We start from the raw sequence: 71,562 nt of genomic DNA, 5'->3' as shown, positions 1-71,562 counted from the left end.
CCCTCCATAATTACCACTTATTAATCTTAAATGAGAGCCCCTAACACGTTGCATGGTTTTAATACGGCCTGTTAATGTGAGAGTTAATTTATCGGCTGTGATTTTGGATAGAGGGATGATGGAATGAGCGTCGTCCATCACGCAAATCATTAAGAGACCCGGAGAAGAAAGAGACTCCAGGTGAGCCGGTAAAACTTTCTGTAGGAGTGGAAATAAGAAAACCTGAAGCAAATATATTCCTCCTTCTCCTCTCCCTCGCTCTTCCTCGCTCTTCCTCTCGCCCCCAGTTTTCCTTTCTTCTCCTCTCCAGTCCCGTCTTTGTGTTGTGCGCCCCATTTCAGAGGCTTTTTCAGGGGCTGAAGTGGCGCTCGGCTACGCTGAAGTGTCTGCACTGCTGTGCTTGAGCCTGCAATTCAACGACTGTATGTGTGTTTATGCATGTGTGTGTGTTTGTGTTTGTGTGTGTGTGTGTGTGTGTGTGTGTGTGTGTGTGTGCCCGAGCCTGCAATTCACCAATTTCACCGCTAATTAGCCCACAAAGGCTACCGGCAGGGAGGAGCTGAGGGGGAGGAGGGTGGAGAGGGGGTGGCATATGCGGGAGGTCCGGGCCTGAGGGGGCGGCCATGCTGGCACAGCTGAGACACACATCACGGGACCAGACAGACGCCTGTGTGTGTGTGTGTGTGTGTGTGTGTGTGTGTGTGTGTGTGTGTGTGTGTGTGTGTGTGTGATGGTGGAGACTAGCGTATGTGTTTCTGTGTATCTGTAGCAGAGTGTTGGGACCATGTGTCCCATGGCCTCTCTCTCTCTCTCTCTCTATCTCCCTCTCTCTTACCCAATCTCTCTCTTTCTCTCACCTCCTCTCTCTCTCTATCCCTCGCTCCCCTATCTCTCTTTTTCCCTTTCTATCCCTCTCTAGCGCTTTCTTTATTCCCCTTTCTCTCTATCCCTCTCTTTTGCTTCCCTCTCTCTCTCCATCTCTTTATTTCCTTATCCCTCTCTCCCTCTCTCTCTCTCCATCCCTCCTTCTCTCCATCTCTCCATCCCTGGCGATGGCTGGATTGGTTGCAGCTGTAGTTCAGCGAGTCTTAACTCCTGAGGCTGGTCCCAGCATGCCCAGTAGTCCCACTACGCCTACTGGCAGAGACTGCTGGTCCTCTGCCATCACTCTGTGTGTGTGCGTGTGTGTGTGTGTGTGTGCGTGTGTGTGTGTGTGTGTGTGGGAAGAGGGAGACTGAGACTCACATCCCTCTTGCCAATTGTTTTAGCAGCCTGGCAGTCGGCCACCGGGGCTGTGGAGTTCATCCAATGTTTCGTTTTTTTTGTTTTTGTTTCAGTGTGGTGTGTTTGTTCTGGTTATTCACACACATAAACACACATTTATGCGTATTTGCATGTACACATAACACATATAACCCTTCCCATTTTAGGGCTGAATCAATTCCCTCGAGGAATCGTTTTCGCGATGAAGACCTGTTTACCTTCCTAACATTAACTCTAAGCAACTCTACATAATACATAACAAAAATTACCAATGTTAAGATTGTTTTAACCAATAAATATGCAATCTTTTATATACTTATCATTTTTTAATTGTTTTTAAACCTGGAACTAAATACAAATACAAGGATATAGTTGAAGATGATACAAATATTTTGATGTAGGCAAAGATATAATTTTCAAATGGCAATATAATAAATCGCAATGTTTGAAATCACAATACTGAGCATATATATATCTAAAAATCTCAATAATATCGTACCATTACTTAAATATCGTGATAATATCATATCATGGGACCTCTGGTGATTTCCACCCCGCACATAAATATCAAATATACAAAAAAAACATACAATGGAGGATATTTAAATCCAGCTCAGCTGCTGCTGACTCACCAAAACTGAAAAAAAGGGATGATCACCGCTTACTCTGTGGTATTTTATTCATCATGTGATCCAGATCGGAGTCAGGTGCGTCCTGCCAAGTGCGTCACCAACGTGCCAAGCGCACTTTTGGTAATTTCGTGGCCGGGCTCCCCTTGTTGCACCTGTGGCACACTTGGGTTCATGGTGGGATCCAGCAGAAGGCATTACCATATATTATAGGTGGTGCATTAGCGGCTGTGACGATAAAACCAATCATCCCCCCGCTTTAATCACGGGGCTCTCCCCGGTATGACGGCGCGGACAGTTTGGGAATCCTGGAGAGATTTTCCCTCGGAGGACAACGTATTGTTCACCGGGATTTAATCTTCATGTTATCACATAATCGTCATCCTGTCGTCCTGCTAATGACACGCAAATAAATTGGGAGTCTAAAAAATAGCAGCTTTTTGTTTTTGTGAGCGTTGTGATAAAACTGATCTCTGTCACATATTATAATAAAACATGTGGAGCTCCAGGCAACTAAACAAATTGTAAAAAAAAAAAAAAAATTAAAAGGAGTTATACACGGAGGGAGAAGTTTTTAGTTTCGTGAACTGTTTTCAACGTGCCGATCTCCAAAAAGCCTGTTGATGTGAAGAAGAAACTAGAATAATTAATCAAAACAACACATAATGATGTGCACATCAGGGGGCTTTGTTGTTGTTGTTGTTTCAACAGTGTGATGAATGTAACTAGTGGATCTGCTGTGCGTAATTGTGGCCGCACAATTAAATAAGAAACTTACCGAAATTGCAATACGTCCTCCTGTAATTTTCAAATCGCAGGAGGTGCAAGATTTGCGGCATGCAAAATGTGTTTCAACACAATAATAATTTTAAATTAAATATTGTCGTGCATCAGAGACAATTAACTAAATTACACGTATTACCAAACTAATTAATGTGTGTAAATTCAGCCCAGTATCATGGCGGGTCGTGAAATAGTCAAGAAATACAATCTATTGTTTTTTTGTACTGGGACACGAATTGTCTGTCTGTGGTTGTGTTGCCTCAACCCAACTGTTCATGGTTTTGTTGCCTCAACCCAACTGTTCATGGTTTTGTTGCCTCAACCCAACTGTTCATGGTTTTGTTGCCTCAACCCAACTGTTCATGGTTTTGTTGCCTCAACCCAACTGTTCATGGTTTTGTTGCCTCAACCTAACTCATAGTGGTTTTGTTGCCTCAACCCAACTGTTTATGGTTTAGTTGCCTCAACCCAACTGTTCATGGTTTAGTTGCCTCAACCCAACCGTTCCTGGTTGTGTTGCCTCACCCAACTGTTCATGGTTTAGTTGCCTCAACCCAACCGTTCCTGGTTGTGTTGCCTCAACCCAACTGTTCATGGTTTTGTTGCTTCAACCCAACTGTTCATGGTTTAGTTGCCTCAACCCAACCGTTCCTGGTTGTGTTGCCTCAACCCAACTGTTCATGGTTTAGTTGCCTCAACCCAACCGTTCCTGGTTGTGTTGCCTCAACCCAACTGTTCATGGTTTTGTTGCCTCAACCCAACTGTTCATGGTTTAGTTGCCTCAACCCAACCGTTCCTGGTTGTGTTGCCTCAACCCAACTGTTCTTGGTTGAGTTGCCTCAACCAAACTGTTAATGGTTTAGTTGCCTCAACCCAACCGTTCGTAGTTGTGTTGCCTCAACCCAACTGTTCATGGTTTAGTTGCCTCAACCCACCAGTTCATGGTTTAGTTGCTTCAACCCAACTGTTCGTGGTTTTGTTGCCTCAACCAAACTGTTCGTGGTTTTGTTGCATCAACCAACTCTTTGTGGTTTTGTTGCCTCAACCCAACTGTTCTGGGTTTTGTTGCCTCAACCCAACTGTTCTGGGTTTTGTTGCCTCAACCCAACTGTTCTGGGTTTTGTTGCCTCAACCCAACTGTTCTGGGTTTTGTTGCCTCAACCAAACTGTTCGTGGTTTTGTTGCATCAACCCAACTTTTCGTGGTTTTGTTGCCTCAACCCAACTGTTCTGGGTTTTGTTGCCTGAACCAAACTGTTCGTGGCTTTGTTGCCTCAACCTAACTTTCCTTTCTAACATAATGTCGTCCCGAAAAAGAAAAAAATTCCGACACAAAACTGAGAATTTGTTTCCTTGTCCATGAAACCAATGGATTGCATTTCATGACAATTTCACGAACTGCCGTGTGATTGTGTTGGTACATTCTTGCTTTCCAGATTCAACAGCATCTCAGCAATCCATTTCAAGTCAAATTTCGCAAATGACAAATGGAAACCATGGGAAAGCATCGCAGCCCACTAAACAGAATCCAAGTGACATACAGACACATTCGAGAAAAAGAAGAAAAAAAGGAAAACTTCACTGATTGACAATTTTCTCCAGATGGCCATTCAGCAGGCTGGAGTAGAAAAGGGGCTCGGGTTTGTGTGTGTGTGTGTGTGTGTGTGTGTGTGTGTGTGTGTGTGTGTGTGTGTGTGTGTGTGTGTGTGTGAGTGATGGCTTCCTTGCCCTGTCTCTTCTCCCAGCTCACCACTGATGGATTAAAGCTCTGGACAGGTTTCAGCCCTATTGATCTCACCTGCCACGGCTGCTCACATCAGTCGGCGTGAGGGAGGGGGGCATAAGATGGGATAGAGAGTGTGGGGTGGGGTGTGGGGGGGGCAGTTTAAGGAGGTTTTCACACTTGGCCGGTTTAAACTTTTGTTTTAAGAGGGACTCGTGGTGATTAATCAGCCGGTTTTGTCAGCGTTAAACTGTACGACTCGGAACCCTGAAATCTAAAAAAACAATGAAAATCTGAAAATTAGAAGAAAAAAGGAGAACTTGATGGTAATTAACGAGGTTTGAAGAGGGAGTGGGAGTACGCTATTTGCTAATTAAATGAGCCAACCTATTTCTACACGAAATGAAACGCATCGTGTTTGCTCATGTTTTAACCCTCATCCTGCCAACACATTTAACATACAAGGACGGAACAAACCCTCAAAGCAAAATGTATTTCTTCTCAAAACATTAGTATGTGTAATAATGTATAATGTCAACAAAAAAAATAAACATATTATTATTCCAGGAAAGTTAATTTGCATATTGTGTTAAAGGACATGAGGAAATCTGTCTGTCTCCTTTAAAAGGACCTCTGATAGTGTGCGATTCTTTAAATTAGGGCCCATGGCAAACATGAAGACCATGAACATTTTCTATCTATTAAAACTGCATACAGATAGAATTGGATGCTTTTGATTGGGTTCCCCCAGCACCCATAACAATACATTGGTATTATTTAACTACAAAACAAACAAAAACAGAAGAACAAATTGCTTGACGAAGTCCTAAAAAAAATATATGCAACAATAGAATGAAACACCTGTGAGATATGACAAACACTAGAGAGGATATCGTCCACTTGACCTTTGAAACTTTCACAAAATATGTAAACAATGAGATTTTTGATAAACAATCATCAGTAATTACATCATTTCACCTTTAAATCCAAACACTGATGCCATAATACGATATGAAACGTTGACCTCAGCTTGTAACGGTAAACACTGTTATTATTGTTATCAGTTAATGAGGACAGAATTATAACAATACACAGTATTATTTACTACAAATACAAAACAAACATGTAACTCTGACATGTTATATAACTCAAAGTTTATATGTTAGCAGCACGTTAAATGAACCATCGTCTGAAAAATAACATCAGCTTTTAAAATAAAATCCTATGATTATTAACAATGAACATAAACTGCTTCTGTCTGCACCTTCTTTCCTCGAATACACTCATTGTTTACCTTCAGCTTGTTCACTGCCTCAGTGCAGCATAGCAGCATGCTAGCATTAGCTAGTTAGTAAATAAACACAGCGGCTGATGGGAACTTCATGGGTTTTGCGGGTATTTGGTCATAAACTACTATATTTGGACAAATTCTGATGACATTGAAAAATACTTTTAATATCTGAACCACGTTTAAAGACGATCCATCCAGTAGTTGTTAAGATATTCCGGTCCAACCCGGGTGCACCGCTGCTAGAAATATTAAAAGACAAACAGAAAAATATTTTCAGTCCTCCTCAAAGACAACTCTTTTTCTTCTTCTTCTTTTTTCTCTCCTCGGAGCTCTCCAAGATAACCGGGTTTAAGTGAGCGCGTGTGAAAACACCCCGAGGGCCGCGTTTGTCACCGCCGATTCACTATCGAGACTCATTGTCGCGCAGGGGTGTGGGGGGGGGGGGGGGGAGGGGGGGGGGAGACTATCGCCGTCCTCCATGCCGTCTTATCTAACTAACTGATAAATAACACCGTCTGTCACAGTGATAACAAGGTCAATTCAATCGGCTGACCAACAGCAATGTTTCCCCCTAAAGCGCTAAGCAGCCACATCTGATGCCGCCGCTGACCTCCATGCTAATGAACAGCACACAGAGGCAGAGAGAAAGAGAGAGCAAATGAATATGAATGAAAGGCAAATCTATCAGAAACACGCCTCCTTTAAATACCCCCCCTCTCCCCCACCCCATTCCTCCTCTACTCCTTTCCTTCGCGCCGCCACCCCCTCCACCCTGTTATATTTTATTCTCCAACGCGTGGTGAATTTAATAAATATATGCAAATGTGTGCTGTGGAACATGACGAGTGTAAATCAGGCGAGGATGTTCTTTGAGCGCTGCCGAGATTGAGGCTGAGAGCTGACCCCGGGTTAATCATTTTTCACTTCCCTATCGCATTCAATTCTGCTGCCTGTGTGTGTGTGTGTGTGTGTGTGTGTGTGTGTGTGTGTGTGTGTGTGTGTGTGTGTGTGTGTGTGTGTGCACATGTGTACTACAATTTGCCATGCATGTGTGTGCATCCCAGCAGCAGTGCTGGTGGAGGCAATACACAATTTATTACAAACTTTGTACACACGATTTAGGAAAATATTTGCTTGAAAATTTTATGCGAAATGTGACTTCAGGACTTCGGAAAAATGAACATTTTTAATCTGGATTTTGGCATTTCACACATTTGCTTTCAATTTATTTGCACTTGTTTGTTTTGTTTACCGGCACTTTGATTGTGTGTGTTTTTTTTTTTTCAGTGCGCCAATCACAAAGTGAGCAGATCTGTGTGTCATTTCCTCTGAACTGAAATGAGCTTCTCTTTAACCAGGTAGTCAGATTCAGTACGACTTAAATTGTCATGTTAATTTCAAGCTTTTTTTGCTCTTTCCCTCTTTTGTTCCCCTGTTGTCAGATTGGTGATTGCTAATTTTTCGCCCGAGTTGAGGCTTCCAACTGTATATATATTAATACTTTTAGCTAGCTGGTCATTTGTCTTTCTAAATGTAACACAGGATCTAAGCAGAGCTGCAGAAAAGACCGCTTTGGGGCGGGGCTACAAAGTGATTGACAGGCTATCCGAGAGGCGTATACGGTGTCTCTACGTCACTTCCTGTTCAGTGGTTGCAAAAATCAACATGGCGACGGCCATAATGTTGTACTCGAGGCTTCAAAACATCAGTCCACAAACCAACGGGTGACGTCATGGCGCCGGCGTCCACTCCTTATACACAGTCTGTGGCTTTGGGCCAGAAAACCAAAACAACGTGCTGAAAGACGCATAAGAGATACTGCCGAGTCAGGCTCTGAGTATTGATGCTGTCGTTGAACATTTTTCTTTTTTCTTCAGAAAGGCGCACTCACGGTGTGGCAGCAGAAGGTTAAAACTCAGGTGGTGTTTAAAAGCCAATAAATTCAGTTTCCGCCGAGTGTAGAAGTCACCGCCACTCGGGGTTTCGCTGCTATAATAAATTCCTTTTCTAACTTTTCAGCGGGGATGAATACATCGGAGAAGATCCAACAGAGAGACGCCTCACTGTGAGTCTGATCTCTGCCATCTGTTTTTATTGGAGTGCACGTCCATTCAAAGACAGGTTTCAGGTTTTTTTGGGGTTGCAACTGATGCGCCTCCGTTACCTCAACCGAGTCGAAACCCAAAGTCGACGCCAAGACCGACTTCTACTTTGCAACGAGTTATCTTTTTTGTCAGTAATCGTCACAAAACCGAGTGATGCCGGAGCAACGTTTGCAGTTTGCAAATCATCCGTCTGCTGCTGTGCGGCTTCTTATTAAATCTAAATATTTTACAAAGTAGTGTACAGTCCAGACGAATGTTCAACTGTAAATCCATATTCTGCATTGACGGCAAGGCGACAGGACGGTAAAGAACACAAAGCTGTTTTCTGTTCATCTTTTATGAAAGATTGGAGAACTAAATCGACTGGGTGGCTCATTCCCGTTGACTTGTGTTGCATAAAGCTGAGAAACGATGACAACGGCGCCATTGTGGCGCCTCGCAAGTTGTCCAGATTAGAAAAATGTCCGACGCCCGTGCCACATATCGTGTGTGTGTGTGTGTATGTGTGAGTGCGGCATTGTGTGGCTGTTTAAAATGAACATATTTAACGCCATGCGATGCCATTACTGGTTAGCCGGCGTGCAGAAATGAGTGTGACGCCCCTCGTTTGTGGGTTTTTGCAACGAGAACGTTCCTCGATGTTTCATCACGCCAGAGTGCCACAACTGGAACTACTGACGCACCAGAGAGGAGCCTGTTAATAAAAAAGATGATAAACACCAGCTGTGAACTGATCCAGAGCTGAAAGATCTTCTTCCTCTGTAACACGTTTCTTCACAGTTTATTTTACATACGCCGTCCGGCCGCCACAGAATATATGGATTCATCCGCCGCTGAAAATAGTCCCCAAAAAGAAAGCACCAGTTACTCCTGTTTAATTATCTTAAAATACATTTGAGATATTTTCTTAACTTGCTTATCGCCATTTGCAAAGAGTATATAAATATTCAATCAATGGTTTATAGCACTTTATAAATGTCAACAACTGTAACTCCTCCTGTGGATCCACCTCCAAGTGGACGCTGTATGACAGTAAAACAGAATCATTATTATTTTGTATTATCATAGGAGACGTTATAATCATGTATCATAATAATGCTTCTATGTTCTGCGTTGTTGCATTGCGTGTCTGAACTTTTTGTTGTATGTCTATCGTGTATAAATTAAAAAGTGTAAATACAAAAAACAAACCGTTTTATCCACGTAGACACACAAAGTCCTGTGAGCTCTGAGTGAAGTAATGTGATGCTGCTGCTGACACCGAGGCTCAGGCGGTTTAGTTAGCTTCTTCAGGTAAACATCAGCAGTGGAAACAACAACGGAGGAGAAAAAGATAAACCTGGAGAGGCACCGGGTTCGTTTCGGAGGCTCTTCCTGTCGAGCGTTCCCGCCTCCACAGGCTCCTAATCAAACGTAATTTAACTCACTATCTCGGCCCTCGTTGCGGCCCCGCTCCCTCGCCCTCACCCATCCTCACCCATCCTCACCCCTTTTCCTCCAGTAGCCCCCTAGGCCCGGGATCCTGTTGCCAAGGCAACCGGTATCTCATTTCTAAAGTGTCAGTTTGCATTATTGTCTTCACGCTTTCCAGCAATAACCTCTCTCGCTCTTTCTCTTGCTCTATCTTTATTTCTCTCTCTCTCTCTCTCTGTCTGTTTGTCTGTCCCTCTCTCACAAATACTTATACATACACCCCCCCTCCCTTTTATTGTACACCATGTCTCCCTTTTCTTCTTGCACTTTAACCTTATATCCACTTTATCATATATATATATATATATATATATATATATATATATATATATATATATATACACATATATATATATATGTGTATATATATATATATATATATATATATATATATATATATATATATATATATACACAACAGTCAACTGCTTGTAGTTAAGGGTTATTTTTTTAATTAGCAGAACCATCATTAAGGAGATTTTATTTTTATTTTTTATACATATATATATATATATATATATATATATATGATAAAGTGGATATATATATATATATATATATATATATATATATATATATATATATATATATATATATATATACTATATATATACACTGTATATGTATGTGCAATCCACTGGAATGTCCCCTGCACATACATAATGCAAAGCAAAAACAAACAATATCATGCACTGAAATGCGCTCACAGGATGCTTTCAGAAAAACTGCTTCTTTGTGCCTTGATACATATTTAACCGGTATAATAAAAAAGCAACGGAAATAGATTCAATTGACTGACGATATCAGTAAAAAAAAAAAAACACAATTGAACGAAAACATGTTGAAAGGAATACAGAAGGCCATTTTACTTAAAAAATGAGACAGAACATCACAAGATGATGTTCATGTTTCAAAAATTCTCCAATATCTATGGTATATGCTAAATTGTTCCATAGCAATTGTTCCAAGTGGCCACATTTCTATTGAATTTGACCACTTTGGAGGGAGAAGACGCCTTGAAAATCTTTAAATCAACCCTTGAAATAGCCGAGATGTAAAACTTCAATACTGTATCTTGAAATTCCACAACAAATGGCCTTTGAATTCATTTTTATACCAATTCTGAAATGAAACGCACACAAAAGGTTATATTATAAGTAGACTGTCTTCTCTTGATTAGCTATTAAATTGTTATTATATTCATATTTTAAGATGAAAAAGATCTAAAGGTAACTTACATATCTAGCAAATCATATGTGGGGGGTTGGGCAACTAAATAAATTACAATTTATGTGAAAGGACACAACATCATGCGACTGAACACAAATGTCCAAACCAACAATAAATGTAATATCTATCGACGCACTTTGCAGCCTGCAGGCGACACACAACTGATTACTAATTAGAAATATACAACGGCAACTATACAAACATGACCGATAATACGAGAAGAAACGCTTCATTGAATCCACTTCACCATTGCAACAACACCAGAGATGTAAGTAATAAAAGCTATACGCAGGGCTGCAGCCACAGACATATTACAGAAAAAAAGAGCCTACACACCAACAATAAATGAACTCACCTGTCTGAACGTCTCGTTGGAAAGATCTCCATATCCTGCTGAAGCTTTAACGTCTCACTGTCCCAGTCCAACCAGTCCACAAACAGCAGACCGGCCTCACCGCTGTGGGAAAGCCCCATTAGTTCGTTAGCTAGCGGACCGACGACGCACCCATTTGTGATCGAAACGGCAACTTCCAGGTATGAGAAACAACGCCAACACGCCGAAAAATAGAATCCAGCAGCGAGTCAATCTTCATAGACCCCTGTGATAAAACATGTCCAACTTTACAGCAGGAATAAATATGTTTACAGCCTGGTAAAAACTAAAACAATAAAGGTGTTGCGGCCAAGATGGCGGCGGCCGAAGCAGCAACTTTGAGCTTTACTTCTTCTTTATTTAAGAAAACATTAACAGTACATATAAAACAAAGTACATAATTCAAAGTGGAAAATTATTTTGATTGCCTTCTCATTCTTTATGTTTTTTTCTTTTGTTTTATTTTATTGCGGTAACATATTAAAAAAAACAAGATGTCCGCCCACGTCTTCTGAATGTGGAATTCCCCACTTTGATCCTTCCATGTGTGGGACGCCACGGAGACTACGTCTGTGTTTTATACACTATGACACATGTTCTGTACGTGCTGTGCTAATGTTTACCTGAATTATTTGCATATCACATTTTGTCAATAAGCAAAAGGACGGTCTGTGTTTGTGACGCGGCGTCGTGGGTGTGTTTGATTTGTGTCACTTTGCATGTCGGCCTGTGGTGCATGAAAGTAGATGCATTCAAGTGTCATTATCATATTTCTATTTATTTATTTAAATTGACTACATGTCTGCAATGTTAATGCATTTTAATGCTTACATTTGTTTTTGGAAAAATGAAGGAAAATGTACTATGAATCCACAACCACAACCAACAATTTATGTATTTATGTATTTCAATTGTGTACATGAGTACATATCTGCAATGTTATTACATTTTTTATGTTTAAAAAAAACGTAGAAGAATAAACGTTAAAAAAATAAATAGATGCAACCATTTATTTTACTATGTTAAGGTACTATAACTTATATATAGTTATATGATCTCATCACTCATATCCACAAAGAGACACAACTATGAATAGACTTAAATGTTATACAGATTTTGTACAAATTTGGAATTGGTCACAGACAATAAATGCCATTTTTCTCTCTCATAGAGTTGTGTATATTTTCTCATAAAGACCAGTTAATTCCTCTTCATAGATCTTGCGTAAGTAAATTGTGATTTTTATCTCCCTAAATGATGGAGATCTTAATCCTGCATAATTCATGGGGGTAATTATTTGCTGTCGGCTTATTACAGTAAGATTGTTTTTTCGGCTGCATTTCCCCCCCAGAACGGAATTAAAAGGAAAACTACACAAAATATCACACACAAGCATTTGATTTATCTAAAGTGGAAACGTATTCCGTTTAATTTACAGAAGCTTAACGGCTGCAGGTCACTCCTTGCTGGCCTTCTCGAAAACAACTTTTTCCAATTTAAAGTTTAATTTGTTTGTACCCTGGTCAGATTATAAAGCCACTTTAGGCGAGTTTATAATCTATGACACGATATAAAGACTCTACTAACTAACTAACATCAGTTGATCCTCAACTCAACCTGCAGGCCTCCACTTATACATACAAGAGGACATCTGTTTAGAAATATAAATTAATACATATTGATTAAATGATACATTAACCACAAAGAAAGTGGAGTTCCTAAACTCCCTGAGCGCGTTCATATATTATATATATATATTACAATAAAGAATCAAACGGCTCGTAAAGATGGTATTTCCTTGTGTAAAACTTGATGCTAACCAATAACACTAATAATGTTACCGCCTAAAAAATACCTCCGTTAACTAAATCCATGCTCGATTTTATAATTATGGTTGTTACATCAAATCAATTAACAAAACTTTCCTCCGCTAAGTGTATTTGGGGATTTTGGCGCCCAAGACTTTCTCTATTGGGCCTCAAACCCCAAAAGGTTTCCAAAGTAAAACTATTAACTATTATAGTAAAACTATTAATTCCACACAGTAAAAGAGACGCATTATCAGCACAATGTACCTACATTTGTGGATCATTTATTGTCATTATGCAACACAGGGATGCACAACTAAATTCCTGTCCACAGTAGTACGTTTATGGAATGCTTGTTTTTTTTTAATTAGCATTATAAGAAATGTAAACAGCAGCAACAAAAACAAATCAATTATTATTATATATATTTTGTGAATCACGACAAAATCTGCAGCGTAAACCGGAAACCACTTCTCTGTCAGGTAAACGCAGTACTACAAAGTTTTCCTCCAGAGTCGAAGTACACAGTGAGTGGTATACAGCTATTTCAAAGAGCTTTGGGGGTGTTTTGTAAGTTATTTCGGGGCCCAATGAGTTAGAACATAATGCAATACTTTTCACAACTAAACATCGTGATAAACCTGCAGCGGTTTCGGCCCGAACGAGCATTCGGCCCGTTCTGAACAGGCATATTTTCATGTTTTCGAGAGTAAAAAAGAAAAACGTCTTCTTTTATTTATGCTCCATCTTGTCTTCATTCCTCTCTGGAGTTGAAAACATTGACAATTTCTAAACAGGTGAATGCAACTCAAAGGCTCAAGGTAAAAAAAACAAAGAGGAGAAGAAGAAAAAAAAGCCCAAAATGTCATCTAATGCTGAGTGTAGTATCACGAGGCGTAATGAGCAGGCACTTCCCCGGGTGGCTGTTTGAACGCGGCGAGGTGCTTCCACAAAGTGAGCACCGGTTCATAAAACAGTTACGTAAAGTGGAGTGTTTTTTGAAGGTCTTAAGTGAACATTACCTGTGATCTCATTCTTGTTAGAAACAGAGAGCACTGTGAAGTGTTGATTGTTGGCGCAGTCTGAAGATGAGTGTGAATATGTGAGAATGTCGGTAGGGGAAGAAGAAGAAGAAGAAGAAGAAGAAGAGGTAGAAGCCAACCGCTTGATGTCGGCTCCAAACATCAGCTGAAGAGAGGCAGAGGAGCGCTGATTCACGCTGGATGTGTGAACCGAGAAGCCAAGAGTGAGAACACAGAGGAGGCGTGCCACTTGTTTTGAAAGGCCCGGGAAATGAGGCACGTTCACACCTGCGAGTGATCTTTGACTTGTTTGAGTCTTCAGTTAAGTGTCTGAATATATTAGTTGAAGTCATGTATTGTAGCTGTAGAAAAAAGTTGCATCACTTTTCGAGGAAAGTGTACATTTACTTTCGATTTGTACTTCTACCCCATTACATTACACAGGGAACCAGTCAATTTATATATTTATCTGATGCAGTTGGTGCTGAATATTTACACATAAAAGTCAGTTTACTGTACAATTGTACATAAAGTAAATGGAACAAGGAAAACCTAAGTTCATATTAATACAGAATATCAGAATAATCAGAATAATAATCCAATAAAGTAGTAATAACAAAAATATAACATAATACACGTATAATAATAATAATTTAATGCTTTATACTGTAGGGAAATTCAAGAAAACTAACTATATACACATAGAAAAAAGTAATAACAAAAGATTAGAATAAAATGGAATGGAAAATAAAATAAAAACATTGGGGGGGATAAATGCACTGTATACAAATATGATTCTAAATATAATTGAATTGTGCTTTTAATTTAGATTCTTCAAGTATAATATGCTGCTCATACTTATGGATTTAAAGGAACATTTTGAATGCAGGACTTGTACTTTGTTGGAGCACTTTTAAGGATTTGTGTCCAGGATGTTCCACTGCATTCAGTCTCATTTTGCAGTTTTTAAGCTTCTTGGGCTATTCTTACCCACAATCCTTTGCGCAGCAGACATATAAAGAGGATCAAAGTTCTATGAGGAAGTAGTTTTTCCCAATTTAATGCATGCTACATGCAACAGTTTGCAATTTGTCAGGACAGCTGCAGTAAAAGAAAGTCTCCTTATATGGTCGATGCCTCGCTGTACTTCCTGTTGGAGCTCAGCTGCGAGCGCCATGCAGCCCTCAGAGCAGGACAGAGACGTCCGAGGCCTCCCAGGACCTGCAAGGTTAATATTTGAAGGAAGGATGGCCCATAAATATGAGCAAAGGGACTTTTAATTAAATAAGCACTTCTTAAATATTCTCCTGGGCCCGCTGCTTTTGTTTAAAGATGATTGATTGACTACCATCTCTCCAGGCAGGACCATTAGTTTCGCTATACTCCATCCCTCCCCATCTTCCCTCTATTTTTCCAGCTCTGCCAACATCTCTCCTCCCTTTCTCTCTCAATTACCCCTCCTTCTCTTAACTCTTTTCCCTCCCTCCCTCCTTTTTTTTCTTCCTTCTTTCTCATTCATCCCACCTCCTGCCTCCCTTTTATTTTTGTGTGTGTGTTGGCGTGCGTCGGCTGTCACCTCCCCTTCCTTTTCTCTTTCCATCAGTCCACGTCCCTGAGCTTCTCTCAGGAGGCCCATATTTCTCCAAACTCATGACAAGGTAATGAGGCCATGCTAAATCCTTACCACGCCCTGGAGCAACATCAGAAGGTGGAGGGGCAGGTCGGCCCCTGCGTGGCCCCGGCTGCCTCCACGTCTGCTTCAGCCGCTCCGAGAGGCATCTGTCATCCGCCTGGACTCCAAATAAAACTTTTTGATCTGCTGAACTTTGCAAACCAAAGACAAAAAGTAGGAGAAGAAAAAAAAAAAGTCCTGCTCTTCTCTTTCTATTCGTCTTTATCTCCTTCTGCTCTTTTCCCTCCTTCCTCTGGAGCTTCCTCTGCAGCAGCAGCAGTCTGCCATGCTCTGCTGATTTCTAGCTGGAAGATGGGGATCGGCGGGGGAGCTCACTCTGGCTGTGGGCAGCTGAGCCATGGACATCACACACACACACACACACACACACACACACACACACACAAAGACCCAGGTAGAAGTGAGGCCCGTGGTGGGTGAGCACATTTGCACTTCGTCACGCTGCAATCATTACAACTTACAGTGGAGGTGTTTGCTGCGTGAACAAAAACCTTGATCGAGGCCTGTAACGAATGTGGGAGGAAATACAATGCGTGCCATTGAATGTTGAATAACTCTTTGCAATCTTCTGTGTAACTTTATGCATCTCTCTCTCAACAAAGAGTCCGTCAGAATGTCACGCGTTCCATATGTTCGTCACCTTGGTTGGGCATTCAGCAGAATTTATACGTCTGTATTTATATGTATTTATGAAAAGGAAAATACAAACTTCAATTATGTCCAAACAGAAAGATCCCATTGTATCGATATTATTCCATTAAGATGGAATACAGAGCTTTCTGACAAAGATAGCACACAGAACAGTGGAGAAACGACATTGTTTTGAGATGTTTCGCATGAATAATGAACTACAACCCACTAAATAAGATGTGCAGGCAACTCAACGCAAAGAGAAAATGAAAATATAATAATCACGAGTTGAAAGCAAACCAGCGTGCATTCATTAGCGCGCTATTGATCATGTGAACCCGACAACATGTTTACCGAAGACTTTTAATGATACCGCTGGAAACTGGAATGCAAACAGAGAGATTGACATGGATTGGGTCCATGTGTGGGATGGAGTGACACTCCACAGAGAGGAGGAGAGCGGGGAGAGGAGGCAGGAGAGGTGATGGCGTGATAATGGAGGCGGTGGAGAGAAAACACTCGGAAGGCGCGCGCTCGGTAGGACATAGAGACGATGCTCGCTCTCCAAGTATCGGACGGAGAGAGGCAGGTAAAGGAGGCTGCAGGTGAATGGAGGAGGGGGGTTTGTGTGTGTGTGTGTGTGAGAGAGAGAGAGAGAGAGAGAGAGAGAGAGAGAGAGAGAAGGGGGGTTGCAGGCATATTAAAAATGCAGCAGTGGGGAGCAGGCCGGGGATTCACAGTAATTAGATGACAAAACGGCGGCGGGCTGGAGATGAGAGAGAGGGGTCACACACAATGCCACTGCCGCCGGGTAATTTGTAAGTGTCAATCACTAGCCTGCCAGGGGAAAAGCGAGAGGGGAGGGAGGGAGTGGGAGGGTGAGGGGGGAGTGTGTAGAGGGAGGAGGAGGAGGAAGAGGAGGAGGAGGAGGAGGAGGAAGGCAGAGATAGAGGGAGTGAGACAGAATATGAGGGTGCTAGAGGGCGGCGAGAGACGGTTTAAAAAAAAATAAGACAGTCAGAGGAGACAGGAAGAGAAAGTGAAAATTTAAAGATAGAGAGAACCGTGTGAGAGCCGAGAGAATATCATTATATATATATATATATATATATATATATATATATATATATATATTTGAGATACTGCATGTCTTGAAAGTCTGTTATTTCTGTCAAAATCTAAGACACACTTTTGTATCAACCTGAGCTGCACATTATCCCGCCTCAGCAAATTAATTCATAAACACGATCAACCCACGTACATAAAGTTTAAAGGGTCTGTTCACCCAGATAGAAAAATGAAATAATAATTTTCACCTACAGCTGCAGTGGTGGCCATGCAGGTTGTATTTCTTGCCTTCAGTCGTGTGTGTGTGTGTGTGTGTGTGTCACATACTGGATCCATCCGCCTCATATTTTCCGTGCTCATCCATGACTGTGCTCAAGGACTTCTTCTGGTTGCAGATTCCCAACTTCTTCTTCGTCCCTGACAGCCGACTCCTCGCTCCTCTTAAACCGGACGGTATTCGCTGCATGTGATCAACAACCGCTAGCAACAAAAAAGAAGCATTTTCGTTAGTCGTCTGGCTAAAAACCAGCCTGAAATTTACTGACGTGGCTCGCGGAGCATCTGCAGATCATTTCTACCTGATTTGTTTTGATCCAGAGTTGATAAATTCCTGTTTTTGTTCGCATCCCCCCTTTTATCTGGGAGGAGCACAGGGAGACACACCTGGAGGAGATCTGATCTCTCCTGAGTGCACTTTTCTCCTTCAGTTTTTAAGGTTTATGCATCCGACCCAAAACAATGGCCGAGAACTGAGTTATATTTGAGGTGCTGTGAGTATTGAACATCTATATTTTCAATAAAGGAACATAGAATTTTAAATGTCTGGAAAATGAGACATCAACCATTTTCATTTCGGGACTAATTTCTGGGTTAAAAGTAGGAATGAGTTCTGTGGACGGCTCTTTTCTGTTGATTTCAGAGTTTTTAAATAGCTAAAAAAAACAAGAAATTCCTTTCACCCCCCACTGGATTGGAGTAGAAGCAGAAATCTCAAAAGAGAGATATCTCAAAACACAGACAATTTAAATTGTCTGCTTAACGTTTTAATGAAGAGCCGCTGGAAGGAAGAGCCAGGAGAGACCGCAGGATGATTGCATCAAGGTTAGCCAGAGCCCCCGACACAAAACCACAACACTGCAGCCTCATTGTCCGTCCGGCGGCCCACCGAGACGCCGGGAAGCCCCTTCCTTCATTAATAAACTGTCAGGTCCCAAATTAATTGCAAACTTCTAAATTCAGGTGCGACGGCGCGGCCGCGTTCAAACCACTGAGGCACAAAAAGGAGCTGAATGAAAACGGCATTAACCTCAACAGGATCAGCAGTGTATGCAAATATTCATCATGTTATAGGGTAATTGTATGGCTTTTGCCATGTGGTTTGACAGACAGGTGAATGTGTGTGTGTGTGTGTGTGTGTGTGTCTGGGAGAGAGCTCTTTCAGTCTTTTCAGAGCGAGTACAATGGGGGTAGTTTGTTGGCATTATTCCAGCGAAACCAGTGTGCGGAGGGGCCGACACAATGGGCGAGCAGCACAGCAGTCTGTCGGGATGCAAGGCCGACACATGCACAGGACGCCGTGCGGCATGAAACCCTGGTCCTCGTGCACGCGCACACACACAATAAGCTTGTGTATGTGTAGATAAACCAGGGTCAAAACATGTGGCAACAGAAAAAATGTACATAATCTGCCTTTACACATGCAAAATACTCTGCTGGTATGTTGTCAGCGAGTCAAAGCAGTGACATCATGACATAACACCGGTGACATATGATGGATTCCTCGGGGGGGCGGGTGTCCGGCACACACCTGGAGAGGTACACACACACCAGTGGAAGCTCACACACATGCAAAGTTGAAATACAGCAGCAGAAAAACTTCAATATCTCTCACTCAAGAGACAATTAAAATGAACACAAAATAAAACTGACACAAAGAAAGAGAAAAACACTCGTATGTAGCCTTTAATTGTCTCCAGTCGCTTTGCATTTCACGGGTAACATTTTTTTTTCACCCTTTAAATGTGCCACCAAAAACAAAAACAAACAAAAGCTCCCAGGGAAAAGCGATTCCAACTCAACAGGTTTAAAAGTTTCCAAACTGTAAACTGAAAGTGTATTAATTAAATACGCATAATTAAGAGAAAATTTAAATCTTCACAGTTTAAACACAAAGAATAGAAAATCCATGAAATCAAACTGAGACAAAGATCGACTAGTAACCTCCGTCTCTGCCTTAATTAAAAGGAATTTGAAGCACTGTAACACACACATGCACAAAAAACACCTTTGGAAGTGTCTTAATTGGGAAATGATTAAACTCCCCTTTTCTTCCCTGTTTATTCGTTAGTCGACAATTAGCAGCTCATAATCCACGGCACAGTTATGGTGCACCTCTGCTTCTTTTAACAGCTCTCACACTTATTCTTCCCCGGAGTAACAAAGCGCTTCAAATGGACTTTCGCCAAGTAAGCGACAGATCTTAGGCGCCGCTTCGGGAACGCCGAGAACGCCGAGACCTCTCCTCGGCACCCTCACAACATTTTGACAAGAAAAATCGTCCAAAAATTGTTGTCGCCTCCAAGTAATGTGACACTTGCTAACTTAATTGATTAATTATTCAGTTTAGAAAAGAATGGAACAATAAGATCAGAGAGCCGAGGTGGCGTCCAGTGATGGAGGAAGTATTCCTCACTGAAGGAAAAGTAGAAAAACTGTGTAAAAGTACTGCAGCATGTGTGTATTTTGAGCTAAATGTACATGAAGTATCAAAGTCAAAGTCAATGCAGAAAGATGGACCCCGATACCTGCTGTACTATACTATGGCATTATTATTACTACCGGTGGACGTAGTATTTTGTTCAACTTTTTGGTATTTTAAAAACTCTAAAAAAGCACAATATTTCATGAGCTCACATGTGTATGTATGATAAGTAACCACAGGCGTTATTGTTGACAATATTTCCCTCTGAAATTAAATATAAAGTAGCATGAACTAGCAATACTCCAGTAAAGTACCTCAAAAATCTTAATGTACTTAATGTAACAAAACATAATACTGTATAAAGTATCACAGTTGTTTGTAATGGATCACTTTCTCTTAATCAAGGTATTAATGAAACAAAATATGCAGAATTCATACTTTTTACTTTCATAACGTTCTGCAGCACACAATACTTATACTTGCCATAACTTTGACCCTCTAGCTCATATATAGGTTTTATTTTTACAGCTGCAGTACATATAAGAGTAAAAAGATATATATATATCTCTTCTGCCAGCGAGTCCGGGTCGAGCCGGGCAGCCGGGACTCGGAGGTGGAGCGGGTCGTCGTCCAATCCGAGGCTCGCCGATTCGATCCCCCAAGGATTCTCCAGTCCACGGGTCCTCGGGCGAGACACTTCACCTCAAATTGCTCCCGAGGGCCGTGCCATCTGTGTGTGAATGAGTGCGATTGTGAACTGGAATGAGTCCTGATGGGCACCTCGCATGGCAGCCATTAGTGTGTGTGAATGGGTGAATGCTGAAGTGTGGCGCAGAGCGCTTTGAGTGGTCGGACGCCTGGAAAGGAGCTTTACAAATACAACTCCATTTAGCATTTAGCATTTACCGTAGCAAAGCCAGGCGGCAACCTCTGGTTCTGACGAGCGAAGCCAACGGGGAAGAGTCTGAAACTTGTATAGAAGTCTATAGAAAATGACTCTATACTTCTTTCTTGATTTATTCCCTCAGTAAACATTGTAAACATGAGTTTATGTCTCAATCTTCTTCAATACAGCATGATGTTCATTTAGTAATTTATGGTCCATTTAGAGTCAAATAGACCATAAAGCAGGGGATGCTTTAGGGGCGGGGCTACAATGTGATTGACAGGTTGTTGTCCTCAGTCCAAATACGGTCACTTCCTATTCACTGGTTGCAAAAAGCCAAGATGGCGGCGATTTCCCCCACTTCTTAAATTCAGTCTGAAGACCAAAAGGCAACAACAGACTGAAAACATCAAAACAGGAATCAAGTTCCTAAAATAAGAAACCTCTCAAACAAATATTTTTAAACTAAAAAGGGTAAAGAGAGGATTGTGGGTCAGACTGCTTTTCACATATTGGATCACTAAACACTCTGGTGGCGTCACAGAAACTATTTCTCCAGCAAAAAGTAGAGAAAACATCTTTATAAAGTACATTTTTAGCACGTTAACCTGCATGAAAACAAACTGCAGGAAGAGTTTGGCAAATAGTGTGTGTGCGTTTGTTGCCACCGACCCGGCGCCGTTTCTTACTTCCTTCAGAAGAACGAGGAAGCGGCGATCACATGACCTGCTGTCGTCCCGTGTTGTTCCGGACCTGCAGATCTCGAACCGCATGACGGTAGACGCAGCGGCTGAATCAAAATCTGATAGTCACCGAGGTTAAAAACAGCCGTGTCACACCTCACCTTAGTCACAGCAGCGAGAGCAGACTGTCGCCGCCGCTTCCAGGCACCTTTCCACGGTAACACCGAACTTCAGAGATTTCAGGAAAAAAACAATTAATGTGAGACACACCTCGCCGGCAGCTGTGCAGAGCGTCTCGCTTTTTGTGCACAAGTGTTTACGTGTGTTTGTGTGTGTGTGTGTGCGTGTGTGCGTGCTACCTGACAGCCTGCCACACTATAGGGGTCCAAGTGAGTGTGAACTCTATTCGTTCCCACAGCTGCCATTAACAGACGGAATGAACAGCCTCTTGCTAATAAAGTGAATAAATAAATAACGCTTAAGAGGCCGTGTTTACCTCCTCAGTCTCTGTCGATTAGAGCTACTAAAAGAAAGAAAAAAAAGCAGGAAGAGCGCTGGTTTCAGAGTCTCGAGGTGTGTGTGTGTGTGTGTGTGGATTAACTCTCGTCAGTACAGTTCATACATTCACCTCAGTAATTAGTCACTTCGGTGTATTGCTCCTCTATTATGTTGGTCAAGGTCAAAGGTCGAGGCCGTGTTATCGACTGTTGCTCAATATCTCTGACTTCCTGTCTTTGGCTCTCAGCTCCAAGCTCATTGGTTCATTATTTGATTTGACTTTTTTTTACCCAATTAAATGTTTTTAATTTATTCATTTGTAATTAACTCTATTTTAAAGAGACTTGTAGTTCTACAGGTTTCTACTGAAACTGTAAATCATTCAAAAAGGTCTTCAAAATATTGCTTTATTCTTAAAAAAGGCTCAATAAATTGGTAAGGCTTTATATTAATACGCTGGTGAAGCCCTTCCAAGTACTTATAAGATGCTAATTCACATCATTGTGTGTCAATACCACTATGTAAGTGTTTATAATAGCATAATGAACACTTTTACTGTTAGATTACAAGACATTTATAAGCAACTTTATGAAACTTGTTCAACATAAAAGCCTTATACGTTTCTTATAATAGCATAAAAAAACATTTGAGTTTAACAATTTATGTCATTGTTCTTTACTTTACTACTTTTTGGTTGCTTTACTAAGATTAATACATCATTTATAAGCAGTTAACGATGCACATATTAACAGTTTACTAAGCTTTTTGCAGGTACTGGATGCTTTATTAGGGTTAAATAATTATTTATTATACACTGAGCACCGAGGGATTTTTTATGCAAAAATGGTAGAAAAGGCTCTAAAATATTGATATTTCCAACTTTTCTCTGTTTTATATCAGGATGAACTGAATATCTTCTGGTTTTGGACTGAAAAAAACTTTTAGAGACCAAACGATTAATCTATTAAATATTCTAAAGGTTAACAAATTATGAAAATCATTAGCTGTAGCCTTAATAATAATATTAATAATAATAACTTCCCAACACAGCTAGTTCTTACTCAAGGTTGATCACCAAGAAGTTAATGTAACTTTTTGTTGGGCACTATTTTCAGCGGCGGATTGATCTACATTTGGTGCTCCAGTGTGACGGTGAACGTGAAAATAAATACAGTGATGAAGAATACGTGAAGAAGAAACATGACGTGTTTTAATGAAGCTCTACATAGAATATTATGAGCCTTATTACGTTTTTTAAGTTGTAGTTAGACGTGTTGTTTGGTAAATATCTTATGAAGTGTCTGCTAATCAAGAGATAATTTAGCTAAAGTACCTGTGTTTTGTATGGACTCAACATATCATTTATACAACTTTAGGACACCAAAAGAAATAAAGTGTGCAGTTTTTTTATGAATTCTGAATACTTTATATGTTGGGAAATAAAAACAATGATGCTTTAAGCGTGACAAAAAGATTTCAGCTCACTAACTACCTTTTTCAGAGCTCTGAACATCCTATTACATCTTTTCTCAGCATCTCACGCTTCATTTGCAAGGTAAATAAATCCCTGATCCTTTCCTGGGAGGTTTGTGGTAAGATTGGATTGGTAACCCAGTAATTACACTAATTACTGGGAATAGAGAGACAAAGCTATGTGTTATTTCAGTCAGACTCAGGTTGGTGGAGTTCAGGAGCAGTTGATTACTTCCACAGGAATGTCTCTGAAAGACATGATTGAACATCTCCAAATGAAATGTGAAAACTTCAATGATTCAAATATTTTTAGGGACTTATTTTTCATGTTATTTTTTTTAACTCATGACCTTAGTATTTGTAAGACATTGGCCTCGCTTTCAAAGGCTACGTTTTGAAAAACTAGACAGAAACAGGTTTGTTTTTTCCTCGGAGAAAATAGTCTCTGAATAATCCACAGAACATACTAATAATACTTGTTATTATTCATCACATTCTTCAGATGCTTTGACGAACACAAATGCAATTCAATCAGGAATCTCAGAGTTGGATATATATATATATATATATATATATATATATATATATATCTCTGCATGGCGAACAGTAAAGTTGGGGAGAAGCTGATCTTTTTTATAATTTATAACTGCCCCTCAAAAAATATACAGGAACTAAAGCGACGTTTACGGTGCTCAAGCTGCTGATCCGACTACAAGAGGAAGAATGATGATGGAGATGGAGGAGGAGGAGGACGAGGAGGAGGAGGAGGAGGAGGATGGGCCTGAGCGTGTTTAGCTGCCGGTTGAAAGACTAAAGCAGAGAGTATGGAGCAGTGAATGGAGACAGAGACGGAGGATGGAGGAAGGTGGAGGTGTGGGGGAGAAACAAGATGGAGAGAGACTGCCTGCACATACTGTCAAGGCAGTTAATATAAGCTGTGGAGATAAGGCCCCACAGACAAACATTGACCAAATCAGGCATTTCAGCAGCGCGGCCCGAACTGTCAGTCAGCCTGAGAGACAGACCAACAATCAGCACTTTACCTCTGATAAGGGCTCTACTGGGCGCGTGCAGGAAATAGCCAATCTGCAGCCAGCCTGGCAAGGAGGGTGATGGAGGAGGAGGATGAGGGCGGTGGGATGATGGAGAGCGAAGGGGTTAGAGGAGGGAGTGAATGTAGGGAGACAACAAGGGAGGGAAAGTGGCCTATACATTTATAGAGAGAAATGTGGACCAAGAGTTCACAGGAGAGGATAATACCCGAGAGAAGGAGGAGGAGAGAAAACAGGAAGATATTCCTCCACACCGAGGAAGAGACTCTGGAGGGGATAACAAAAAAATAAAACAGAGAAAAGAAAAGAAACAGAGGTGTGATATCGGCTCCTAAAATAGTGTCTCTCCCCAGTATTTTTGTGTCACCTGGGAGCAGCCTGCGCAGCGCGAGTGCGAACTTGGTTTAGACCAACACCTTACATTAATGATTTGCCAACAGCTTTGACTAGCTCATTATTCAACGTGCCGCTCGCCCTGCCTCGCGCACAATGCCATCATTTCATCGTCTCCATTGATTAATGGTGCATCTAGTGTGTACACGTTCATTCGCGGCATGTGTGTGTGAGTGAAGGATAACACTCCCTATTTAATGGAGGAGCCTGCGCTAGCCATGAAATTCCCTCATAACAAAATAAACACATCCAAAAATGCTGGAGTGGATGCCTATGGAAATCCAAGGTAGGTAAGGAGGAGGGGGGGGGGGGCACATTGGGTAGCTTGGACCCACACTGACCCCTATAGGTCACTCCAGGAACTGCAGCCCGGGAGCACGTTTGTGGAGATGAATTCCCGGCCGTTTACCTTTGTCAAACACATTTAGTTTCCTCCGAGCCAAAACGGGGGCCGAGCACTAACAGCTGGGCGAGTATTTATTTGTCCGGAAGTGGAGTCGGAGGGGTTTCCGAGCTCCTCCTTGATCACAAGGCGCACGCTGCCATCACCGTGACCACCGATAACCGGAGGAATCGAGCTAATCACAGAGGGCCCCTGTTCGTATTCTCATTTGCGTTAGCAGGCGCTGATGTGCAGAAGTTGGGGGGGGGAGGAGGGGGATGCACACACACATGGAGGGCGAAGGGGGTGGTGAGCAAAAAAGGGTTAAGTTCCCTCCCTGGTCGCATGCTGCTTTCTCTTGCTCTGTCAAGCCCCATTAAACCTGCTACACCACAGCAATAAGGTGCCATCAATTACAGCCCCGCTGCCATCAATGCAGAGCGCAGAGGAGAGAGGCAGCGGCACATAAACAGGACAAACGGCCACATAAAAATAAAAAAAATTGGAAAAAAGAAAAGAAGAGAGGCCCCTGCAGCTACATAAAAGCCCCCGCGGACGGCTGAACACACGGCATCACCTGCGAGGCGGACCAGCAGCCCGTTTGTGACGAACATGCACACAAGATGCGTTCACATGCACGTTTCATTCATGATGGCAAGAAAAAAGGGATCGAGGCTCAAGTGGGTGATGATATTAATGTGTGCTTCTGCTGCCCCCATGTGATGGCTGCTGAGCTATTCAGGCACCGGCGTTCCACACTTTAAATATATATATATTTAAGTATGATGATAGTTAGACACACTCCTCCTCCAACAGGGGCAGGAGAGAGAATACAAATCAATTAGACCATCACAGGTGGAGTAAGATCCATAGCAGAGAGCACTCTCTAAAGAGAACGCGTTTCATCTCCATCACACAGTAACCGGCATTCCTCAAGGCGCCGGCTGTGTTATCAGCCATTCAACGAGAAATAAAGACACAACAGCTGTTCATTCAGCGCCAGGCGAAGAAAGAAAGAAAGAAAGACTACTCGGAGATATGTGCGGGTAAAGTGTTGCCAACCAGCAGAACAGAGAGAGGAGCCAAGCTTTCTTTTTATGCTTTTGTTGCTGTAGAGAAAGTGGAGTGACCGACACGCGAAAGGTTATGAAGAAAACAAGAAGACAAACGTGACAATACAAGTGTCAGGAAAACTTTTAACTCAATTTCATACGTCTTTGTGTAATGTTTTAATGTTAAATCTTTAAATCTGCAGCTCTGAGGAGAGCTAGAAGTTGGATTGTTGCTTCCGTAACAGAACAGTATGAAATAAAAAGGATCAAATCAGGTAGGTATGTTATTGGATTTATTTAAGATTAATCATTTATTTTTATATATATATATATATATATATATATATATATATATATATATATATATATAAAAAAAGAAAAGAAAAAAGTTCCACATTGAATACAGACATTTCCAGTAGAAAATCTAAATATGTTATAACATGTTTTTTGTTTCGTTTCCCTCGATTACAGCAGAACAAGAATGAGCAGACGGGACTTTCTGACGCTTTACCAAATGAACAAACACACACTCGGTGAACATCAGTGAGGTCTGTCTAGTCATGCAAGGAGCTTTTTATTCGCAGACCTCACTGCGTCAAACAAAAAGCCAACGGGATTGTTCCAGTTGATTTGGGATTATTGCAGAAAATAAACGTTTATGAAACAGACACGTTTTGTTCTGAGAGATCATCTTCACAAATAAACACCACCTGTTATGATTATTAAAGCGTGAATACAATCAGCAGAAGTAAACAGAAAAAGCAAACGTTCACCTATAAAAGAACCACAACAAAGTCACATGACTTCACGTCTCCATCACTGAGCAAGACACGTAAAAGCTTCAAAATTAACGATACTGACGTATTTTATGTCGTAGAACCAAAACTTTGAAATCGCTCCAGCTCACGTTTAACCAGACGTTATTTCAGGGATCGATCCAAAAACATTTAAAGAGCGAGGGAACCGGAAAGTGCAAACTCATTCCTGGTTTCAAGTTGCATTCCTGCAGCACTGTATTAAAACCCGAGGTAAAAGGCAATTAAGGTACTTTAAACCGCCGATATCTCAACACAGACACGATGCACATATTCCTAGATGATTGACACTTTAAGGACATCGTTATCTCAGATGAAGCTCTAACTATCTCTATCTCTAGCTATAACTCCTGAACTCGTCTGAGAATCATCATGTTTTTAAGTTTTCCTCAGCATCAGTCAGTAATCCAGTGATAGTTGTCTGTACATCCATGGCACACATTTAATGTTAGCCAAATGTAAACATTGAGACACCGCTGATATGTTTGATATGCTGTCAGCTGCACTGACAAAAAAAAAAATCCATTCACCTCCATTGTATTGAGGTAGAAATAAAACCACACTTTTTTTTTTTGTAATTTAGGTGAACCAACCCTTTCATACGACAAGCCACAGTAAAACAAAACATAAAGGGAGACTACATATGTACAGGCGGTCTGGTGCTGGTGACCTTACGTGGAGTTTATCTGGGAGGAGGAACTACTGCTGCCGGAGCTCTTGGTCTTCTGCCCCCTGGTGGCGCTGGGCTGCCGCTGCACCCGCTGGCTGGAGGCCTCCCTGCTCTTCTCGCCGTGGCTCGCTCCGGCTTTACCGCGCACTGCTGACACAAAGCAAGGACACACACACGGCGGGTTGAGGCAGCGGACGGGCAGAAGAGCTACTGGGGGGGAAAATGGCACCGACGTGGAAGAGATGCAAATGTAAGAAATGCAGTTTCACACACAGAACAGACGAGAAAATGCAAGGAAACTTCTCCACTTCCGTACCTTCTTTTAAATGAAGTTCACAGCACATCAACACTGCATTGTTAATTATAACTGGAACCAAAAAAGGGTGATAATTCAGTGCGTCTCACATTGTATTATGCATTATTCATATCATTCTTATTATTACTATTATTAATAATTAGTTAAGAAAGCAGCAAGCTGCAGTAAGATCTTGAAAACGCTGCCTCAACATTTAAAGTCCAGCTCTTTATCACCAGGAGATTTAAAGTTCTACTATTAAGTCCAATACGTGTCCAAAGTCCTGCTTTCATTGAAGATCGAGCTGTTTGAATTGAAGGTTCCACCATAATCATCATCATTGAGGAGGAACCATAATATTAACGCTCAAGAAATTATTTCTGGATTTTAAAAAAATCGATTCAAAATGAATTCATAAAAACGTATTTCCTTTTTAACCCTTATTAAAGCAGAAAAGCATCTCCTAACTTCAGGATGACTTAATAACCCTTTAATAATAAATGTGCAGTGACTATGTCCACTTAAGGGCAGGTTATATCTTTCTAATCCACATGCATGTGTACACACACACACACACACACACACACACACACTTTCCACTCTACGTCATGCACGGCATGCGGTGAAGTCTACGCTCATAACACGCGATGACAGAAGAAAAGAAAAGCAGGCAGACGGATGCAGGTGGAGGACAAAAGGTGCAGCCGGTGAGGGACCTGGAGCGTGAGCAGAACTAGCGTCTTGGGGGCCGTAGACCACAATCTTAGCGTTGACTCTTGCGGCCCTGGAGCCCGGCGCTGAGGGGGCGGCTGCAGAAGGCTTAGGGCTCTTTCCAGAAACCAAAGAGTCGTCTTCTTCAGTAAACAGGAAGCACAGAAGAAGAAGAAGAAATAAAGAAAAAACTGAATTCAAGGGGGGATAGAAAAGGAAATTAGCAAGCAGCGTGACATGCAGTGAAGATCAGCTTCTTTTCTGTCTGCATCTTTATCCTCGGACTTCAGTTCCCCTGCACCGAAGTGGAAAACCTCACTTTGGGGCGGAGTAAAGGGGGGAGGGTTTAGTTAGTGAGGATTAGAACTAGCAGAGTGCAGGAGGAGAACCTCCACTACAGTGCTGCAGTGAAGGGATGTGAACATTTCACATGCTTGAAAAGGGAAGTGAGAAGCAAAGAGCAGGGGAAGAAGAACGAGAGCAAACTGAAAAGGTAAAGAAATAAAGAAATACAATCTCTTTAAGTCGTTGCCTTTCCTACACTTCGTTATGAAAAGCTTTCCCGACCGGGAAAGAGAAATGGTTGATTTAATAGACTTTTCTTTTGCACCACTGAGCAACTTTGATTGGACTGCAAGACCCCAGGGCATTATGGGAAATGCCTGGCCGTCGCCTAATCGAAGAGCTGATCGGCCCTTAGCTTTAACCACAAGCACTGCCTTTGGTTAGAAAATCCTAACTGTCTGTTTGTGTGTAAGATTCAACACAAGATCGAAAAGCCATTAGTCTCATGTTGCTGAAGGATGGGCGCATTCCATTCAGCTGCTTCCGTTTCCTTGCACACCTGAAGAGAACGTCACCTTCTTTAATGGCGTCATTGCTGTGTTCAGACACTGACCTTTGACCTCTGTTGGTGCTGTGGTGGTGGTGGTGGTGGTGGTGCTGCCGGCGGCATGGGAGACGGTTGAAGACTCCCCAACACCGCAGCCTTCAGCGACCCTCTGGCCTGCACACATGGCCTTCAGAGTCTGGAAGACCGCCTGAGGAGCCACGTTCATCTTTAACAGGTCCACTATGATCCTGGTGGGGAGGAAGAAGAAGAAGACGAGGATGGATGGATTTATATTCCACTGCTCCACATCCACGTTTCTGCTGGTTCTACTTACTTGAAGACCTCCTGGTCCACAGTGATGCCTGCAGCCTGGGTGAGTTCAAACAGCTCGGCTTCTTCTGCGCTGAGGACTTTCTTCTTCTTGATGGCATATTTCTGCACGTTACTGGTGACCACGAGCGCGGGGGAGCCTGGCGCGGAGGGCAACGTCTGTTGCGGTTGTTGAGACATCAGTGGGCGGATTATTGAGCTAAGGAGGGGGTGATGTAAATAAATATGGTGAATTGCATTATTTAAATTTGTTCAATAAGGCTGAAATGTTCCAAACAATACGCGCCAACGAATACAAAGCATGGAGGAACTTGTTTTGGAAGCTCCTCTTCAAATATTACAAACACATGACGTACAAACGGATAAACATGTGTAAAACACCTACCGTTAAATTCACGGTGGCGGGTCATCGATTAAGAGCCTCATTCGCCACAAGTCCCACAGTCCCTTCTTGCTAGTGCCAAGGAGAGGCGCGCAAAGATGACGTCATCAACGTTAGACAAACCATGTTGTCTTTGGTACTTGTCAACACACCTTTTTTTACGGTGTATATTAACCGACATAACAGAGCCATCATTTATTTCCATCAGTGTAAAAAAATAAAGGTATTTCAATATGAGCTATAACACTTTGTGGCACTGCGCATGCGCTTCGAAAGCCGGATGTAACGCTAGACGGCATCGCAAAGTTTCTAGCAAGTGACAGAATGTACGTACCATTATCGGCACCGTATCAAGGAAATAACATGTGTGACACAATAAGGATCAGTTTATTGTATTCTTAAGGGGAAACAAAACGCAAAAGACGAAAGAAACGGCATCGTTTGGCTCTCCGAGCGAAGCCGGAAGTACTTGCGGGATTCTCCTCTCGCACCTGCTCAGACCTCTGCGCTGTCGTCCAAGAATGGCCGCTGCCGCAGCAGGAATAAACAAGCAGGGAGCCGTAGCGACGATGGAGCCCTGTATCCGACACGGGAGGGGGGCTCACGGAGCTCACGGAGGCTCGGTGAAGGTTGTTATGCCGTCACTAAATATCCACAGATGCGTTTCGTTCGCGGGGGATTTATCTTTGTTGTTGTCGTGCGACGTGCTGCCTCGTCTTCGTGGCTGGCTTTGGTTTGGGGGCCAATGGATGCCAAACGAGTGAGCCAGATTCTATAAGAGCGACGTGTGCATGTACTGCTGATTTATTTAATGATTAGCATTTTTGTATTACCCTCAACCCCCTCCATATGTGTGCTTCCAGCATGTTAGCAGCTCACTGTCGTCGCTATTTATTAAGGTCGACTGCAGCGTCTTAGCCCGGTGACGTCACATGATGCGCAGCGTGCGTGCTGGAATCTGCTATCTCGATTTTTGTTTAAATAGATATCAACATAGCGTTTGTTTAAAGATCACCACCTATAAATCAGAAGGGGTCAAGCCTCTGAAATGCTCCGAGTCAAGGTGATCGTAGTGACTCACCTGTCTTCTCTCTGGCTCCTTGAGCAGCATCCCTTTTTTAAATTAAGCCACATGAGTTGTGTCCTCCTTGCTCTCTGCAGCAGTTACTGTCACAGACCAAGATGTCTGTCTGGAAGGTCGATCAATGAGTCTCTCCTCTCCCCTCCCAGGTGCTGGAGTGTGGCGTGTGTGAGGATGTCTTCTCTCTCCAGGGGGACAAGGTTCCCCGGCTGCTGCTCTGTGGACACACGGTGTGCCACGACTGCCTCACCCGGCTGCCCCTCCACGGCAGAGCGGTCCGCTGTCCCTTCGACAGACAGGTCACCGAGCTGGGTGAGTGGGAGGATGACTAGTGGCCACGGGTTACGCAGGAAGGCAAACGACCCACGGACATCTTGGCATGTTTAAAAAGAAAAGAGTATGTGATTCCAGAACAAACAGAGAAGCTGACATGTTGGGACGTTTGTGTCGCTTTTAATTCAAAGCAGAACAATGCAGTTATTTATAAAAGCATGCAGTTGATTTAAAAAGCGTCTATTTTTCCTGTAGATGTATCAAAATTAAATGTAGGTTGGACACAAAAACCCCGCTCTTTTTTGAGGTTGAAGATGTTTTTCTTTTCTTTTTTTTTCTACACATCTTTCTAGGCGATTCTGGAGTTTGGGGTCTGAAGAAGAACTTCGCTCTGCTTGAACTCCTGGAGCGACTCCAGAATGGAGCGAGCAACCAGTCGGGGATGGCGGAGGACGCCCTGAAAGGCATGGGAGAAGTAAGCGGGACCGACAGACACGTCCCTCAATCGCAACCCGCTGCACCTCTCGCTCACCATTCCCCCCCTCCCCCTCTTTGTTTTTAAAGTGTATAATCCGGTGTGACGAGGACGAGAGCCACACAGCCTCCATGTACTGCACCGTGTGCGCCACCCACCTGTGTGCCGAGTGCTCCCAGCTCACCCACTCCACGCGCACGCTGGCCAAACACCGCCGGGTGCCGCTGGCCGACAAGCCGCACGAGAAGACCCTCTGCCCGCAGCATCAGGTCCACGCCATCGAGTTCGTCTGCCTGGAGGAGGCCTGTCAGTCGGGGCCGCTCATGTGCTGCGTGTGCAAGGAGTACGGCAAGCACCAGGGACACAAGGTAGCTCGAGCTCCGGGTCTGTGTGTTTGAGACCCTCATCCAAAAGAGGGGGTTCTTACGGTCATGGAATTTTAAAATGGTTATTTCAAGGCCTGGAAAAGTCCTTGAAAAAAAAAAAATGTATTCCAAAAAGTTTTGGAAAAGTCATGTAAATGTGTTATATTCATGTGTTCATGTCGTTCATTTACGCTGAGTTAGAAATAATTAATATGCTTTTAAAAGAAAGTCGCTCAAAATATAAGCAGGCATACGTACATACATATGAGTAAATGTAGTATTTAAACAAACAATGAGAATACAAAGCATACAGTAAACCTTAAATTTCACAAATGAATGAGACAATAGTTTGATTAAAAGAATAAACATTTATATAGATAGGCATCTATATAAATGTTTATTCTTTTAATCAAACTATTGTCTTTTTCATGTTTACACTGAGATTTCACAAAATGTTTGGTCATGGAAATTTGGTTTAAAGTGATGGAAGTCAAAATGTGTATGAACCCTGAAAGAGGACGAGATCACATGTTCCTTATTTATTTATACATATTTTCTTTTCAGCACGCGGTCCTCGAGACTGAAGCCAATCAGATCCGCGCCTCCATCCTGGACATGGCCCACTGCATCCGCACCTTCACAGACGAAGTGTCCGAGTACTCGAGGAAGCTGGTGGGCATCGTGCAGCAGATCGAGGGCGGCGAGCAGATAGTGGAGGACGGCGTCGGCATGGCGCACACCGAGCATGTAAGATGCGCTCGCGGGGCTTTCGCAGCTCCTCCCCCCTCGCACACAACGCCGTTGACGCCCGCCCCGTGTCTCCTTCAGGTCCCCGGCACGGCAGAGAGCGCGCGGTCCTGCGTGCGAGCGTACTTCGCGGACCTCCACGAGACGCTGTGCCGGCAGGAGGAGATGGCGCTGAGCGTGGTGGACGCTCACGTCCGGGAGCGGCTGATCTGGCTGAGGCAGCAGCAGGAGGACATGACCATCCTGCTGTCTCAGGTCGCCACCGCCTGCATGCACTGCGAGAAAACGCTTCAACAGGTGAGGAGGCGCGACACCACACTGAACCGGTTTTCCAGTATCGGAGCAGGTAAGGTGATCTGTTTTCTGCGCGTGCCGCTTCTTGTAGGACGACTGCAGAGTTGTGCTGGCAAAGCAGGAGATCAACTGTCTGCTGGAGACGCTTCAGAAGCAGCAGCACCAGTTCACGGAGCTGGCGGATCACATTCAGCTGGACGCCGGCATCCCCGTCACCTTCACTAAAGTACGCACCGTTCCCCACTTGTATAGCCCCCCCCCCCCCTCCTGGAGTTGTTCCAACATGTAACAATGTGCTCTTGTTTCAGGACAACCGGGTCCACATCGGTCCGAAGATGGAGATCCGTGTCGTGACTCTTGGGCTGGATGGAGCGGGAAAAACCACCATCCTCTTCAAGCTGAAACAAGACGAGTTCATGCAGCCCATCCCGACCATCGGTAAATGCATTTACAGCATTATCGGCTTATATTTAATCCACAAGAATATCTTTGTCCTAAATAAATGGTTTTTAATCTTCTTCTTTTTTTTCCAAAGGTTTCAATGTGGAGACAGTTGAATATAAGAATTTGAAATTCACCATCTGGGACGTGGGTGGAAAACACAAGCTCCGCCCCCTCTGGAAACACTATTATCTGAACACCCAAGGTATTGTCTGTGCTCTATGTGCTTTATTTATTTATATATTATTTTATATATATATATAATATAAAATAATCCACAACCTGCATTTATTTATTTTTATATTTATAAATATATAAAAATAAATAAATGCAGGTTGTGGATTATTTTCTTTTTCTTGGAAAATAAAAAACATTCGGTACATTAAAAGCCTCCAGCTTTATACGTGAATGTGATTGCTGACTTCTTCCCCCCCCTCTCTCGTTTTGTTTTTGTGCAGCGGTGGTGTTTGTGATTGACAGCTGCCACCGGGACAGACTGATGGAGGCGCACAGCGAGTTGGCCAAACTACTGACGGAGAAGGAGCTGAGGGACGCCTTGCTGCTCATCTTTGCAAACAAACAGGTGGGGGCAGAGGCTTACGTTTATTTTTACGAGGGGTTCAATAAATGGTGTATAAAGTGTATATTTGTATATACACACACATACTTCCCGACCTTTATTGGTTCAGCCTTGTTGTCCTTCGTCATCCAAGCTGGAAAAGTCTATTTCTGTGCGAGCAATAAAGTGGATGCGTTGTCTGCAGGACGTCCCCGGCGTCGTGTCCGTGGAGGAGATGACGGAGCTGCTGAGCCTCCACAAGCTGTGCTGTGGGAGGAGCTGGCACATCCAGGGCTGCGACGCCCGCAGCGGGATCGGCCTCCACGAGGGGCTGGACTGGCTCTCCAGGCAGCTGGTGGCCGCCGGCGTCCTGGACGTCGCCTAACCGTTTAAAAAGAAAAAGAAACGACCCTTTTGAGCCCTGCTCACCGCTTCCCCCACTGCCCGATATTACCTTTTTAGGACTGCAGGCTTTAAAGCCTCATCTTTTCCTTCTTTGTGCACCATTGAGAGCAGAGAGAACAAAGATGTAAATACTTCACTGGATCGGGAAACGACAAAAAGACCCCCAAAACCTGAGCTAGAAACAACCTCCCCTCCTGCTTCATATCCGAGGCAGATTAACCTCTCTTCTTTTCTTTGTTCTAACCTTTTTCCACAGACAGGCTGATCATCTGGCGTCTATAGCTAGCTGGTTCCAGTAAAGCTTTCTATCTTACGGTGTTCATCGTAACCACCTCCATGTGTGACGGGGACCTTTAACTAAACGCAGTCGTCCTTTCCTGTAGCGTTAGCGCCGTTTATGTACCTTCTGTTGATTCACTATACTCGGACAACACGTCATATAATCCTGAGAAATAACCACCTTCACGCTGCGTTCAGTGTATTTTGCCGAGACGGGACAGAAATGTTCACTAAACGAACCCAGATGGCAAAAAAAAAAGAATAATATTGAAGGTCAAATGTTCAGATTTTGGCTTCGTAAACAGCAGCAGTGGATGATTCACAGGGTCTTTAAGTTGTGTCTTTTTCTTTAGTGAACTATATGAACCTATTTAATGCCACAGCTGGTCTTGAAATGGCGCACCAGTAGTTTCTGTTACAGAACAAACTGTTTACTGACCTTATTTATGAGCAGGATCGTTACTCTGATACGGGGCAGTGGAGAGAAACTCAATTTTCTTTTTCTTTTTTAAGCACCGATTCTGCCTCAGTTTATTTTTTTGCCTCGCTACACGTTTTTTCATTTGGGAGAAAATTAACTACCTGCTGTTTCTCAGTGGATTGAGGATTAATCTCGCTGCAAAAAAATTATATATATATATATATTCCCCACTTATCTCCCATGTCCCGTTTGTTTGTCTGCAGTGTTTAGGAGATGGTACACCTTTTAAGCAACAGCCTTCAGTAATGTAATGTGAAACTTTAATCAACACTGACACTTATCTTGTTATTAAGGACCCATTATTTGACTTTGATTTCATCTTTATTCATTGCTATGTAATGTTCAATACATGTATAAAAATACTAATAATACAAAAAAAACATGCACGTGTGAAAAAAGCCTTTCCATAGTCTGTGAAAACATTTCCATTTGTTTTTTGAAACGTAGAAGCACAACGCGCATCGAAACCTTTGTTACCAGTGGACTTGATAGCGGCTTTTTGTAAATTATTCATAATGTTGTTGCTGGAAAATAAACAAAACTGACCTTATCTGTCTGGCTGCGTCTTCTTCGAGCTCATGAACGACTGACTTTTATTATTTTCCAAATAATTCTGACTAAAAGTCTCGCCCCAAACATTCTTTAATAGCTCATTCTGGTAAAAAAAAACACCCGAGCGCCGCTGTACAGGACACGATGAAGAGCCATCACTTCACGGTGATGTTGATGATGCTGATGTCTTCGTACGGCTTGTCGGTCTTGGGGTTGACTTTCAGGTTGGAGATCCTCTGGACCGCCTCCATGCCTTTCGTGCACCTTCCGAACACCGTGTGCTTGTTGTCGAGCCACGGCTGAGGGACGAAATGTGAGGATTAATATTAATCTCCTTTCAGACATGGGAGTGTGTGTGACGTGACCTTCGTGTGAAATATTCAGGCTGCGCCACTGACGAGGATTCTAAACTCAGTTGAAGCCTTTAAATAATGACGATTGTGAGCATGAGAGTCCTTCCTCAGATAAATTAAATAATTTATAAAACAGACAACAGAATACCTGCTAATTTCATTGTCATTATTATAAGTATGTATGGTGGCTAGATATTAATACTGCAAGCATTTTTATGGACTAGTCATCTTAAAATTGGCTCATTCAGTGTTTCACATAGGATACTGGGATTTACAGTCCGGCGTTGGTTATTTTTTTTAAACTTTAAAACAGAACCAGACTCGTCGTTTTGCCGTTTATGCTAAGCTAACTGGCTGCTCGCTGTGGCTTCCTATGTACAGTACTGACACGCCTTGAGATGAATTTAGCTAATGGGTGTGTGTTTACATGAAGACAGCTTTGCGTACACATGCTCCGAGGCAGTTTTAATGTGTTTGTGTAGTAAGAACAAACTTGACTAGCTTTGCACGTACAACGTATGAAACTTACGGTCGGTACGACGGTGACGAAGAACTGCGAGCCGTTGGTGCCGGGGCCTCCGTTGGCCATGCTGAGCGTGTACGGGCGGTCGTGCCTCAGCGTGGCGTGGAACTCGTCCTCAAACTCTCCGCCCCAGATGCTCTCCCCGCCCATGCCCGTGCCCGTGGGGTCGCCCGTCTGGATCATAAAGCCCTGCAGGCGAAAGACAAAAGACTTAGCACGCGGCTCGGGGCGCAGTCCGGCAGGCGGCCGCGTCGAGAGGTCGTACCTTGATCACCCGGTGGAATATGTGGCTGTTGAAGTAGCCGTTCCTGCTGTGAACGCAGAAGTTCTCCACCGTTTTAGGGCATCTAAAAAAAAAACAAAAGAGCAAAGCAGTGTTTGTATGTCAGTGCGAAGGAGACTTCTGGACAAACGTACGGCGTTCCCCGGGACGTACTCTACGGGGAAGAGCTTGATGTGGATGTCTCCCATGGTGGTGTGGATGATGGCGCTGTCCGACACCCTCTTGGGGCCCTCGGCCTGCGTGGCGGCCATCACCTCCTCCTTCGAGGGCTTCTCGTTAAAGATGTCTCGGTCCGAGTCTGCGCTCTTCGTGTCCTCGGGTTCTCTCTTTGAGAACTTAAGTTAGGGAAAACAAAAACAATGAGTTAATAGGAATGGAACAAACTAGAATAACGGCCGACACGTTGCAGTTTACGTCCATCTAAAATGTGACTGCCTTGTTAGCTCACCATGTAGAAGCGGTTCTTCTTAAATGCGGTGCAGAATATGGTGGGGTCCTGGTCCACGTTGTCTAAGGCCGGGTTCTCGGAGGCCTTCATCTCCACGGTGGGAGCCACGTGCGTGGCCTTCGCGACGCCCTGGAACAGACTGAGCTGGACCACGCGGATGTTCTCCAGCTTCCCGAGGATCCGCACACACCTGGGGAGACATTCATTGATGTTTGATCACGAGACTTCAGAGCAAGGCGGGGCTGCACAATTAACACAGCATTAATCACGATGGTGGCTTCTCGCAATCAAGTGAACCCGACCATAGAAATCAAGCGCTCCCTAAACTAACAGCCAGCCACCAGGGGGAGATCCACATGTTTTGGCTTCACTTTTTGGGGGGGGATCTGTCATGCATGTCAGGTATGAACCTTCTCAGGTGAAAAACGTTCCTGACGAGCAGAAGAGTAATATCCTGTATATTAAATACACTGAATTCAGGCGAAGGAGAACCAGATTTTCATTCTTATTTTGATGGAAAGATTTCTTAATTATCACGAATGTATCCCAAAATTAAAGTGAAAGCGGCGCTCAGTTGATTTAAATGTGAAAGAACAACATTTTATACAGGGTTCATACACATTCTGACCAATGGATTTCCAGTACTTTAAACCAAATTGACATGACCAAGCATTTTGTGAAATCTCAGTGAAAAAGTAAGAAAATGTAGTATTTAAACTAACAATGAGAATACAAAGCATCCAGTAAACCTTAAATGACACAAAAGAATGAGAGACAATAGCTTAATTAAAAGAATAAACATTTATATAGATGCCTGTATGTATGCCTGCTTATATTTTAAGGAACCCTAACCCTGTAGGAACCCTGATTATCAACGAATAATCATGATCTCGGTATTGATCAAAATGATGGTGCGGTTTAATAACCCGATCACCACTTGACCGGCTAGAGACGTCCTCCCCTCCCCGCGTGAACGCACCTGTTGGTTTCCACGTTGATGACCTTGATGCCCAGCATCGTCCCGTAGAGCACGAAGTGGCCGGTCTCGTCAAAGATGATATTTGTCAGCCGGATCCCGTCTACCTTCTCCAGCTCTCTATCCACAGCCATCCGCCTCCCGAACTCCATGTCGGGCAGCTGCTGCTTCATCTGCTGCAGCCCTGTGAACATCTGGCGGATGAAGCAGCTGTGATCAGCACGGGGAGGTGACACTTCACGATAAACATCATTAATATAGGCTACATGGTTATTGATTTAACTGCTTACAAACAAAATTATACAAATGATTAGTCACGCTATAAGATGTGTTATTTGTATCATTAGTTTGTGTAATAGGAAATGGCTTGTTTATATGTTATATATTGTATCACAGCTGATAAGAGACAAGAACAATTACATTCTGATTACATCAGTACACTAACACATACTATGTTCTATACTATAAGTATTTGTAATTACTATTAAATTAATTGTGAGACATAATGTTTATAGGAGCATTATAAAATATTTGGCAACCATTTAACAAAGAGTTATTATCATCAGCTGCAACTTTATAAAATCATCCAAATAGTGTTTATGAACTAGTTATAAACTACTAAAAAAGTGTTACAAATAGCTGTTTATGTATGTTTCATTTGATAGTTATTAACAAATGCTTAATATAATGTATAAAATGTACAATGAGAGGAAGAACAAAGATTGAATAGCATTACTAATAATCAGTAAACAAGGTTAACTATAATGTAATTGTTAATATTAAAACAACTATAGCTAAAGTCTAATTAACCATCCTGTTACTATATGCTAATGATGATCATTATACGGTGTTATTCGCGGGGGAACTTACAGTTAACGACTCATCGAACACTCTCATCAGTTTCCCGCTGAGGAAGCGGAAGATCCGGACTTTCCTGTCGGTGGCAATGGTGGCCATTTTCTTCCCATCCGTAGAAAACGTGAGGCTGGTGGGATACGTTTTGTTTTTCGCAAATTCATACAAGTCCGTGTCCGTTTTGTATTCCCATTGCACATATCTGGGGAACTTGAAATCATTCCGGAGGCCGGTCCAGTATTCCAGCATCCCGGCTTTGTCAGCAGAGACGATGACTCTGTATCTGGCATTCAGGCGGATTTGGGCCAGCGGCGACGAGTGCATCTTCTCGATGACGTGGAGCGGCTCGTTGCCCCCCCGCCCGTCGTAGACGAAGATCTTCCCTGTGGATTTCTCCGAGCACGCCACCGTGGAAATGGGATCCCCGGGATTGTAGATCCACTCAGACTGGCCTGGGTGAAAGCTACAAAGAGGAGAGGGGAGAAAAAAAACGTTACACTGGGTTTCTGTCGTTTGTTTGCACACATGAAGTACAATAACTTTATCGTAACAACTCACCCCAACTTCAGCATATTGATCATGTCAAAGTTGACGACGTCAAACACTTTCATGGCCTGATCGTCACCGACAGAACAGAGCAGAGCTCCTTCAGCGCTGACGGCAATGCTTTCTATCACGCCTGCAGAAAACACAACAACAAAGTCAGACACCATCGTACCGGACGATGCACGTTATATTTGAGTGTACGATGCAATGTGCAAAGCCAGCATGTTATTCTTACAACAAATAAACAAACAGAGAGAAGAGATTAACTGAACGCATACCGAGGTGGCTGCGAAAGTGTTTGACAAACTCAATTCCCGCGTCTTCCCTCTTCTTCCAAAACTTGACGTGACCATCTTGGCTGGCCGTGATAATGAAGTCTGTCCTGAAAAAGAGACGCAAAAAAATGTAGATAACGTCACAGAAATAAAATGCAAACTTGCTTAAATGTGGGTAGGTGTAGTCGGCACTGTGCAGGTGGAGCTTTGAAAACCATTACATCATAAACCAATGTCTCTTTTTGGTGATTTGGTGGATGTAATTAATTAAAGGATCAACAAGGGGAAATCTCTGAAAACGTCACAGGTAAATAAAAGCACTCTGACTATTTTAACGCCCTAATCACAAGTCTGTTCACCTATAGATAGTCTTCCAAAGTCATGTATAAACTGGATTAACACAAATGAAAATGCTGATATTGTACATTTTTGTATAATACAAGTTGGATCACTGTTCTACAAACCTCCTCTCTGAAGTAAAGCATGATGATTCATCTTTGAAGATCTAATAATGAGTGAGTTGACAGCTTAAGAAAGAGCTAGAGTAACTCTGGATCAAAGACTATGGTCAGGTTTATTGTGTTACCACTTACTTGGAACAAACTATCTGTGTGATGACGTCTCTGTGCATGTAGCTCCGTTCATACATTGCAGCTGAGGGGAGGTTGTCCAGATACACGCGCTCATATTCGAGTACTGAGGAGAACAACAAAGCACAAACACCCAAAGAGTTAGCGGGAGTCCTGTGAGCTCGGTGAGCTTCGCTTAGCAGGAGGCGGGTATGAACCAAACATGTGCGGGAGGCATCGCACTGCCGGATACGAACCTTTTCTTTTCTTCGCCGGCGCAGCTTCGTTGGGCATGGGTCCGACCCACTCTTCGTCTTCTTCATTCCCCTTTTCGTCCTGGACGTCATCGGCTTTTCGCTTAAGTTCCACATTGTTTTCAGCCGCCGCCATTGCTGCCAATCTTCCGTGTTGTCCGTTCGGGATTACGGTACTTCCGTTTCGTTCGGCGCCTAGACTTCTGATTTTTTTCTAACATTTTTTTTAAGGCAAATGCCATATTTTATTAAAGACATAAGGGTATTAAATTAATTAAGTTAACTATTTATTCGGAAAAAAGTATGCTTCTTTTTGTATTATTAATAAATACAATTGGAATATATACGCGCTATAAACACAGCAGCATCAACGTCCACCGCATATTTTTACCAGTCCCAACATAAAATAAGAAAATAGACAATAGTCTAATGAGGTTTTTTTTTTATCACATTTGTATCAGGTTTTATCTGTTCAAATTAAAGTATTTCAACTGCAGTGGAACTGTAGTACTCATTAGTTTCTGAGGGTGTGTTGTAATGGAACACCTAGGTCAAACCAAAAGTCAACATTCGGGGGTGTTTATAATAATGCTTGGGATCGTCCTGTCACTTGTAGATTTTCAGATTGATATTCACGTGACTTTATTATTTATTATCGGTAATATACATATTAAGTTACTGATTTAAACGTTCAATTACGAATAAAGAAATAAAGGAATAATGTGTCCATATAGGATCCACCCACGCACTCGGAAGTAAACAACAAGCTCACATGTATGGCCAATATGGCTCCAGTTAAGAAGTATACTATTTGTCACTAAAAAAAGCGAGTTACAGGAACATCATTTATCGTGTTACGTAACGGTTTGTTATAGTTTCAATTATTTAACGGCAAAACCACGGCAGCAGAATGAGCAACATTTACATTCAAGAGCCGCCATCAAATGGAAAGGTGAGCGCGACTTTTTGCTATCTTAACTTCAAATTGATGCCGTTTATGTGCATCTTGAACCACACACTTCACTTTATACTTTACTTTTAAACTTTTGTAACGTTTATCATAAAGATTGAAGGCGTCATTAGTGGCAGATGAAATGTCAGCGCCGTAGAGCATGTTACTAGCTTTACTAGATACAAGTAGAGATGCAAATGTGGTTATAATTTCTTATTTAAATGTCCCACATGTGTGCTCTCTTCTAAGGTGCTGTTGAAGACCTCAGCAGGCGACATTGACATTGAGTTGTGGTCCAAGGAGGCTCCTAAAGCTTGCAGGAACTTTGTGCAGTTGTCCATGGAAGGTAAGATTGCAGAGCCAGTTAAAAGACTCTTAACACAGTGCAGAGCTCCTAAAAACAAACGTGCTGAAGTCATTCCAGCAACATCAGTCCCCCAAACCTAGTCCCTTCAGTTTGGAGAGAGCTGCTTTTGTACTTGAAACATGCATGATGCATGTCCAAAAGTGTGCAGGATATAAAGCTGTTGAGATGTATTGCTCTTCAGATTTATTTGGACCTCTATACTGGCCCATTGGCAACCAGGACATGCTTGTTTCCGGAGTATCTTTAGGTTTTTCTGGTAGGATGGTGACAACAATTTTAGATACATGTATTAATAATACATATAATAATATCCTCTACATTGTCTTCTAAACATAAATCAAAATGTGCTTGTATCATCCTGACCTTGGGGACCGGAAGGGCCATCATTCCATCCTTTTTGGGGATTAATACACTTTACATTGCAGCCTAAGGAATTTATATTTAATTTCACGATAGTCTCAGATTTATCGATACTTTTGATTACTTTTTATATGTATTAAGATCTCTCCTTTTAGACATCCTGACTGAATGTCTTTCTATGTTCTCACCTTTTTATATTGTTTAAGTTACCCAGATTTATCTGAGAGCGCATGAAATAAATCCCAATAAAATATAAATGTATCACTGAGTTATTATTAGACACTTCATTATCTGCGTATGTTGACTTTTATGCTTGCAGACAAATGTTTTCCCTGTATTTTCTATTAAATTACATCTTTTTTTTTCTTCCAGGAAATTATTTAGAAATTGTCCATAAACGTAAAACAAAAAAATGTTGCTGTATATTTCTCTGTCCTCCAGGTTACTACGACGGAACCCTTTTTCACCGAGTGGTGCGTGAGTTCATTGTTCAGGGTGGAGATCCCACGGGAACGGGAACGGGTGGAGACTCCATCTATGGTCGTCCGTTCAAGGTAAGACTTTTTGAAAACTCACAGAATCATGAGTATGAATCATGCTGAGGATCCGTTGACACACTAACCTGTACAATGCACAATCAAACATTTAGTGCGATACCTGTTTCTTTTTTCTTTTTTTTTACTTTTAGGATGAATTTCACTCCAGACTGCGCTTCAACCGGAGAGGTTTGGTTGCCATGGCAAATGCCGGCCCACATGATAACGGCAGTCAGTTTTTCTTCACCTTGGGACGCGCAGATGAGCTCAACAACAAACACACCATATTCGGCAAAGTGAGTGTGAAGAAACTGTAGCAACTTACATTCATACTCCCATCATCTGTCCCGGGCCCTGAACGCCTCCCACATGCATGGACCCGGATCAGCGGGTTTGTCCCCGTTACTGCGAACAAATACTCACAGTTGTGCTTTCCCCCCCCACAATGCCGGCTGCAGGTCACAGGAGACACCGTCTATAATATGCTTAGACTGGCAGAAGTTGACTGTGATAACGATGAGAGACCTACGAATCCCCACAAGATAAAAACTGCCGAGGTATTTTCTTCTTCTTCTTCTACCTTTTTACTGGCTTGACAACTGAGTGCAAAAACCTTCCGTCTCTTCCAGGTGCTTCACTCTCCGTTTGATGACATTATACCTCGTGAAACAAAGAAAGGCAAGAAAGACAAGGACAAAGAGGAGGGAAAGAAATCGCAGTCAAAAGCCACAAAGTGAGTGATCAGACTTCCTCTGTCGCTCTGATTATTGTTTATTTTGATGGAGATTTTATGTTTGTTTGGTCTCTTTTATTTATTCGACTTTATCATCATCTTTTGCTTTCATTCATTCATTCAACCGATGGACCGTCATGTGACTCAAACAGCCTGTAAACCTTAAAACTCAACACATACATTTAGCAATGTAATCCGCTCTCAGTAGATATTATGATCTTCTTCTTCTACTCCATATAACCTTTTGATATTTTCATTTTGTGCTCGACATGCTTCAGTGTGTTGATTTTGTTTTTGCAGGAACTTCAGTCTGTTATCTTTTGGGGAAGAAGCGGAGGAAGAGGAGGAGATGGTGACTCAAGTGAGCCAGGTACTGAAGCACAGAACTAGTCTCTCTAGTCGCTGGCAAAACAGCGGTGACATTATAATAATATGTTTTCTATTGAAATGAAACGGAAGTTTAAAAAATCGAGGCTGCATTGAAATAAAAAACAATGATGTGTGAAGACAAACTCAGTCGCCTTCCATCGTTTATGTTTCTTTATAGACGCTGAAGGGAAAAAGCAAAAGCAGCCACGACCTTCTGAAGGATGACCCCAGACTGAGCTCCGTTCCAGCGGTGGATAAGTACGTACAATTATGGATTCATCAATAACTAGACAATAAGGGCTTTCTCCTCCTTCATTCATACATTCATAATCTGTGTTGTGCTCCAAGGAAAAAGAAGAAGAAGACATCAGGAGACGCAGCTGAGGTGAGTCGGACCCGGAAGTTTGCCTTTTGTTGCATAATTCAAACAATAAAATATACAAACATAACAGAGATAAATGAATATCACAGTGCAGGAAGACGCACTTGACTGTAAACGTCTCTGTCCTCCAGGGAGACGACGCGGCCGACGGCGACTTTGAAGACGACGAGGATGCCGACGAAGAGTATGACTCTGACGAGAGACAGAGGAGGAGGGAGATCATCACCAACAAGCTGAAGAAATTCAAAGAGGCCGATAAAATGGCAGAGGAGGAGCAGCGAGAGACGAAGACCACCCGCAGGTACGACTCTGATGTTGTTCTGCTTGTAATGAAGCGTTTCAACCTGCAGGTGGAGCTGTTGAGCCATGTAATACAGAGGAAACCCCTCTCTCCTGTTTAATGAAGACAATCAGATCCAAACTTTATGGGACCTGGGCTTTAAATGTTTGTATTTACAGCACTAAGATACTGAGCTGATGGTTATTGTTGATATTTATAGTAATTAATGAATCATTGAGTCAATGAAATGTAAAAGAAATAGAAAAGAATCAACTAATCTTTTCAGCTCAACATTAAAATCACTAAAGATGTATTTATTTCTGCCGCTTGCAACAGTTTGCAGTCTAACTGTAAATCCAAATTCTAAAAGCCTTTTAAAGAACCTTGTTGACGAGTTTTATTGTTAGTCCCAAAATATTAACAACAGCGCACATGTGTTTGCTGCCATGTTAAAGGGATATTCCGCCATGATAATCTCAAAGATTTCCCTTTTTGAAGGAATGTCTGTGAACTCACTATCTATTGCCAAATGAGGTAACACAATGGTGACTGAAAGCAGCTTGCGTTTGCAGTCAAACACATTTGGGGGACTCTAAAGTGACAGATCTGTAAGACGGCCAGTCAAAATCGAAGATCCTACATTTCCCATGATGCAAGTTGCATCTTTAATCACACATCTACTTCTTTCAAACCTCACAGTAGTGTTCTGCGTGGTGAGGAAACCAAACTGCATGTGTAAAATCACTGCTTAAAGATTTTTTTGGGGGGGGATATTCACTTTTATCAGCTGACTGGAAACGGGCGGGAAAGAGACATGTGACATGCAACTGAGTCAGGAATCGAACCCTGACTCTGCGGCTATATGGTGTACGAACCATCTAACGTTGATTTGTCAAGATGTGTATCAAAAATAAGTCTTCATATACAGTTCTCCTATCTCAAACTATATTATTTATTGCAGCACTTTCATTTTAGGGATATTGATGTTTCACAAATAGCTCCAGTGTCTCTCCCATCCTGGTGTCATTATCTTCCAGCTCTGTTTCTACACTCTTCCACTCCTGCTTTCCCATCTGGGAAAAAACTAAAACACACACATGCATACATACATAAAACACACAGAAATCTCAGTTGTAGTTCACTGGACCGACATCAGTGGACCTGCTTTTTGAAAACAGGAATGTTGGCTCTCGAACCAAATTGCTTACTGTGCTGATGCAGCAGCAAACAGTGCGTCTGTGTGAGTGAAACGAAGGCGATGGTGTGCGAGACGACATTAGTACGAGAGCGACCCGAGGAGAAGGCCGAGATTCATCTCTCATCTCTCTTTTGATGCCGCTGGTCGGCCGATTATCTCTCCTCCACAGCCTCCTAACAGGTAGCCGTCAACGGACCCTTCTCTCATTAGCGCTAATGGGATAAGTAGTGCAGTCGTGTGTGTGTGTGTGTGTGAGAGACTGACAGCCAGCCCAATGCAGGCGGACTGAAGTATATTAAACACAAGCGCAGATTGTTTTGCTACAAGAACTGTAACCCAACACAGTGGTTTGTCTTGGCAGGGGATCAGACGCAGGCCGGTAGGTACAGTGTTGGTCCGGGACAAAGGGGGCATTGTTGCAGGCTGAGCTGCGCTCTCCCACCGTTGCTTTTGCTCTGAGCTTTCAGCTGCTCTGCGCTCAACGAGGAACACCGACCAGTATCTAGTCACCGGCGGGGGGGGGGGGTTGTGTGTGTGTGTGTGTGTGTGTGTGTGTGTGTGTGTGTGTGTGTCTCTGCAGCACACTCGGGCCTCAGCTAAGGGGGGGACATTTCACAATCCTGATTGTATCTTTTGTCTCAGTTTGAGGCGGCGGAGACGACCTTGAAATTTAGAGTGTCCCTGAACTCGAGCTAAAAGCTCTCTGACGTCGCTAGCCGGCAGCCAGATGATGATGATGATGATGATGATCCTTCACCAAAAATGCTCGGACTTGTTCAAATTACGCCGTACCGGGTTAAAAGATGAGTCACGATCGATGCTATTCATGCAGAGTTTGTCTCGACGTGTTGTGTGTGTGTGTGTGTGTGTGTTTGATGTTGTTGGTGTTACTGGTGTTACTGGTTACGTCTTTCCACACTTCTTTTATGTTGCTATTGATTCTGAGTTTGAGGTAAAGGCCTCCTCAGAGGACGGGGTTGCTTCATGAAGGACTCTCCTGAATGAAGTCCCAGAAGCAGCGTATGCGGTCGTTGCCGCTCTGCTTCACCCCGGCGGGGCTCGACCGGGGAGGCAAAACGCTTCCATATGGCGGCGGCACACAGTGGGAGCTGCTGCTGCCAGACTGCAGCTCAGACTGAAGATAACACAGCGGCACATCCTCGGCTTTTTTTTTTTTTTTTTTTTTTATCACTTGTTAGCACATACAGGGTAAACGGTGTGTGGCAGTAGGCTTTAATAACACAGACGTTATAGAGCCCTTTAAACTTCAAGATTAGGCACGAAGGCCATCACATCATCCACATGATGTCGGTTCACAGCATGCAATTATAGTGTGTGTATGAAATAATAACTAATGATTACTTTCTTCAACAAACTTTTAGTGGGAAATCTCAGAAAATAATAAATGGATGTCTAATCAAACAATAGAAAATCTAAAAGGAAACGGCAAATATTGACATTTAATAAGGTGGAACCAGTGACTTTGTGGATTAAAGAAGGACTTAAATGATTAATCGGTCATCTTAGAAGCATTTTCTGTTCCCCAACTGAGGATTTGAGCCATAATTTAGTTAGTTTTTAATTACACAGAAATCATATCACCATGAAAGGATTCGACAAGCAATAACAGGGAGTTATTATCACCCAGTTTTATGTGTGAATAAAACATTGTTACTCATCTTGTCTCATAAGAGACGTAACAAGGTAACGTAGCGCCCTGAGCAATCCGTTTGTGTTTCTTCTGGCTCTCTGCCACGCAAGTGTTTGCTTTACTGCTACTAACGATCACTTTAATCTTTCTTCTGCTTACTTTCTCCTTTTTTTTTTTTTTTTTTAAAAATCACTGTCAAATGTCCAGCGCCGTTCCACTGACCCAGAGACGACTTCTTCAAATGTTTAGTTTGGTCCCAAAGAGACTCTGGTTTACGATGATGTAATAGCATCGGAGAAGATGCAACCTGAGAATTAAGAAAAGGGTATTTCTTGAGGATCAAACCGGACTAATGCGGTTCTCCATCTTACGGTTTCTGGACTCGGTCCTCGTCCGCGTTCTCGTAACTCCAACGGGACATCGGACTCTAATTATCCCGAGCGAGTGTCCGTACACCTCCGACGCCGCGTCGCTCTCTCATAATTGGCTGCACCTGTCTCTTGTCATCGGTCACAACCCGGCGCGTTCTCGGGGAAAGGTTGCCGAGATCAAGAAATCATTCGCCGCCGCAGAAAAGCGCTGGAGATAATCCAGTTTCTTGGCAGCGGGCTTGTGTATGTTTTGGAAGTGCCGGGTTTACACGTCTCTGGCCCGCTGTAGCATGTCTGCCCCATATGGGGCACTCGCTCGCTGGAAACACTTCCAGACAGCGGTGCATGTCTAGGACGTGTGTGTGTGTGTGTGTGGAAATGAATAAAAATTGGACTTTGATCAACGTCAACAATGTGCACGTTTTTGCTTTTGTCTCTCACTCTCAAATGTGCGAGTGTTTTACGAGGAACAGAGAGAACTCTGGACTAAATGCCGAGAGCTTTCTTTTCCACCGCGACAAAGGGATGTAGCCGATAATTACGAGACGCAGACGGGAGCGCTCCGAGAGAGAGAAGGAACCGCGGTCCGCTTCACGGGTAATGTGTCGAGGCCCCGGATCGCTCTGCGAAGTCATGCAAATTCCTGCGTTGAGGTTGGATTCCTCCACTCACGGCTCACAGTTCTCCTTGGCTTCGGACCAAGCCATGGAGTGCCCCCCCCCCCCCCCCCCCCCCCCCCCTCCCCCCTGAGGGGAGTTCACCCAGCCATCTTGTTATTCTAGCACATTCATCCACATCACTTGCTCGGTCGTCAGCCGGGTCGAGTCCAACCGGAGAGAGAGAGAAGCTGCAGTTTGACTTTTAAATGCATGTTTGACTCGTTGCAATCACACCGAGGCTGCGTTTCACCCTAAAGTAATTTGACTCTATCAGTAATTACATTTCTCAAAAGTCCCTTGAAGGTTGGAGAATGAGAATACCCCCCCTCAAAATAAATCCCAAAAAGGAAAAAGCACTGCACGCCTGCTTGTGCATTTGATTTGATGAGCCATACAGTCGTCGCTGTACTATTTTTAAGGTTGTCGAATTCCTGTGTCGGCCTCAGACTGCTGCCAGACGCTTGCAGTATTAAATGCAAAGTTCTGAATCATGAGAGCGGTTCTTGGTCTCCTGCCAATCACTTCATATGCTTTCTTTATGAGAAGTTAATCATCCACAGCTCTCTGGGTTTCACCATTTTGAGTTTTCTGAAAGAGTGACAGTAGCTGGTAGACGAAGGCCGCTGGGATCAGAACGATCCATAATGTGTCTAGTTTTTCACATTTAAGTCTTTTTTTTTAAATGGAGTCTCCTCTCCTGAGATAGCGACGGCATGCTAGACTCCAGAATGAGGAACACCTCGGTGCTTTTGTTCATTTATTTATATATATATATATATATATAAACTCACTCCTTGATGGCGTGAGGCTGCAGCTAACAATTATAATCCCTTTGTCCCGACGAAAGGGAGGAATGGATGCTTTCAAGTTTCGTCCATGAGGTGAGCGATATCCCAGGAACGGTTAGAGGGACTTTCCTTTTTAAATTTGGCACAAATTATTCGATTTCTTTTTTTTTTTTGATGGTCAAGGTTGCTGTGACCTCACATCCATCCCTGTGAACGTGATCTCTGAGGAACACCTTGAGGCAATGTCGTCATATTTTGGCATCGACGTCCACCTCGGTCTTGAGAGGAATTTGCTGAGCCCCAAGGTGTGTGTCTCAACAGGTGTTGCTGGGCCTTTTTTTTCCCCTGTCCTTTCTGGCCTCTTTATTGGCACCGGGGCTGTTGAGGCCATTGTTTGGCTGTTGCCCCGGATACGTCTCTTGTTTGCCGCATGGCGGCATGTCAAGGCAGGCAGAAAATGATCACTCAGTCCAAGATGAAGCAGAATCTACGCAGAACGCCTCACCCCCTCAGCGCCGGAGAGGAGGCTGCACCGAGTTCAAGCAAAAGCCTCGAGTCATTGTTCGCTCATAGTTAATTTCACTAAAACACACACAAGTCATGTCAAGAAGGCCTTTCTGGACCGCAGAGCATCAAACAAAGTGTGTACTGTCTATTTAAAGGGAGTGGATCAAACAGAAACACTGTGCATACACAATATAATGCAATATGTTCAGGTTATTTTTGAGGTCACAGTTTGCGAGCAATCGAATTATGTTTCTACTTGCGACCACGGTTGCTAATGCCTTTTTTGGCCTTGTTGCTAGCATGTTTTTTAAAGAATATTTCTCTTTTCACATTACATCATTTTGCAGCGTTTGCTATAAATACAACAGGCTTGTCGTACATCTGTAAGGTGCTTTCCGTTTCCCTGAAAGCTCACTTAAAGATCTGTTTAGTCGTCGTAAGCTGCAAAAGCAATGTTATATTGTCGCCTGAGGTTCTGGAGAAATCTCTACCGGAAAGTTGCATGATGGGAAGTGTAGGAAACGGCATTTTTAGAGCTTGACTCATCAAAAAAGTGCCGCCGTCGCACACAGCGGTTCTCTCGGTGCTTGTAAAACTGATCTCGTGTCAGCAGCTTGAAAGTAAGAATGTTCTTTTCTGTTAAATGTGCCGTTTGCAGGGCTGCTCCAAAAACCAAAGAATTCTCAGTCGACCAACACTCGTACGATTTCATCGACTGACTATTCAGCTGATTTAAAAGACAGATCTGTCAAACGGAGTTGGAAAAGCACCACTTTGAATCTCGGAAATACTTTTTCCGGCATGAACAAAGCTTAACAAACGACTATTGACGAAATTATAGTCGATTTTAAGCTCAAAACAAACCGATTAGTCGACCGATCGGCTAAAAGATGGAAAGATCAAGTCGTTTGTGAGTCTTCCCGCCTAAAAAAAAAACTGTCTCTTTACCTTGTGTGAAATTCTCAACGTCAGCAACAGTCTTTTAATTATTATATTATCTTATTCCCCTCTGGTTGGTCACATCTGAGTCGTGTTGCCTTTGCGCCTCGACAGAAGTGAGCGGGCGACTTCCTCGCACATGCCGAGCCCGACTCTGCCAACCACAGTCTGGATTCGGTTGCAACTTTTTTCTTTCTTCCTTTTTTTTTTTTTTTTCTCCTGGAAAAGGGACGACTTGCAACCGTCTGACCGGTTCCTCATGTGTATCCTCGGGGACGCTAACGAGGAAGAGACGTGACGTCAAGTCGAGGCCACAGCTGGTAATATTTGCAAGAGGCGCTCGCAGATAAAATATCGCTCAGTTCGACGCCTCGATACTTTGTACGATGTCAGAGATTTAAACAGAGTAACGGCGAGTGTTGGGACAGCTATAAACGGAATGAAATAAAAGGTATAGGGATGTAAATGAATGCCAGTCCAGAGAAGCAGATGTAAGAAACAAAGGCAGCCATTGTTTGGTCTGGAGATGCCTCACATGTTTCGAGGCCAGGGGCCCAGACTGAGCAGCTTACCTGTGCTTTGAGGCTCCGCAAGAGAATGGGACAAAAACAAAGCTGTACAAAATCATTATCATTTCCTAACATAACATATCTGCTCTGCAACTGGCAGTAGCCTCAATCATGTGAAAGGGAACAATAATCAGCATTTGCTGGCCGTGGTTCAGACTTCTAGCATTTAGCCTTGGATGAGCTGGGCGCTGGGCTTCGGGCCACCGGCCAAAGGAGACGCTTGAGTCGAGGATGTGCCTTGGCTTGTTTCTGTCGAGCAGTTAAAGGTTTTATAAGGGTGGCTGGACCAGAGCAGTGCCTGTAATACTTAATGTTGTGCCACTTGAGGAGAGGAAGTATAAAGTCTTTCATTGCTTCTGCCACTAGCAGCTTTTGACAGTTGTGTATTTCACGTATCGCAGGACGCTTCTGCAGTTTATTGCACACAACGGGCAGAAATATCACGCGGCTTTTAAGCCAACGTCTTGTGCTCTGCTTCAATGTGCATTCACCGAGTGCAGATGCAGAGACTTGGACTCCAATCACACAACTCGGTCTTTTGTAAAAGGCGCATTATGACTTGTTTAAGACACAAAACATGTTGGACTTGAATTGGGAAGTGTTGGTCCTGGCTTTTGAGTTTATTTGGGAGTTATTGGTCTTGGGACTTGGACTTAAATGTGTACTTCTTGGTCTTGACCTTGGAATTGACGCAGGACTTATTGATCTTGGCTAGGGACTTGTTTGTCTTGGCTAGGGACTTGTTTGTCTTGGCTAGGGACTTGTTTGTCTTGACTAGGGATTTGTTTGTCTTGACTAGGGACTTGTTTGTCTTGGCTAGGGACTTGTTTGTCTTGACTAGGGACTTGTTTGTCTTGGCTAGGGACTTGTTTGTCTTGGCTAGGGACTTGTTTGTCTTGACTAGGGACTTGTTTGTCTTGACTAGGGATTTGTTTGTCTTGACTAGGGACTTGTTTGTCTTGACTAGGGACTTGTTTGTCTTGACTAGGGACTTGTTTGTCTTGGCTAGGGACTTGTTTGTCTTGGCTAGGGATTTGTTTGTCTTGACTAGGGACTTGTTTGTCTTGGCTAGGGACTTGTTTGTCTTGACTAGGGACTTGTTTGTCTTGACTAGGGATTTGTTTGTCTTGACTAGGGACTTGTTTGTCTTGACTAGGGACTTGTTTGTCTTGACTAGGGACTTGTTTGTCTTGGCTAGGGACTTGTTTGTCTTGGCTAGGGACTTGTTTGTCTTGACTAGGGACTTGTTTGTCTTGACTAGGGACTTGTTTGTCTTGACTGGGGACTTGTTTGTCTTGGCTAGGGACTCATTGGTCTTGACTAGGGACTCATTGGTCTTGACTAGGTACTCATTGGTCTTGACTAGGGACTTATTAGTCTTGACTAGGGACTCATTGGTCTTGACTAGGGACGTATTGGTCTTGACTAGGGACTCATTGGTCTTGACTAGGGACTCATTGGTCTTGACTAGGGACTCATTGGTCTTGCCTAGGGAGTCATTGGTCTTGACTAGGGACTTATTAGTCTTGACTAGGGACTCATTGGTCTTGACTAGGGACTCATTGGTCTTGACTAGGGACTCATTGGTCTTGACTAGGGACTTGTTTTTCTTGACTAGGGACTTGTTTTTCTTGACTAGGGACTTATTGGTCTTGACTAGGAACTTGTTGGTTGTAACTTGACGTCTTGTTTCTCTTATTTTCCTTGACTTTAGATCTGGGACTTGTTGGTCTTGACTTTGAACTTGCTGATCTTGACTGGGGACTTGACTATCTAGACTTGGGACGTTTTGATTATGAAGTGGGACCTGTTGATCTCAACTGGAGACCTGGGGTGGGTTTTGGTTGGCGTTGACCAGAGACTTGACGCTCTTGACTTGACTGAACTTTTAGTTTTTTACTCGGGACCTGTTGTCTTCAACTAGAGACTCGACTTGGGTCTTGATTTGGGACTTGACGTCCTTGACTTGGGACTAAATTGCCATGATTAGACGTACTCGTGACTCGTGAACATTTAAATGTTGTCATGCAACATACACAGGTTTTGGTTGCAGTTTTCCTCACATGCATGTATTAAAACATGTTTTTTAGAGGTTAAAAAGCTTTAATGAGTTCTGCTACAATCCCAATTACTCATCTCAAAACAAGAAACACATTGACGTCTCTCTCACTTACGTCTGCTCAGCCTCAAGACGCTTCTAGTGTTTTCCAGCCGGCCGCAGGGCCGAACAATTATTTTATTATGGCTCCATCAAATTTATTGGAGTAACACAAGCTTTTAATACACATTCTTCATTCTGACACTCGCACACAGTGTTTTATGTTTTTTTTTTTATAAACCCACATAATTAGCCACGAATGCTGCATTCTGAGAGGCAGAACAATTGATGTTTGTTTGTGAAGACCAGTAACGTTGAGGGTTTTGATGCAATTAATTTTAATGATGAATATGCAGGGTTCAACGGTAAGGGTTGCCAGGTTGACACTGGCAACCATTTTGAGAAATTGGCAACCGATTGTTGGCCCTTGATTGCCGTCAGTGTCAACCCATGTTTAAACATGTGAAAATTAGGAACAGCTAATGTTGCATCGGTGATATTTAAATATCGTTGCATTTGCAAAGTTTCAAAAGCATGTACTTGTTCGCAGCATCTGTTTTTCAAGACAATGCAGATTAAATTGCTCGACTGTGGGGTGAAAGGCTCGACTAACCCGACAACATCTCAAACAAATGTGCAAACGAATTCAACTGACAAAGAAACATATGAACTTGGAACAAAAAAAGTGAATTGAGAGGCAAAGTGTGTACAACATACACGTGACAAATTTTCATTATTGAGTTCACATGTTGCTGCTTCGTATCGACTCAAAACACAAGGCGACTAAACATGGCAACCATTTATTTCAGTTTTGGCAACCCAAAGAGCCCGTTGAGTCTATTGCAGGTGCAACCCTTCATCATGCATGTCGAGTTTAAACTCCTTTCACCTAATTTCTTCTCTCACAGTGATGAATTGCGGAAAGAGTCTCGTCAGTTGAAGAAGGACCTGCAGGCCATGAAGCAGAGGAAAGAAGAAGGCTCAAAACCCGCCGTGGAAGAAGTCAAGGAGGGTGAGTGAGACGGTTGTCTTCCCTTACATTTACTCCTGGATGTTTATTGCTGTTCCTCACACTGTGCATTTATTGGTGGTTGATAATACACTGTGCATGCAGCTCCTTCAGCACAGAGAATGGGTGGTCCACGCTGCATTCTCTGCTAATGGACACTAAGAAAGGCAACCCTCTGATTTAGTCAATTAGTTGCAGACGTGTGTCTCCCCCATCCCTCCCAAAGGGTCTGCATTTTTGTGTTAAAACTCCATAGAAAATTGCAAGGGGTGAAAATTGTTGAGCGGCCACCATAGTTGCACATTAAATTCTTTGTGCGTTTTTTTGTTTTGTTAGTTTGGCCGGCGTGAGGGAACTGCCCCCAAAAGCCTCCTCGGTCTTCACCACACGGCAGTCTGTCATAATGCCGTCAATCTCTGGATTGTTGGTGCTGAAACACATTTTGGAAAATTACGAAAAACCACTTAGGCACAGAGGTTAGCTTGAGGTTGTGTGTGTGTGTGTGTGTATTGTTGTGCAACAAAACTGAATAGTTCGTGGGGGGGCGGGGGGGTCTACAGGGACCGGTCTTAACTGTGGGATTACCAACTGCCAAAATGTACCGAAGACCACCAGCTCTTGTTGCTGAAACATTGTTTTTGTCTCCACAAAAGCCGATTTTCTTTTAAACACAGACGCTGGGCCCACTCTCGACTCGCTGCTGATTGGTTGATTTTAGGTGAAACAGCACAAAACACATCATTGCAGGAATGAGTCCTAAAACCCAGATACGAGTCAGCATATTTGCCCTTCCGGTTTCCTCGTCTTGCGTTTTTTTTAATGTATTTTTTTTGTTTGTTCAGATGCTTTAAATAAGGTCTGTGGTTAACACAGGCTTTACAGATTTAAACGCTTTGTTCTCCAACATAAAATACACCAGTAAATACCAAACGGGTGAGTTTGGAAAGACGGTTACCAACATGTGGGACTAGAAAACGCCATCACGCCGACTGGTCTGCCTTCACAAGTGTGGAGTTTGACACTTTTCGCTTAAAAAAATCCTACAAAAAATGATGTTCATTTGTAAAGGCGATCCTGTTGAACCAAATATGTCAGTGTCACCAACGTCTGTTATCCACAGAGTTTATTTTCTGCAATAATTCAGTGGAAAATCCCCTTTTTCGCCGAGGGAACCGGTGAGATGCTACCATCCCTGTAGCGCTCTATTGTACTTTAACTAAGATTCTGTTGCTCTTGGTGATATCTGCATAGAGTTAAGCCCTTTCTATAAACACTCGACGCATAAAGAGGCCTTCTCTTAATAGATCCACTTATAAACTCAAGCGTCGAGTCAGTAACAGCCCTGCATTGTTATACCAAGTGGCAACTGGCCTAAGCTCCTCCATTATCTTACGAGGTATTTCTACTCTGCCAGGGACCTTTTTGTTTCGGGCCTCTCTGGCGGCTCAGCCAGAGGCCGGAGTTTCTTTTAAAGAGTTCCTCGTTACATTTCTGTGTTGGAGGCGAACGCTAATTCCATTAGATGTCGTGGGCCGACGGCCACTGCAGGGGAGACGGACGTCTGCTGTGAATCTGGAAACGGAGTTTGATCTCGTGCCACACTTTTAAGGCTCGCGTTGACACGTCCATCCCCAAAACGCTGGGATCGTTCCCCCGGTTCCCGCTCTGACCGCTCTTCCACGGTCCCATCTTCTCCGACGGCTCCGTGTGGTTTCAGTAAGGGCCACGCATTGGCGTAGTCGAACGGATTTGTGGTTTATTGCTGGATAACGAATCATTCTGGTCAATAGAATATCAGAAAAAAAGGAATTGTTGAATTTTTGTGAGACCAACATTCAAATCTAAACCATTAAAAAGCCAGAACAAATGAATACTTGATGTTTTGGCTGGAAAATGTACTACGTTTGTATATATTTTACTCATTCGTTTGATTTTTCTTGCAACCAACTAATTAGTCACTGAATTCATTTAGCTCTCAACGATTTAATAGACGATCCTGAAACAAATTTCAACAACTATTTTTAATAAAAATAAAGGATATTCTTATCCATTAAATGCCAAGTGGTGAAAGACACCAGCAGGACCTGTATTGTGGCCATAAATCCGTCACGTTTGTCCTCACATTATTGTACTCTTTAATAATAAAAGGTTGTGTTTGATAGTTAAGATCTTCCTCTATTTCGCTGACATTAGTGAAAAACAAACAAGTTTTATTTTTCAAACTTTATTACAAGAAGTCTAAATAGAAATAAATAATAATGAACATGTTTAATCATTCTGCGGCACAGTTTTTTTTTTTTGTATTCTTTTGTTTTAAATACAAAACATATGCAATGCTAAAACAAATATTCAGGCAGGTAGCTTGTTTTTTCCCGTCCTACAATTTTAAAAACACACAGAAGACACCAAATAAAATGAAATATTTTCGCTGCAATGGTCTAATTTTTCTTGACCACCTCCCCATCTGGTTGCTGGCTTGTGCACGCATGACGTTGATTGGAGTGAAAAGCAAATTGTCTCTTTTCAAAATTCACCTTTTTTTACCCCTTCCCCCACTTCTCCTCTCCTTCAGGTTTTCATCACATAAATTACAGCATGTTCCTGTAGTCTGGTTTTCTCTTTTCTTGGCGTGACCGTCGGGTTCCAGAGCCAAAAATAAGAGAGCCCTCCTGAAACCACTGTCCATTCAATACCACCCTAAATGATGTGGCAGCAGTCTCCTCCAGGTTATGCCTGTCTGCCCTTGGTGCTTTGTTACACTGGTGCCTGCTGCATGTTGCACGAGTGATATTTGAAACGCCAATTACCTGTGATCCAGATGTAGCGTGATATCAAGTTTTTTTTTGTCCAAGTTCGTTATTTTTTACAGGACACGACTGTAATAAGACCCTCTTGTGTAAACGGTCTCCCGGTTGCATAATCGACGATGGATAGTTGGTGTTGACCTCAAAGCGCCAACTGACAAAGTCATTTTTGATGTGTTCCTGATTGATGGTCAGCGGTAATGTTGCCTCCAGTTTACTTTTAAAAACCCCGTTGATTGTTTAACAGAAAGAGGGGAACCTTTATGCCCCAGAGGAGAGGTTTGTCATCCACAACAGTCGTCGGTTGCCACGACATCAGCGGCCTGATTTGTAGCTCTCTGGAGCCCAGGTGGCAGGAGAGCGGAGGAATGCAGCGAGAGAAGGCCATCAAAACGCCAAAGATGATAGTCGGCGACACCAGCTGGAGAGGGTGATGCGTGTTCCTCGGGGGCGTCATCAGTCAGCGAGTCTCGTGGTGGGGAGAGATGGAGGAAGATCACTTGTTGGGCCCATAAATCAAGAGGTTCGCCCCTCCAGCAGCACGGCAGACGTCCATGTCGACACCACCGGGGGAAGCGGGGAAAAGTGTTGCGTTGATTTCCAGGAAAATTCCAGAGATTGCTCAGCATTCGCAGCCTTGGAAGCTCAGAGAAACGGGAATAATTGCACCGTTTTTCTTTAAATGAACGCCCCGACCGGCCCGGAGCCTTTTGTTGGTACGTTCATCCTGAGGTGAACTCGCTTCTAAATCTAACTTTATTGTGGTTTTTATTCATGTTTAACTAAGTTGAATAACTATTAAAAGAACTATTCTGCCACCAACGACAGCTGATGGCGTATCAGGGTCTTGATGGGTTTGTCTCATTTCAGCCTCTAGCACTTGTGATTATGTTAAGATAAGATAATATATTCCTTTATTAGTCCCGCAGTGGGGGAATTTCAGGATTACAGCAGCAGACGGGTAATAGAAAAACAAGTAATATAAATAAACTGCAATTAAAAACAGTAAAGAATCCACAAAAGCAATATTATGTATGTATATATATATATATATATATATATATATATATATATATATATATATATATATATATATATATACAGACAGACAGACAGACAGACAGAATAAAATGTATTTAAAAAAGTATTTATATTACACCAGTTGAAGTAATTTAAGTGTTTTTGTGATCTACTGGGAGCTCAGCTGGTTGTGCAGCCTGACAGCAGCAGGAAGGAAGGAAGCACTTCCGAGGGCATTTGAAGGGTCGGGGTAAAAATAAGAAATGGGATTTTCCTTATTTAACAATTCTGGTTAGAGCTGCTTAATGTAAAGAGTCTTTTCTTTATTTTGCACATAGGCCCGTTCTTTGTTTATTTATTTGTGATTCTTCTTAATATATTATTGGCATAATAATTAAGTTTTTTTTGTTCGAAAAACTTAGTGACCTCCGGTTAGTTCAGGTATGTTTCTCACAGGCTTTTATTTTTCTCTCATGTGTTTTATGTAGTTTTTTTCTGTTAATTGGTGTTTATTAGTGGATCTTAAAGGCGAGCTGCACACACACATGCGTTAAACGACTAGCAGTGGACGCCAATGTTTTCTCTGTTGCATCATTTATTTGGTGCGGCTGAATGCGTCCAGTCCAGAAAGGGGCACAGCTTGGCCAGCGAGGTGACACCGTGTGTGTGTGTGTGTGTGTGTGTGTGTGTGTGTGTGTGTGTGTGTGTGTGTGTGTGTGTGTGTGTGTGTGTGACATCACATTTTGTTGTGGAAAGACGGTGCACCAGCGGCGCAGCAGACTGTGCTCACCGTCTGCCACTCTGTGACTTCACAGCCTGTGTGTCTGAGCGGAGGTTCACAGACGCACATTAACTGCATGAGACACCGATGTCAGCATGCTGATTGTCTCTCCTTTCATTCCCGATGAGAGACTACTTCACACACACTGCAGAGGAGGACAGTCGGGTGGAAAGTTATCCCCCCACCTCATTCCCATCAGCGCTGGGACTTTTGCTCTCTGTCTGCATTCGTATGTCCGGGTTTACGCTTCAGCTGCACCGTACCATCGCTTTAAGGTTAATCATGTGGTCCGTAAAATGTCAGAAAGTGGTGAAAATCTCCGTCACAATTCCCCCGAGCCCAAGGTGATGTCTTCAAAGATCGAATTTCGTTCCGACCACAAAGATTTTTAGTTAATCGTCACAGAAAAATTAAGATGGACAGAAGAAATTCACTTTTTTTTGTGTGTGTAATTTTTCTGAAACTCTAACTATTCAGATTAGAATGAAAAATAAATGCAGAAAAAACTACTTCAAGGAAAATTCATTATAAGAACGGCTGAATAGATGATGTCATCATGCAGGTTCACCAGAGCCTCCTTCAGCTCAGACTCCAGCAGAGACCAGTCCACTGTGGACAGACCCAGATCCAGTAGAGACCAGTCCACTGTGGACAGACCCAGTAGAGACCAGTCCACTGTGGACAGACCCAGTAGAGACCAGTCCACTGTGGACAGACCCAGAACCAGTAGAGACCAGTCCACTGTGGACAGAACCAGTAGAGACCAGTCCACTGTGGACAGACCCAGAACCAGTAGAGACCAGTCCACTGTGGACAGACCCAGTAGAGACCAGTCCACTGTGGACAGACCCAGCAGAGACCAGTCCACTGTGGACAGACCCAGATCCAGCAGAGACCAGTCCACTGTGGACAGACCCAGAACCAGTAGAGACCAGTCCACTGTGGACAGACCCAGTAGAGACCAGTCCACTGTGGACAGACCCAGCAGAGACCAGTCCACTGTGGACAGACCCAGAACCAGTAGAGACCAGTCCACTGTGGACAGAACCAGTAGAGACCAGTCCACTGTGGACAGACCCAGAACCAGTAGAGACCAGTCCACTGTGGACAGACCCAGCAGAGACCAGTCCACTGTGGACAGACCCAGATCCAGCAGAGACCAGTCCACTGTGGACAGAACCAGTAGAGACCAGTCCACTGTGGACAGAACCAGTAGAGACCAGTCCACCGTGGACAGACAGTGTCCGCCAGAATAAACACACAAATAAAGTTTGTTGCAGTAGCTTTTAATTAAATTAATGATTCAATGAATTTGATAAATAGATTAGACAGATTCTTTTTATAAACTTTTCATAACCAAACACACATTTATAAAAAAAAAGATGAGCCCTTTTCTAATTTTTCAATATTCCAGTTTTATGACTTTGCTTTTTGCTTTCCTCGAACCAGATGGACGAGGCGCTCATGTGCTCATGTGGACCGTCTCTGCTGAGGATTAAAGGTTTTTCTTTCAGGGGAGATCAATGACATCAGGTTGGGTGTAAGGTAGCAAGTCATCTGTGGGAGAGATACAGTGAGGGGTGACGAGGTCGGGGCCTCGGCCCACTGCACTTTACTGAAGGATTCATGCAGAGAGCATGTCAGTCTGGGAGGAGACGTCTACTCTCTTTATTATCATTATTATTATTATTATTATTATTATTATTATGTTCTCAGATCATGTACGATATGAGGAAACAGCGTGACTTCACTTCCTTTTATCTTTCCTCTCTGATCGTGTTCTGCATACAAAGCGGCGATATTTATTTAAATATTGACCTTTTTTGTTTTTGCTCAATCATGTTAGTTGTGGATATTGCATCTGTGTGCTCAAGATGACTCCAGTTTAGTTTTTAGAAATATAATACAAAAGGAAAAGAACAGCTCTTTTGAAGCCAAAAACTTGCATGATGGATGACATTATTATTGTAAAGTAGTGAGTCTGTATCTATTATGAGAACCTCTTTTTCTTGTATTTAGAAAATATTTGAGTTTCAGGCCAGAGGCTGATTGATTGCCCGACAAAATCAATAAATATAAAGGACAATATTTGTATTTGTTCGCTCCAAAATGTTCAAACACCCAAATGATAAGAATTGGATTGAACGAATAAGCTCTTCGTGCGACGGCCGGCTGAGATTTCGATCAGGCGAGCGAAGGGTTAATAGTAATCAGCGGCTCCTTGTCTCTCCAGCAGAGGAGAAGCCGAGCAACGAGGCCGTGGCCGAGTTCCTGGAGGGGCGCAAGAAGTACGAAGATCAGCGGAAACAAAAACTGAAGAAGGGCTCGACGAGAGAACAACAGGTAGAATAATAACTCTGAGTGCTCCCATGAGTTACTGAGCACGACGTGCAACTCATTCCAGGTTAACTTAACCTGTGCTGTTTATTTTAAATGACGTCTGCGCTCTTCTTTTTTTTGACAGACGCTGGCCCTCCTCAACCGTTTCAAGTCCAAGCTGTCTTCGGCCATTACGGATGAGGCTCCAGAGGACGACGTGGAGGAGCTGGCGGAGGACGACGACAAAGGATGGTCGGTTAAATACGAGGGGATAAAACGCACCATTACGTTAACTCGATTTCAGTGATAAAGCTCCAATAATCCCACTGTTCTCTTCCTGCTCAGCCCCAAACAGAAAAGACAGACTCACTTGGAGATTAGCCGGTGAACAAAGTGGCGCATTTAGCTGCTAAAGAGACAAATAGTTCCCTCAGGAGTTGGTGGAGACCAAAAACAGAGCAAAAAAACAGACAAGGGAATATTGGATTTATAGAAACACAACTCCAAAATAATATGGTTGTGTCTGGACGTGTAACTACGCAGTTGTTTGCTCATGTTCTAACTTCATAAGGTGAAAAAGATTACTAATGTAGCTTTAAATCTCTCGTGTTCTCCGTATCATTATTATGAACGCGATATCTCAGGAATGCAGGAGGGAATACGGTTTATTCAAATTTGGCACAAACATCCACTTAGACTCCAGGATGAAGTGATTTGATTAGATTTAGTGGTTCACCTTACAAAATATGTTTTGGGCCCTAATTTAAGAAATAATGTGCTATTTGTGACTATTTCAAACAAATGTCTGAAAGGATGAAGTGATGACATTTTGGCCCGACGTAAACGGGCAAACCACCGCGTGGCGATAATTTGTAATTATCTCACGGCAACCGATACCATGGCAACAAACATTATCTTAGTGCAGTGGCTCTCAAACTGCGGGGCGCGCCCCTCTAGTGGGGTGCGGAGGTATTACAGGTGGGTCAGGGTCTCGCTCAAGGACACTTCATGAAACTACGGGGAGACCAGGGATCGAACCGGCTACCTGTTGAGCTACGTGAGAACTTTACATAGTAGAAAGTACACGGACATAAAATGTCATTAATAAAGACGTGGAAATGTTACGGCATGCGCAACTCGACGATTTTTGGTGTATCTCCGCGACTAAAGTGCATCTTTACTCTTACTTTATCTGTAATTATTGTAATGTCATACCAACCTAAGTCAGGAGGACATTTTCATCAGTATTTTATGATAACCGTATGAATAATAATGCCTCTGGAAAAGGAAAGCAGCTGGATGAGACGGAATGATCCACGCCAGCTCCTGGGGAGTTCAAGGACCAGTTTGGCAAACTGGAGAAGTTTGAGCGTGACAACTTGGCAGCTTATTCTTCTTCTTTTTTTTTTTATTAGTTTCTGCTGCTTGTGTTATTCCTATTGATACCCTCGTGCTGAACACTAGATTGCAAGAGATTGCAAAAGAATATTACTATTATGAAAGTAAGATCAGCCTAAATGAGACACTAAAATGATGAAATGCTGCAGAAAATCCTTCTTTGTACCACGAATGATGAAGATCCAAAGCTCGCTCTGGGAGGGGGGGGCTTCTGATAAATGTGTGTGAAAGTTCAAGTTGTGCGTCTGTGTGTCAAGTTGGGATTTCAACCCGCAGCCACCAGATTGTCCATCAGGAAATCAGCCCTGACGCCGTGTTTTCCTCTCATATTCTGCTTTTTCACCAAAGATCTCAAAGCCTTACGACACAGAGCACGGGTTTGAAATGAATACCATGTGTTTGAGTTTGAGCGAAGCGTGCGTGTGTGTGTGCGTGTGTGTGTGTGAGAAAGAGAGAGAGAGATTTAGAATAACAAAATCTGTACTTGCTATTAGTCTCCAGAAGCCCCCTTGAAGTGTGTGTGTGAGTGTGTGTGTGTCTAATGAATTTGAGAGAAGCCTTGGCTGTCGTTTGGAGCCTCTCCCGCCTTTAGACACCTCACTGTGTCGCCCCCGCCAGGTATGATGAAGGGAGGGAGGGGGAGGGAGGGACAGGGGCAGGAGCGTAGCCGTCCTAGAAAAACACCAGTGGGAAGTCTGTGCCACTCTCGGAGCGCTGCGAACAGAATGTGGGTTACAACAGGTCAGACATTGGAAGTCAAGTCTGGGCCAGAGGAGGTAAACTATTCCATCTGTGTCTGTGTCTACAAATCCTGACTCTCCCTCCTCCTCCTCCTCCCTTTCCTCCCCTCGGTCTCCACTAACACACACAGTTGCTCTCGCTGTACCTCCTGTACTCTACTTTAATCCCCACCCCCTACTTGAGCGTAAAAAGAATGGAAAAGCTTCTGCGGCGGCGCATCACGACAGCAGCAGGTTCCGATGAGACCCCGAACCCCTTTCCCCTCCCACCATCCTGGGTTTCCACCTCGAAAGCCTCCGGCACTGTGAGGCCGTACGGCCGGCGGGCTGTCATCGCCGAGACTGCTAGACAAATTATCAGAGGCGGCCGGATCGCACAGCAGGAGTCCTCGGGGTCTGCCAGAGTCTAGCCATGACATTCTAGATGAGCTGTCACAACTCCTGCCGATTTCAAATGAACACCGGAGAGCGTGTAGAGACACACACACACACACACACACACATAGCTGTAATCGCTCAGGCAGAGAACAGGGCAGACGCCGTACACAGCAGACAAGTCATCAACATATATTCTAGGATATACAATAGGGAATACACAGTTTCTCTATCGAGTGAGACACGATGTACACACCTAGACATATACAGCACGCGCTCATGTAAATATTTCTTTTCTCCTCGAGGAGATAAGAAAGACCTGCTGCTCTTCAACTTTTAAAGGGAACGTTTAAAGATTGGGACACGGTCGGTTTGAGCATCGATGGAGATGTCTGACGGTCGGCGGGAAACGGAGTCGAGGACATTTGTTCCATGTCATCACCGTCTCTTTCTCTGGCACTAGCTAATAAAAATGCCCAAAAAAACACATTATAACAACTTAACGTCTTCTTTTAAAAGACTAAAGTCTCGGTCATTCTCCCAAATAGCATCCCACAGATGAGAGACATTAGTAGATTGACACAAACTTGTCAGAGCTTCTGCGTGGTCACAGAAACAATGCGACACGTTTACCCTTTCATGGCTAAATGTACAGACGCAAACACTTGCATACTCACAGGACGCTGGAAGTATATCTTCAGCATAACATTTTGGATTGTGCCAGAAAAGAAGTGGTTTGTGTGACATGTTTTAGAGATGCGGGAGGTGGTTTGATGTGGATAACGGCGCACGTTTTCCATGTAGTTGTTCCAGCTGTGGCTCTTTTCTCAGCTCGGGTATTGAGCGTGAATATCGGATTGTTACCCTTCTAATCTGACATCGGAAAGATGTGGGAGGAGGGGGTTTGTTTGATTGGACCTTCTGGCGAGCAGCTCTGCTGGTGTTAGCTTGAGCTACATGCTAACATGTTTAATGCTGAGTTGGTGTTTTTGTTTAGCGTGCTGACGTAGCAGGAACCACAAAGTGAAGCTGATGGGAATGTCATTAGTTTAGCAGGTATTTGGTCATAAACCAAAAATATTCCCCAACCAAAAGCACATTTTGACATAATGAATCAGGATTCATCCCCTGGGGGTCTGCAAAAGATTTCATGGCAATCCATCCAAACACAAGTTGAGATATTTCAGTTGGATCAAAGTGGCACGACTGAAAAGTTTTCCCCTGAACGGATTCCAACAGGTTTCGGTTCTTTCTGATAAGTGATTCTCCACTCGGGCGTGCAGCGTAAGAGGAGCTGCTTGACAACATGGCAGAGGTTACGTGGCTCAAAATGGATTCCTCCAATTGATTAGTCACCCCGGCTTTGTTGTTCAGATTTACTGATAGCATTCAAACAGCAGCTGAAGGAATCGTGTAAGTGGGAGGAAATGTGTTTTATCTGTGAAGTGATTGACACTGATATCTCCTGTGAGGAATGTCCTGATTCTTTAATCTTTCTTTGGAGGAAAAGAAACTGACTGGGGAAATGAAAGACACATGAGCGTCTGTTCTCCGGGGATCACGGCTCTATCTGGATTTCTGAACTGCTAAGATGTCTCAAAAATACAAGCTCTAATGCTCACTTTGTACTGAGAGAATCCATTCAGATACCTGCTTTTTATTTTTTACTGTAATTGGAACGAAAGTTTTAAGGCAAAGCAAGTTTATTTATATAACTCAGCAACATGTAAATTAAATGTGCTTTACATAAAACTTCTAAAAACGAGCTTGAACTGAGTAAGATGGGTTTACAACATAATAATTATAGTTACAGTGGAGTTCTAAGAAAGTCAAACAAAACAACTACAAAGAGACACAAAACGACTACAAAGTCAAACAAAACCACTCTAAAGAGACACAAAACGACTACAAAGTCAAACAAAACCACTACAAAGAGACACAAAATGACTACAAAGTCAAACAAAACCACTCTAAAGAGACACAAAACGACTACAAAGTCAAACAAAATCACTACAAAGAGACACAAAACGACTACAAAGTCAAACAAAACAACTACAAAGAGACACAAAACGACTACAAAGTCAAACAAAACAACCACAATGAGACACAAAACGACTATAAAGCCAAATAAAACGACTACAAAGTCAAACAAAACAACTACAAAGAGACACAAAACGACTACAAAGTCAAACAAAACAACCACAATGAGACACAAAACGACTATAAAGCCAAATAAAACGACTACAAAGTCAAACAAAACAACTACAAAGAGACACAAAACGACTACAAAGTCAAACAAAACAACTACAAAGAGACACAAAACGACTACAAAGTCAAACAAAACGACTACAAAGAGACACAAAACGACTACAAAGTCAAACAAAACCACTACATAAGACACAAAACGACTACAAAGTCAAACAAAACAACTACAAAGAGACACAAAACGACTACAAAGTCAAACAAAACAACCACAATGAGACACAAAACAACTACAAAGACAAACAAAACGACTACAATGAGACACAAAATTACCGCATAGAGACAAAACGACTACAATAAGACACAAAACGACAACACAAAGAGGCCCAACGACCATGAAGTGTGTGTGTCTGTCTCCTGTGCAGCAGAGGTCTGGCCCATTGTCTCATATCGTTCGTGGATACGTGGCGTATAGAAACGGATTCTCCATGTTTAGTTCTGGCTCTGGGGACAGAAAGCAGACCTCTTCCCAGACGCCCGGAGAGGTCTGGACGCTTCGTAATGAAGCAGAAGATCAGAAATTACTGAGCAGTTTATTCCACGAAGCGGACCAAAAAATCATGCTTTCGCCATTTTGTCTGGCGGCTCCTGTGTCTTTTAAAGTTGTGTGTTCAGAACACCTCGTGTTCGTCTTTTAATGGAATCGTATTGATAATAAGCAAATACTACCTCTAATTTCTCAGAAAATCTGATTTATGTTGCACTAAAGAAAAGTTTACCTTCTCTGTCTGCTATCACTATTATTGTTAAGATATTACACTGGTTTCTCCAATTAAAGTTCTTTCCATTCTGTTTGATAGCAGCGATTTAGGGCGTCCTCTCTCCGCTTCTCCCCGTCTGATTTAGGATGGGCCACGTTCTGCAGTTTGATGAGCAAAGCAGAAAAGTCAAGGACGCCGCCATCCAGGACGAGGACACGTTTGAGATCCACGACCCACGCAACCCCGTCAACAAGCGGAGGAGAGAGGAGAGCAAGAAGATCATGCAGGCAAAGAATGCCAAGAGGTGAGGCCGGGAGGTCGCGAGGTCAGGTCCTGCCCAAGCCGTGTGACCGTAAAAAACGGCCCAACGGTGTCCGTTTTTCCACCGTTTTTCCACCGCTTCAAACCCCGTTTCTGTTGAGCTCGAACATCTGGATTGAGAATGCTGACCCATGCGATCCCTGTAATCTGTGATGGAAAGGCCTCCTCGCCTGGAACGGCTGCAGCCGGACGACGTCCAGTTACTTATCGGGATTCGGATCGTCGTCATAGTCACGACCAAGGTAGTCATTGGATTGTAATGCTGTTTCCTTTTGTTTGTCTTCTTCTGCTTATGTTGTTCAGAGCTTAAATGTGAGTATTGAACTTAAAAATAAATAGCATTTGTAAACATATTTGACTCTTGTTCTTTTTTTTAATTTTAAATAAATGGACCCGTCAGTGGCCACTTTAATGGGTACACCTGTACAATATCATGACGTCCAATTCAACAGTCCTGACATGAATTAGATCTGAAGCTCTGCTTCTGGAGGAGCATCCATCTTCTGTCTGGTGGTCTCGGGACTAAACTGACACTGGTTCAGGACCAGTTAAAAGTTCCTCACAGTAATTTTAATTAATTAATAAAGTAATACCACTGTTTCTCATGTCGTCCTGTGAAAGATGAAGGTGACTTAGCTTAGCATAAAGACTGGAAACAGCTAGCCTGGCGGTCTTAAAAGGTAGAAAAGAAACAACAATCTCACACCAGCATCTGTAAAGCTCGCTAACCGTCTCCTGATTGGAGCGTCATATTTATTAACCAGCAAGGAAGCATATTTCCCCAAAAAGTCCAACTACTCCTTTGATGCTGAGGAGGGAACCAGCGGCCTAACCGGCCTGTTGCAGTTGCATTTATATATATATGTATATATATCTGTATATCTGTCACACTGCTCAGGTCACCACTGGAGCAGTCAGCGCTTGTAAAAAAGGAACTGTTTAAAAACCAAAGCCTTTACCTCACCGCGGTGGTTAAATGATATGCCGCTGCCATGTGTGTGACCAGGAGCTGCGTTTGGCCGGCGCACGGTTCTTTACTGCCCTTCTGGGATTATGCTTAAATTTTCATATGGAACAGGAAGAGAGAGTTAATGTTACATTATGAGCCCGGCTCGGCCCGAGCGGCCGCAAATCTAAAGCAGGTGATGCAGTGATCTGTGTGTGTGTGTGTGTGTGTGTGTGTGTGTGTGTGTGTGTGTGTGTGTGTGTGTGTGTGTGTGTGTGTGTGTGTGTGTGTGTGTGTGTGTGTTGAGGTCAGGTTGCAATGCACAGAAATCGGTTCAGATAAATTGGCTTTTTAAATTTTATTTATAAGGACACCGCTTGCCTTTTTAAATGAGTCGTTTGTGTTCAGAGTGAAGTGTCGGTTCCTCTCCAGCAGGTGAATATTCAACGCTCCCCGGCTCAGAGCAGGAAGCGTCACTCTCCCCTGCGGGTCATGTGACTTCCAGGGATGAGATGGAATGATAATAGCGTTATGAAGCTATTCTACGAGCATTGTCTCCCTCTGCCCTCGTGGTGACGGGCTAAATATAGCCAGATAATCCTCCTCGTCTCTTAGAAATTCAACCAACACTTCTTTGATGTCGGGGGATCATTTCCCTTCACGGCCAGTTGGGACAGGAGGAAGACTTGCAGTCAGCAGAAGCTCTTTAAATGTACATATGGACATGTAGGCATTGTTTTAAGACTCGGAAAAAACGTGAGCTGAATCACGGCCCTCCTTTTCTTTTAATACGCTTTACGTGGATAAATGTCCTTATGTCACTGATCATATTTAAGCGCTCCTTTACAAGGATACTTTTCATCCAGGCCGAGTCTTCTTCTTCCCCATCTTCTGCAACTCGTATGTCCGGTGGATCCCAGTTGAAGGTACCTGAATGCACCGTGAAGATGAGACTTCAGTGAGGAGGTGAGGAAGGAAAGGAGGCAGAGCGCTGGACATTAACAACGGCATATTCATCCCTCTACGTCTTCCAAAACGCGAGGGCCAAGCGAGGCCGGCCCATGAAATGTCCAATACCACAGCAGTTGGACGGGACGGATCTGGAATGAATGCTATTTCTCTTCACACAGAAGGAAACTAGTGTCAACAATAAACTAAGCCCAGGACTACAACGAAGTACAAGGTTAAACTCAAAAAAGCAAACCTCAGAAATACTTCACCTCAAACGGAGAGAATATTTAGCATTGAGTTACATGGAAGGCAGTCGTTATCTAACCTCCCAGCTGAAATGTTTCCATCTCAGAATTTATTCCATATTGTAAGAGATTATTAGTATAATATTGAATTTTGGTGAGATATAATGTGGTTTGCTTTAAATGGGGATGCTATTGCCAACCAGTCATAGAATATGTGCAGTCATATTAATAAAACAATGTTTTATTATAACATTTGACCATTATGGTTTTATCAATGATGGTTTTAGGCCACTTTGGTCCAGACTGAAATATCTGAACAACTATTGGATGGATCAACATCAAATTTGGTAGAAATATTCATGACCCCCATAGAATAAATCCTGATGACTCTGGTAATCCTGCGACTGGTTATCTGGCACCACTAGCAAGTTTTTTCAAGTAACCAGGGAAATATCTACTCTGCATCTTTAAAATGGATTGGCTCCAAAGTCCATTGTTCCCATTGTACCGTTATTATTTCATCATCTCCTCTCCTAGTTCTTTCTTTAAAGTTTTTAGTAAATGCTCTTAATAAATAGCCAGTTATAGCAGTTAACCTCTTCATTGAAGTCCTTGTGCCTCAATCAAGGGTAGACACACGGACAACATTTAAATTTCATGTTGCGATTCTTGATACTATTGCCATTGCCATCAAAATATGCTTAAAACAAGAAATGCCACAAAAACAAACTGGAATCCTCCTACATTTGGTCAAAGAACATTTAATATGAATGCATCACAGATAGGACACACATCTTCTTTTTAGTGAAAAACAAACGACTAATTAGGTAATCATAAGTCATATCCATCTTCATAAATAAAGGATAAAAATAAAGGATAAAAAACACAACATTTGTGTTTCTGTTCTCTTATATGATTATTCCTGTATTAAAAAAAATAAACTTGCTTGATTTTTCACTTATAATTGACCTAATTTTTAAGTTGCTCATGTGAGGATATTCACGAGTGTCCTGATGATAGAAATTCATCTCAACCGGCCTCTGACTAATGTTTTTTATTGCGATCCTCAATAAAATCCCTACCTGCATTTGGCTCACTTGGGAGCGCTGACTTTAGCATTGTTTGTGTATTCTACCTGCCAGCTTGTAGATCTCAACACACTAAAGATAAGTCAATAAACATAAGTGAGGACTTTACTCTTCAGTTTGAAAGCACGTTCAGATTCTGCTTTCTAGGAATGGAAGCGCTGACTCCGTCCTCCGGCAACGTCGGACACATTTCAACCGGCTCAGACAGGATTTGTCACTCATGACAAAGGCCTTCAAAGGCAGCACCCCAGGGTGTAGGCCGATCTTCTGCTGAGTCGGAACACTGTATGTGATGGATGAAGGTTTTGACCCTGAACAGAAGAACCTAGATTACCAGATCCTGTTGCTGTCACGTATTTACCAACGTCCCGCTGCAGAGATATCATCGGTTAAAGTTAAATCACGTTCAATTGATTGTTTGAAAAAGTGCAAAACTTCCCTATTTTCTTCTTCTGCAAGATTCATCTAAATCATGGATATAACATAATAACTTCCACTGTGTTGGTAAATCAACAGCTTCCTCCAAAACACACATTTGTGTGAGTGCAAAGGGCATTTGGAGTC

At 42.9% G+C, this 71,562-nt stretch overlaps 4 protein-coding genes across 6 annotated transcripts; 2 read left to right on the top strand and 2 right to left on the bottom strand.

Moving 5' to 3' along the window:
• Positions 1-26,608: 26,608 nt before the first annotated feature.
• mzt2b (mitotic spindle organizing protein 2B) lies at positions 26,609-30,315 on the bottom strand. Its single transcript, XM_079235656.1, has 4 exons — positions 30,249-30,315; positions 29,868-30,062; positions 29,600-29,781; positions 26,609-27,842 (listed from the first exon to the last, which is right to left on the bottom strand). Exons 2-4 carry the CDS (start codon positions 30,041-30,043, stop codon positions 27,697-27,699), a joined length of 504 nt encoding a protein of 167 aa, XP_079091782.1. The 5' UTR covers positions 30,044-30,062; positions 30,249-30,315; the 3' UTR covers positions 26,609-27,696.
• A 436-nt stretch (positions 30,316-30,751) lies between these two features.
• trim23 (tripartite motif containing 23) lies at positions 30,752-34,886 on the top strand (the record flags this gene model as incomplete). Of its 2 annotated transcripts, none has more annotated exons than XM_079235156.1 (11): positions 30,752-30,874; positions 31,476-31,638; positions 31,953-32,074; positions 32,164-32,442; positions 33,004-33,186; positions 33,268-33,483; positions 33,572-33,706; positions 33,789-33,918; positions 34,016-34,126; positions 34,380-34,504; positions 34,686-34,886. In XM_079235156.1, the coding sequence occupies 11 exons, from the start codon at positions 30,767-30,769 to the stop codon at positions 34,863-34,865; spliced, it is 1,752 nt and encodes a 583-aa protein (XP_079091282.1). In that variant the 3' UTR covers positions 34,866-34,886. The 2 variants fall into 2 exon arrangements, with proteins under 2 accessions (XP_079091282.1, XP_079091281.1); XM_079235155.1 differs by having other exon boundaries at positions 30,767-30,868.
• A 1,463-nt stretch (positions 34,887-36,349) lies between these two features.
• On the bottom strand, positions 36,350-41,415 carry ppwd1 (peptidylprolyl isomerase domain and WD repeat containing 1; the record flags this gene model as incomplete). Its single annotated transcript, XM_079235157.1, has 11 exons — positions 36,350-36,496; positions 37,080-37,262; positions 37,339-37,420; positions 37,510-37,691; positions 37,805-37,994; positions 38,784-38,974; positions 39,651-40,098; positions 40,194-40,314; positions 40,460-40,563; positions 41,050-41,152; positions 41,283-41,415. 11 exons carry the CDS (start codon positions 41,413-41,415, stop codon positions 36,353-36,355), a joined length of 1,881 nt encoding a protein of 626 aa, XP_079091283.1. The 3' UTR covers positions 36,350-36,352.
• Positions 41,416-42,105: 690 nt separating this feature from the next.
• Positions 42,106-68,112, top strand: cwc27 (CWC27 spliceosome associated cyclophilin). 2 transcript variants are annotated; one of them, XM_079235531.1, is made up of 14 exons: positions 42,106-42,231; positions 42,481-42,577; positions 43,400-43,512; positions 43,647-43,790; positions 43,953-44,051; positions 44,124-44,227; positions 44,528-44,597; positions 44,775-44,854; positions 44,945-44,981; positions 45,110-45,279; positions 54,947-55,050; positions 61,889-61,995; positions 62,117-62,223; positions 67,593-68,112. In XM_079235531.1, the coding sequence occupies exons 1-14, from the start codon at positions 42,190-42,192 to the stop codon at positions 67,753-67,755; spliced, it is 1,437 nt and encodes a 478-aa protein (XP_079091657.1). In that variant the 5' UTR covers positions 42,106-42,189; the 3' UTR covers positions 67,756-68,112. The 2 variants fall into 2 exon arrangements, with proteins under 2 accessions (XP_079091657.1, XP_079091656.1); XM_079235530.1 differs by having other exon boundaries at positions 61,886-61,995.
• Positions 68,113-71,562: the final 3,450 nt, after the last annotated feature.

This window comes from Taurulus bubalis (assembly GCF_910589615.1).
Source record: "Taurulus bubalis genome assembly, chromosome: 19".
In the NCBI taxonomy this organism is placed as follows: Eukaryota; Metazoa; Chordata; class Actinopteri; order Perciformes; family Cottidae; genus Taurulus; species Taurulus bubalis.
The sequence above is the reverse complement of the archived record's forward strand: the minus strand, read 5'-3'. Positions and strand labels throughout refer to the sequence as shown.

Excerpts from the sequence above, each read along its gene's own strand:
- mzt2b (XM_079235656.1), bottom strand. The coding sequence starts at position 30,043 with ATGTCTCAACAACCGCAACAGACGTTGCCCTCCGCGCCAGGCTCCCCC. Across the intron at positions 29,782-29,867 it reads GTGGACCAGGAGGTCTTCAA|GATCATAGTGGACCTGTTAA; the intron begins GTAAGTAGAACC and ends CCTCCCCACCAG. Across the intron at positions 27,843-29,599 it reads AGCACCAACAGAGGTCAAAG|TGCGCGGTAAAGCCGGAGCG; the intron begins GTCAGTGTCTGA and ends TTGTGTCAGCAG.
- cwc27 (XM_079235530.1), top strand. The coding sequence starts at position 42,190 with ATGAGCAACATTTACATTCAAGAGCCGCCATCAAATGGAAAG. Across the intron at positions 42,232-42,480 it reads AGCCGCCATCAAATGGAAAG|GTGCTGTTGAAGACCTCAGC; the intron begins GTGAGCGCGACT and ends CTCTCTTCTAAG. Across the intron at positions 55,051-61,885 it reads CGTGGAAGAAGTCAAGGAGG|CAGAGGAGAAGCCGAGCAAC; the intron begins GTGAGTGAGACG and ends TTGTCTCTCCAG.